Below are 72,089 nucleotides of genomic sequence, written 5' to 3' on the forward strand. Positions count from 1 at the left end.
GGGGTGACCTTATAGAGGCTTACAAAATTATGAGGGGCATGGATACGATAAATAAACAAAGTCTTTTCCCTGGGGTTGGGGAGTCCAGAAATAGAGGACATAGGTTTAGGGTGAGAGGGCAAAGATATAAAGAGACCTCAGGGGCAACTTTTTCACGCAGAGGATGGTACATGTATGGAATGAGCTGCCAAACGATGTGGTGGAGGCTGGTACAATTGCAACATTTAAGAGGCATTTGGATTGGTATATGAATAGGAAAGGTTTGGAGGAATATGGGCTGGGTGCTAGCAGGTGGGACTATGTTGGGTTGGGATATCTGGTCGGCATGAATAGGTTGGACCGAAGGTTTGTTTCCATGCTGTACATCTCCATGACTCTATGACTCTATGACATGGATAGAATATAAAGTATGAGGCTTTTTCCCATGGTAGATGGGGTCAATTACTAGGGGACACAGGTTCAAAGTGCAGGGGTAAGGGGATGTTTAAAAGAGATGTGCAAGGCAAGCTTTTCACACAAAAGGTGGTGAGTGCCTGGAGCACACTGCAGGACGAGGCAGTGGAAGCAGCCACAATAGCAGCATTCAAGAAGCATCTGGACAAATACATGAATAGGAAGGGAATAGAGGGATACGTATCCTGTAAGTGAAGATTGTTTTCATATGGAAGGGCAAAATGTGTCAGTGTTGACTTGGAGAGCTAAAGAGCGTGTCCCTGTGCTGTATTTCTCTTTGTTTGTTGTTCTCTATAAAGATGCCCCAGCTCCCGTGTCTGTGCCAGAACTCATGTCTCTCTTTGGACTGGTGTTTTTGCATCAACTATCACAAAAGGTTCAACTTTGGAAATGGTTGCATAGTCAAGCCATAGCTTTCAGGGAAGCAAAAGAAATTGCGATCATCCTCTAAGGTTTTAGCACATTATAATCCCCAGCAAGATCTGGTGTTGACATGCAATGCCTCCCTGTAAGGCATCGGGGTGGTATTAGCTCACAGGTGGCCAAATAGAGCAGAAGCCCAATAGTGTATGCATTCCAATGGCTAATGCAGAGGTGTTCCGCAAGGATCTGTTTTGGGACCATTGCTGTTTGTCATTTTTATAAATGACCTGGAGGAGGGGCTTGAAGGCTGGGTGAGCAAGTTTGCGGATGATACAAAAGTCGGTGGAGTGGTGGACAGCGAAGAAGGATGTGGCAGGTTACAGCGGGATATAGATAAGTTGCAGAGCTGGGCAGAAAGGTGGCAAATGGAGTTCAATGTAGCTAAGTGTGAAGTCATTCACTTTGGTAGGAGTAACAAGAAGATGGATTACTGGGCTAATGGTAGGCTACTTGGTAGAGTGGATGAGCAGAGGGATCTTGGTGTCCATGTACACAGATCTTTGAAAGTTGCCACTCAGGTAAATAGTGCTGTGAAGAAGGCATATGGCGTACTGGGCTTTATTGGTAGAGGAATTGAGTTCCGGAGTCCTGAGGTCATGTTGCAGTTGTATAAGACTCTGGTGCGGCCTTATCTGGAGTATTGTGTACAGTTTTGGTCGCCATATTATAGGAAGGATGTGGAGGCACTGGAATGGGTGCAGAGGAGGTTTACCAGGACGTTGCCTGGCATGGTAGGAAGATCGTATGAGGAAAGGCTGAGGCACTTGGGGCTTTTCTCATTGGAGAAAAGAAGGTTTAGGGGAGATTTGATAGAGGTGTACACGATGATTAGGGGTTTAGATAGGGTTGACAGTGAGAACCTTTTTCCGCGTATGGAGTCAGCTGTTACTAGGGGACACAGCTTTAAATTAAGGGGAGGTTGGTATAGGACAGATGTTAGGGGTAGATTCTTTACTCAGTGGGTTGTGAGTTCATGGAATGCCCTGCCAATATCAGTGGTGGACTCTCCCTCTTTATGGTCGTTCAAGCGGGCATTGGATAAGCATATGGAGGGTATTGTGCTGGTGTAGGTTAAGTAGGCTTCGGTCGGTGCAACATCGAAGGCCGAAGGGCCTGTACTGCGCTGTATTTTTCTATGTTCTATGTTCTATATTAAACATTCCCAGATGGAGAAGAAAGGTTTTCTGGTCATATTTGGAGTCAAGAAGTTCCACTAATACCTTTACAGATGTAAATTTTTAATAATGATGGACCACAAACCCCTACTAGGTCTACTTAAAATAAGTACAAGGTAAAGTCACCCATTGCTTCAGGCTGAATTCAGCAATGGGCTCTAATACTAAGTGCATATAATGACAAGTTGGAACTTACAAGAAACCAAGTAGCAAATGCGGATTCACTCAGCCACCTTCCACTGGAGATACATCAGTATGGCCATTGGAAGAGTCGGGAATGCTTTTAACATTTTGGGCACACTTCTAGTAACAGCTGACAATATCAGACTTTGGATACAGAAAGGTCTGGCCCTGGCCAAAGTGAATCAGCTGGTGGTGTTGAAGGAATCCAAAGGCTGTCACAACCAGAATTGCAGCCTTTTTGGACCCAGAGAGAGCAGATCGCATTAGAGATATCTTATTATGGGGAGCAAGAGCAAAGATCACCATCAGTTACTGGTTGAACTCCACCAGGGTCATTCAGGGATTTCAAAAATGAAGATCTTGACAAGAAATTTTGTGTGGTAGCCAAGAATGGACAGTGCCTAGAGTGGCAACAAGGATAAAGGTTGCCCCCAGCAACTTTCCCACATTCATGGGGATGCTCAGGGAAACCCTGGACTCAGCTGTGCAGATCCGTTCATGGGCTCAGTAATCCTAGTCATTGTGGGTGCCTATTCAAAGTGGCTGGATGTACATAGAGCTCATTCATCAAAAATTGGACGATGATAGAAAACTGCGTGCATCTTTTGCAATACACAGGCTCCCAGAAGTTGGTCACAAGTAATTGTTTGACAGCAGGGAACTTGACATTTAAGGACTTCTCCATACCATCCACCATCCAATGGTCTAGCAGGAAGAGCAGTCCAAACTTTGAAGATAGGCTGAAAGAAACAGCCTACGGCTTCACTCAATAGCAAACTGCCCTGGTTCCTATTTGATTAACAGACCACCACTCAGGCAAATACATGGGTAGCAGAGTTGCTAATGGGGAGAAAATTCCACACAGGACTAAATCTAATCTTCTGGGACTTGGAGGGAGAGGGCAAAATTGCATCAGGAATGGCAATACCGGATACAAGTCTCTGCTAAGTCAGAGGCAGTTTGGTGTCATAATCATGGAATGGACCTGCATTGCTGTCGGATATAAACATGAGTGTCCGAGGTTCTGTTTATTCTGAGTGCTGGTTTTAAGGGCATATCAAAGACTCTCCATGTTTAAATGAAGGGTGTTTTGGTGACAGGATACCAGCCTCTGTGGAGTTATTTCATTTACACTGTTCTGGGATATTCAACACAAGAACTAAGATGCATGTCAGCATTTTTTAAATGCAGAGACATATTGCATTTTGTGCTGCACTATTTGAAAGCGGTGAAAGAAGATTCAGTCGTGACCTTCAAGTGGGAATTGGACATAAGTTTGTAAAGGAACGATTTTCAGAGATAGGTGATAAAGAACAGAGGACAAATTTTGTATTTCTTTCTTAACATATGGCAAAAGCATGAAGGAAAGAATGGTGACTTTTTGTGATTAAGATTTGATGAAACTATGATCCTTTTGTGTAAAAATGGCCACAAAACCTAGAAACAAACAGGTATTTACAGATGTTTCTAAATGATTGAATTGTGCTCTTTTATTTTCAATGCTTTGGTGTTAGATTGTGTGTGTTCTGTTTTCAAGTGCTGAAAAACTGAACTGTTCAATTCTTAGTTTTTGAAGTTGAATATCAAGATACTTACACATGGTATTCTGACTGCAAGCTGATTAGATGCTTAAAAAATAATGCTTAAGTGTTCCTTGGGTTCAACCTGATTCTCACACCAAAATAGTTCTTAAGCAAGTCCATTGAGCAATGCATAGACAATAACCAATATTGAGTTGATGACACACAAGGGACAAACACAGAAGCAAAACACATAAAGGGCATATATCACTAGTACTGCAATTTCCTTTTTCAAATTTGATTCACTTTTAATACATCTTGCAATCCATCCTTCTTTCATTGCTCAGTAAAGAATGTCAAATGTCCAAAACAAAAACAAATGGATTGAATGTCCAATTGTGCTGCCCTTATGACAAAAACGTTAAGGCTACAATTGACCTTCAGAGCAATTGGTCATGCAATTTCTGTCTTTCCCAGTTTTCTTTAAAGAATCAAAATGCCACAGTTACTCTCTCCTTAGTAAACCTTAAATTGTAAATTCCGGTGTAAACATCTGTATGAAGTTATGTCTGTTTGGGTTCTTACCAAAGTCTCAAAGTAAAAACACCATGCTGTAGTCAGAACTAATTGATCTCACAATGGATCACATCAGAACTATGCAGTCCTTTCACATCCAATTGTGAATGGTGGTGAACAATCAAATAAATAATGGGAGGACCAGATGCCATGTATCATTTCCAACCTCAATAATGACAGCACTCAGCATATCCATGAAAACAAATGACAGCATCCTTAGTTAGAAGCGCTAGTGGAAGATATATCTCCAAGATGTACTGCAGCAGCCCACCAAAACCCTAAGGTTCTACCTTGAAGAACAAGGGCAGCAGGTTCACCGAAACACAATCAATTTCATGTTCTTCTAAAAGCTAGACATTATGATAATTTGGATGTACATAGAACATAGAACACAGAAAAATACAGCGCAGTACAGGCCCTTCGGCCCTCGATGTTGCGCCGACCAAAGCCTACTTAACCTACACCAGCACAATACCCTCCATATGCTTATCCAATGCCCGCTTGAATGACCATAAAGAGGGAGAGTCCACCACTGATATTGGCAGGGCATTCCATGAACTCACAACCCGCTGAGTAAAGAATCTACCCCTAACATCTGTCCTATACCAACCTCCCCTTAATTTAAAGCTGTGTCCCCTAGTAACAGCTGACTCCATACGCGGAAAAAGGTTCTCACTGTCAACCCTATCTAAACCCCTAATCATCTTGTACACCTCTATCAAATCTCCCCTAAACCTTCTTTTCTCCAATGAGAAAAGCCCCAAGTGCCTCAGCCTTTCCTCATACGATCTTCCTACCATGCCAGGCAGCATCCTGGTAAACCTCCTCTGCACTTGTTCCAATGCCTCCACATCCTTCCTATAATATGGCGACCAAAACTGCACACAATACTCCAGATGGGGCCGCACCAGAGTCTTATACAACTGCAACATGACCTCAGGACTCCGGAACTCAATTCCTCTACCAATAAAGCCCAGTACGCCATATGCCTTCTTCACAGCACTATTTACCTGAGTGGCAACTTTCAAAGATCTGTGTACATGGACACCAAAATCCCTCTGCTCATCCACACGACCAAGTAGTCTACCATTAGCCCAGTAATCCATCTTCTTGTTACTCCTACCAAAGTGAATGACTTCACACTTAGCTACATTGAATTCCATTTGCCACCTTACTGCCCAGCTCTGCAACTTATTATGTACATTAATACCCTTTCACTGGCACTAGTCCACAATCTTGCAACTTCATTCCTAATAGCACTCAGAGAGTCCCTTTAACAAATGGGTTGCAACAGCTTATCATAACCTCCTCAAGAACTGTTCAGAGGGGCAACAAATTCAAGTCTTGGCAGCAATGCTCCCATCTCGGTAAATTAATTACATGTAAAAATCTCCAAGATTAAGTTCATACACAGAATGGCAGAGTTTCCTCTTCAAACCAGAACATGATCTTGGTGGGGAAATAACTTAACACAAAATTGTGTTACAAAGTGATCACATTTTCTTTCATTTCACTTAGTCTAATGAACCAAGGGAAGTAGAATTCAATGTAGCCAGATAACGTATCCAAACTTAATACTAAAAGTTGTGTGGTTCAATAAATATTTCATACCCAGCAAGACATTCTTAAAATGCAAATGTTCATAATCTGTCCTTAACAATGTAGCATGGGTCACTACAGATAAGACAAGACTGTTACATGTGCAAAATTTCAAATTCTATCACTTTATAATGATATAATGAGCTTACAATGCAAAAAAAGCTAAGGCACATTTGTGCTTGCCACTTTTTTTTTCCCTAGCCACATCCAATCATCCACCATTCTAAATGTTTCTCTCCCTGATGTTCTGAGTGCATCATCAAATTGGAAACTGGACACCAATTTGGAAATCCTTTGTCATTTTTTTCTCTGCAACCCTGTGAGACATAATCAGGAGATCTCAAACACATTATTTATTGTTTGAAATGTTAACTTGCTTCTAAAATCAGTATGTGCCTTTTCAAAGATATGCCTATTGCTTCTTAAGGACTGCAAAGAGTCAGCCTCATGATCACTTTCAATATCCTGCTCCACAGATTGATCACCATCTGAGAAAAAGTAAAACTTCCAATATCTAATCTCACTCCCTGCATTCACAATTGAAATGTAGTGAGTTCTGCCACTTCAACTAATCTATCTTCTTCTGTGTTATTGAAGTCCTTAATAACTTCAGATACTCACATTACTAACGGCATTGATCCCAAATTATATTTAAATGCATAATCCTTTTTGCTTCCAGTTACTCACTTTTTAGATGACTTTCATACAATGACCACTGCAAATTTCTTGTCAATATATTTTTTGCTAATTCAAAAAAAATTACATTAATGATTCAAAAATGTAGCTTTTGTTTCAACAAAACAATTGAACATATTTTGGACACATTAAGAAACACCTTCAGGCAGAGGTAATTCTTGTTAATATTTTATAACCGTGAATTGTTTATTGTTGTGCTAGCTGCAGTTGTGTAATGAATGATTAAACAAGCTGAAGTACCAATATTGGAAATTGGTCCTCAGAGAGTCCTGAAAGAAGTTGCACTCACCAGTGCTGTAAGAATGTGCCCATTTGTCTCTGTGCATCTCTGTAATTATGTCTGATAATGGATGAATTACCTCACCTGAGTTGATGAAAATAGTTTCCTGTTCGACTAAATGAGACAAAATGTACAAAGGGTAAATTTGCAGTGCTGTAACTTCAAAAAATGACTGAAGTTTCTTTTGTTAAAACTTTTCATTTCACTTTACTGTGATATACAGTTCATTGCAAACTAATCAGTTTTTAAGACCAAAATCTGTTCTATAGAAAGCTTAAGACAGACATATTTTTCATAAACTGTACTGGAAAGCAGGTGTGTGTGTGGACTCCGTCATTATATTGGGTATTCAAATCTGAACCATTCATCAACTTAGGCAGAACCAAAAATCTATTTATCATTCAGTCAGTGCATCTCTAAATGAATTACTAGTATGCAGATTTGGTATGAATGTTTTTGTTCACACACAATTTTGGATGTAAAAGTGATTAATACCACTACAAAAGGTCTAAAAATGATGAATACGTTAACAGTGGACTTAAAGCTCGACCTCTAGTTTTAGAATAGAATGAAAGCATTATACTGTAAAAGAATGATTGGATAGTTTAAAACACAAAGATGTCGGTGGATAGAATTTGCAAGCAGCCCAATACACATACGGACTCACTACTTACTATAAATCAACAGTACTCTGTAGTGCGATAGCTTTATCAAGAGAATGACCTTCAGCTCTACACAATAAATTCAACTCATCCTTTCAGTGCGAACTGCAATTGCAGTTTAAAACAAGCAAAAAAGTGGCAGTGACCAGTCTCTTATCAACTCACTCAAGGGAAACTATTAGGCTTGAAACTATACTGAAGTGATGCATGATTAGTCAACAAGGAAATACATGGAAGGTGAACTAGGCCATGAACAAATTTGGAATCGTCACTCCATCTCATCATTAAGGGACAGTGTTGAAGCCCATTGAAAGAAGTTGTAATTGAGAAACCTTTGGTAAAATTCAGCCCAGAGAGTCTGGCATTCCTGCTGTAAGCTGACAGGAATACAGAAAAATTGGAATCATTTTTAACAAGCAACTAAATGATGTGGCAGCATTCATACCTCAGTTCAAAGACACATGGGAGAGAAGAAGAAGTGTATCAAGAAAAAATAGATGATGCCCAAACAGTTTTAAAAACCTGTTGATTGTAATGTTGGATACTATTAAAGACTAGGTTACTTAGTGTAAAGGTTAAATTAGTTTGAAAGCAGGTCACAATTGTTAAGTTAATGTATCTTGTAAATCCTCTTTCAAATGGGCTATCATATGAGACAAAGGATTCAGTGATATCTAAAAGATTAATAACAAAACTTAATGAACTGGGTGATAAAGTAACTTGGTACTGCGGATTTGATTTCCCTTCTGAGATGGAAAGGTTAACAGATGCATTTAAAGTCCATTCCTTTTTATTATATATTATCTTGTCATGCAAGCAGTAAAGTAGCCTTGATTTCTGACATGTGCTCATACTTGATTCCATCCTGTATATCATTATATTGCTATGCATCTAACATCTACATATATCATATGTGGGGGAAAAGCAAGAGCATGCTATTCAGTTGGATAGTAAGCCATGTTCAGAATGAATAGCAGAGCATGCTTGAAGAACTGAATGGTGTATCCTGCTCCCATTTTCTATGTTTCTATCTGTTGCAATGTAAAGAGCACATTTGAAAATGTTGGGGTGTTAACAATTTAAAGTACAAGTATGCTTTCTCAAAAACAGCTGTCTAAAACCTGGAGTTGTCAGAAAATTGGGCATGCCACTCATAATCTTTTTTTTTATTTTATTGAACTAAAATTGACTTCGTCAATTTGATGAGATGCTGCATAGCACCAGACTCATTGCCTGTTTCTATGCTTGCATGCTAGTCTGATCCTGACTTGATTTCTTCGGTCAAACAACATTGCCAGTATTACATGGTTTGAGTGCTGCCTTTTGTGTTAGTTCAAGCAACAAATACTTTAACATACCACAATCTAGTTCCTAATTTGTTATCTCGACTTGATGACAACTTAAGTGGAGGCATCGGTGTAATCATAATGTCTCTGGACTAGTAATCCAAAAACCTAGGCTTATGCTGTGAGGAAATGGGGTTGAATCCTACTGCGACGGATGGTGAAATTTAAATTATATTAAAATAAATTGGAATAAAAAGCTAGTCTACTGGTACCAAGGACATGCTAGCATTCTGCAGACCATTGTCAGACATGACTTTTTGAGGAACACTGAACATCTATGAAGCAGTGACAAAGAAGATTGATGAGGGCAGAGCAGTAGACATTGTATATATGGACTTCTGTAAAGCATTCAACAAGGTTCCACATGGTAGACTGGTTAGCAACATTAGATCACATGGAATTCTGGGAAAGCTAGCCACTTGGATACTTGAAGGTAGGAGACAGAGGGTTGTGGTGGAGGCCTGTTTTTCAGACTGGAGGCCTGTGACCAGCAGTGTGCTGCAAGGATCAATGCTACGTCCAATTTATATAAATAGGAGGCATGGTTAGTAAGTTTGCAGATTTAACCAAAATTGGTTGTGCAGTGGACAGCGAAGAAGGTTATCTCTGAGCACAATGGAATCTTGACTAGATGGGCCAATGGGCAAAGGAGTGGCAGATGGATTTTAATTTAGGTAAATGTGAGGTATTGCATTTTGGTAAGGTAAATCAGGGCATGACTTATACACTTAATGGTAGGGTCCTGGGAAGTGTTGCTGAACAAAGAAACCTTGAGGTGCATGTTCATAGTTCGTTTTAAGTGAAGTTGCAGGGAGGCAGGATAGTGAAGAAGGCATTTGGTATGCTTGTATTTATTGATCAGTGCATTGAGTTTGACAGTAGTGATGTCATTTTCCAACTGTGCATTGGTTAGGTCACTTTTAGAATACTGCGTTCAATTCTGGTCTCCCAGCTATAGGAAGGATGTTGCTAAACTTGAAAAGGTGCAGAAAAGACTTACAAGGATGTTACAGAGATTGGATTGTTTGAACTATCAGGAGAAGCTTAATAAGTTGGTGCTATTTTCCCTGGAGCATTGGAGGCTGAGGGGTGACCTTGTAGAGGTTTATAAAATCATGAGGGACATGGATAATGTGAATAGTCAGGTCCTTTCCTCAGTGAGGGGGAATCTAAAATTCGAGGGCATAAGTTAATGTTGAGAAGGGAAAGATTTAAAAAGACCTTAAAGACATTTTTTTTTCACACAGGAGTTGGTCTATGTATTTGGACTGAGCTTCCAGAGAGAAGTGGTGGAGGTTGGTACAATTACACCACTTAAAAGTCTGGATGGGTACATGAAAAGGAAGGGTTAAGAGGGATATGGGCGAAATGTTGGCAAATGGGACTAGATTAATCTAGGATATCTGGTTTGTATGGATGAGTTGAAGGGTCTGTTTCCATGCTGTACAACTCTAAAACTCTGTCCTTTATATGCCAGACAATATATCAACAATTATTGTGTTTGTGGTATCTTTGATATTTTGCACAAAATGAAATTTGGTGAAGTTGTTAATTACAAGAATATAATCATCCAAAAAAGGAAAATATCTATGACAATTTTGCACTACATGTAAGAATGAATCTCAAGTGGAAAAAACAGATCTCTCAGTTGTTGAGGTTGATGGAGTTGACATGTTTCACAAAGCTATCTTGTGGTTTTTCCTGCATCATGTGACCTATATGTATATGGGCTAAAATGTTTTGAAGTTGACATATGGAATTACAAGGATTACTAAATTTGAAACTTACATTTCAAGAGAATTCTTGTTCATCTCTGAATGAGCAGTAAGAATGCATCCATGTGTTTAATGCCTTCAGGTACCTGGTGTTGATGTTTTTCTGAGCTGTTGCAGCTGGTCATCATCTGTAGTTTGCTGAGTTTGCTCTGTTTGGCTGTGACCAAGGCTAATAAGATTAATGTTGCAGTCTGGAATCTTTCTGTTGCAATTGGGTGTAATCCTTGACAGTGATGTGACCAAATACAGACTGGGTGGTTGCCCTGTGGAACATCTGTCCATGAGAATGACCCTGATCTTTCAGTTGCTTACCCTTTCAATAAACCACCTTGCTCCCATGCAGACTTGTCTGTCGTCAGTCTGCTGAAGTGCTCCAGTAATGTCCAACAAAATCATCAAGCACTTCATCTTCCTCTTAGGTACTTTACAGCCTTCATGAGTCAACATTGAGTTTGACAACTTCAAATCATGAGCTTAGTCTTCCATTTTAATTATACCACCTTCCTGCCCACAGTTTCTTGTTTCATGGACCTGCTCTCAGTAGAGGTGACCTACTTTTATGATTAACACAAGCTATTGTGGGCGGCACGGTGACACAGTGGTTAGCACTATTGCCTTATAGCACTAGAGACCCAGGTTCAATTCCTGCCTCAGGTGACTGTCTGTGTGGAGTTTGTACATTCTCCCTGTGCCAGTGCAGGGTTCCTCCCACAGTCCAAAAATGTGCAGGTTAGGTGAATTAGCCAGGCTAAATTGCCTGTAGTGTTAGTGGCAGGGGGAAATGGGTCTGGGTGGGTTGTGCTTCAGTGTGGACTTGTTGGGCTGAAGGACCTACTTCCACACTAAGTAATCTAATCTATTGCTATGTATTCTGTACTGATATCACTTCCCTGTCAGTGTTAATACTCCTTGTGTCTTTTTATTCTGGGCACATCCCTATTTGTTCCACTTTCCACTCCTTCCTTTGTTAATAGCATAAACAAAAATGTTCAACCTACCTTCAGTTCTGAAGAGTTAAATTGAACTTGAAATAAAAATGTTATTTCTCTCCCCACACATGCTACCAGACCCATTAAGCTTTTTCAGCACTTTCTCCTTTCATTTTAGATCTCCAGCATCCACAGTCCATTGCTTTTATTAGGTCTAATGGCTTCCTGTGTTGTACATTTTCAATGATTCAGTGACAACCTGGTGGGATAGAGAAAAACCCTCTCACCAGTAACATACAGAATAAGAGTGAAGTGGTCATCTAAATATGGTATCTTTAAAAAGCAAATTAAAAATGGATTTGTGCCGGTCGCACTTACGTAGTAACCAGTGTGAAGCAAATCCAATTACATGCATAGTATAGGGATTAGGCTGGTACTGGCAATGTCATGTTGGGTTCTGGTGCTGGGATGCTGAAAATCTCAGTATGACAGCAGCATTCAAATTGCACAATAACAACAACATGCAACAATCAAGCATTGCAGTCTTTTCATTCTGTTTCATTGAGCCTGTGTTGCTGTGAGTCCAGGAGTGTTTTTGGAACGTATTCATTTTCAAAGCCTTATTATTCCCTGTAGCGGTATAACATTACTTTAAATAACACTTCTGCTTTATGAGGTTTCTGGTACACTTTGTTAGTTAGCACACAAGTCTTGAATTATATCAAACTATAAAATGTGGCCATTCAGCCTATCATTCTGGGTGTCTCAGATTAAAACTGATTTGCCTCCCCTACTCTCTCTCTATATTACAGTCTATATTTCTCCATTTGAAATAGATATCAACTTTTTTCCCGAATAATTCTATCATCCATGACTGCTGCGAATTTTGTTCCTGAGTCAAATAGTCAGTGTATGCAAACCTCCCTGATCAGACATACTTTCACTGAAAGGGGTTGGTAGTGGGGTGGAGGAGATGGAGATAGGGGGCTGTGGGTGGGGCTTACTGATGTTGAGCTCACCATCCCTGGAATACATGGAAGAGGATTCAGCATGGGTTGCACCAGTCATAGAGTCATAGAGATGTACAGCACGGAAACCAACCGTATCCATGCCCCCTCATAATTTTGTAAACCTCTACAAGGTCAGCCTCTGACGCTTCAGGGAAAACAGCCCCAGCCTGTTGCTAAGGAATACCTCCTGTGAAGCAGATAGCAGGTTAAGTGTTGCCATTGTTCATATTAATTACTAATCAACACTGATCTGAGCATTATCTGTATTATTTGCCAATCTGCCGATAGTGCAAGAGCTGACCCATAATGACCTTGCCATCGGAAAATATAGCAATTGCTGATACCTATTCACATTGCAATGAATAAGCACACTCTACCAAGTTAAAAATCACACAACAAAAGGTTACAGTCCAGCAGGTTTATCTGGTAGCACGAGCTTTCGAAGTGCTGTTTCTTCATCAGGCCGTTTAGAAGCGGTGTTTCGAAAGCTATTGCTTCCAAATACACTTGTCAGACTATAACCTGGTGTTATGTGATGTTCAACTTTATCCACCCCAGTCCAACACCGGCTCCTCCATATCACACTCTACCAAGTTAGGGCTGGAAAAACTCAAAGCAGCCAGAGACATGGCAACATCTTGGCACCACCTTCTGTTCATGATACTTTGCATTAACTCAGGTTACTAAATGCCTAATGAATAACTGATACATACATATGCCACAATCCATTGGCCTTCCACCTCGCTTCTTTACACCCATCTCTCAAAGTACACTATGTAAAAAAGCCTTACGTAGTGCACTCAATGCTGCACACTGAACAAGTGTCAGAGCAAGTAGGGTTATTTGGAGTCAGAAACACAACATGTCATCTGAGAGTTACAGGAACATAGGTTAAACCACTCTACCTGCCCCTGCCCCTCCCCCAACCATGGCTCATGTAAACAAGCAGACCTATATGTATGAGAATATTTGAAGCTGCAAAACATATATGTCTCCTTTTTAATTTCTCATGCCTGAATATCATACAGAAGTAGAGAAGGAATGCAAAAGGCAGTAGTCCAGCTCGGTAACTAGCACACCTCCAGATCCTAGTCAAGGAGGCCCAGAGACATCTCAATATATGATACCCAAAAACATTGTGCATGTAAAGCCCTGCTTCTGACGGAAACTCTTAAAATCATAGAATCCCTATAGTGTGAAATCAAGTCCCACCAAGTCTACACTGACCCTCCAAAGAGCATCCCAATTATTGCAACCCTGCATTTAACATGACTAATCCATTAGCCTCCACATTGCTGGACACTACAATCTATTTAGTATGGCCAACCCACCTAACCTGCATATCATTGGACTGTGGGAGGAAACTGGAACACTTCGAGGAAACTCACGCAGACAATTACCCAAGGCTAGAGTTAAACCCGGGTCCCTAACACTGTGAGACAGCTGTGCTAATCACTGAGCCACCCATTTCTATTTAAAAAGTATCCAAATCATTATTAACATAGCTACCTCACTTTGTTTTCCTTCCAGCATCTGTGGAGAGATTGCAGAGTTAATGCTTCAGGTCCAGTGACCTCCTTCACAACTGTTCATTGCTAGGAAAAGGTGGTATACAATGAAGATAGGGGTGGCAGAGTTGGCAAGGAGTGGGGCAAAGCAGTAAGTGAATAGGTGATGTTGGAGCCCAGAGAGAGAGAAGACAGTTAGGAGGACAAAGGGATGGATGCTAGCAAGCCAGGGAAGGAGAAAAATTGGTCATGGGGAACATATCTAGCTGAAAATGGTTAGCTAAATGGTCTTTGTTATCAGTTTTACGCCTTCTTTATTTACTGTCATCCATCACTTTGTCTGCCTGACTACCTTTCTCTCTCTGAGCTGTGTCTTCAGTTATCTGCTTACTGTTTTCCCTCCACCAAGATGGTGCCAGATTTACTGGGTTTCTCCAACAATTTCTGCATTTGTCTCAGATCTTCAGCATCTGCTGTTCTTTGTTTTATCTTAGCATTAACTATCTTGAGTTGAAAAATGTGGTGCTGGAAAACACAACAGGTCAGGCAGCATCCGAGGAGCAGGAGAATCAACGTTTCGGGCATAAGCCCTTCTTCAGGAATGAGGCTGGTGTGCCAAGTGGGCTGAGATAAAAGGTAGGGGGAGGGAATTTGGGGGAGGGGCACTAGGGATCCTTGTAGAAGGAGGAGGAGAGCTTCTTCAAGGTAGGCATCCTTGAAAGAGGATTTGCAGTAGGTTAAGATCAACTAGGAGAAAGTGAGAACTGCAGATGCTGGGAGACCAGAGTTGAAAAATGTGGTGCTGGAAAACACAGCAGGCCAGGCAGCATCTGAGGAGCAGGAGGATCGATGTTTCGGGCATAAGCCCTTCTTCAGGAACTATCTCACTGGCTATTTCTTTTAAGCTTCCTGAATAAAGTCCATCAGGACCTGGGGATTTGTCTGCCCAGAGGTCTAATAGTTTTCTTAGTACCATTTCCTGATGGCTATTTCTCTTGAGTTCCTCCCCCACTTCCATTTCTGATTTAAAGCTATTTCTAGGATGTTTATTATCTTCTGTAATGAAGATCAAGGGGGAAAAAAATCTTTTCCACTTATCTAATACCTCCTTACTTTCGATTAACAATTCCATAGATTCACTTTCTATCAGACCAACATTCACTACATTCACTTTTTCTTTTTAATGTCAACGTAAACTCTTATTGTCTTCATATTTCTAACCAAGCTTTTTTCTTGGATTCCAAGTTTTCATTCCCTATTCAGTTAATCTTTGATTTTAAAAAAATGTCTAACCTGTCATTTATCCTTGCGCAATTGTATGTTTTTTTTCTTTATTTTTGACGCTATCTTTAACTTTTTCAGTTCACTACAGACAGTAGGTCCTCCCATTGAAATGTTTCCATTTCATTGGAATATATCTGTTTTGTGTACCCCCCACCCCACCCTTGAATGTTTCTCTCCTCATCATAATTGATACATCCCTTAACCTAATTTGGCAGTTCACTTCAGGTAGCTTTGTTTTCATTCCCTCACAATTGTACTTCTTTAAGTGCGAATATCAGTCTTGGTTTTTTAAAAAAAAAATTTCTTAATCTTTTTTTGAAGTGATCTATAGAACAGAATATAATACATCATCTGCAACTCCATCAAAGTTCTGATAAACTCAATCTTCAGTTATACTAATTTTGTAGTCCCACTAAATATGTTTCCAAAAATAGTAAATATGCAGTTAGCTCTCACAGTTATCAAAATTAGCTTCAACATTAGCCTTAAAGTTCAGTCAGCCATTTTTCTGTGCCTTTCCGTATTCCTCATGAACCTTTTGTTCGATTATTTCTGGAAACTCAACAGCAGCTCATCACTTTTTTATTATTCTCCTTAATCTGATGATCAGAAGCAGATATAATCTATGTATTTAAATTGCTTTGAGTCATGGATGTTATAAATCTAAGCAGGTTATTTGACTTCAAATGCGAGAATAGAACTAAACAGCACAGTTTTAAAATTAACAAGATTCAAATGAAACAAAAGGTGAAATAAGCCATTTCTTCCAAATAATTATATAAGAAATAAACACACCAGAGAAAAAGTAACTGAAGCTTACATAATTAACTATTTTTAACAAAGTATATGGATAAATTTCAATTGAGAAATTAGTTACATGGAGTGATATAAACTGAGCTTAATGAATACCCAACAAAGAACAACAGTTCAAATGCATCTTAAACTGATGTCTGAAGAATGGTAGAGTTATGGAACCTGTAGACACCAATAACTTTTCAAAATAGATACAAATTTCCCAATGACTGAGGAAAAAAGGTCACATAATTTTTTTTCACATTTTATGGCATTAACTGTGACAAGCAAACTAAAAGCAACATAATTTAAGCATCATTTTGCGTAATATGCTAAACTACCAAAAACAAACTTCTCACATCAACTACTTAACAGAACCGAAAACCACATGCCACATCTATGCATCATGCCACACTCTCAGCAGATACATGACTTTGTAGATGAGGTCCAAAGCTCCTTCTAGATAAGAGGATCTGAGAACCTAGAAAAGTGGACCAGGGTGTCCTGGAGAGAACTACAAACCAACCAACTCCCACAGCTATCTTGACTATACATCCTCACGCCCTACTTCCTGTAAAATCCCGATTCCATTCTCCTAGTTCCTCCATGTCCATCACATCAGTTCTGATAATGCCAACTTTGACAAGGGGATCTCTGAAATGTCCACCTTCTTCCTCAACCATGAACTCTCCAGCACCATAGTTGACAGGGCCCTCAGCCAGGTCCAACCCATCTCTTGCACTTCAGCTCTCACTACCCCTTCCCTCCGACAACAGCGATAGTATCACCCTTGCCCTCATCTACCATCCCACCAGCATCTAGAGGATCATCAGCCACCATTTCTGCCACTCCCAGTGGGATGCTCCCACCACACACACATTCCTCTCCCTCCCTTGTCAGCCTTCTGCAAGGAATGTTCCCTCTGGGACACACTGGTCTATGCCTCCTTCATACTCAATACCATCCCCACAGCCCCTTGGCACATTTCCTTGCGACTGCATAAGGTATAGCACATGCTTGTTTACTTCCTCTCTCTTCAGCATCCAAGGCCCCAAACACATCTTCAATGTGAAGCAACACTTTACCTGCACTTCACTCAAACTAGTCTACTGCATTTGCTGCTCACAATGTGGTCTCCTCTTGATTGAGGAAACAAAAAGTAGACTGGGTGACTTCTGCACAGAGCACTTATATTCTGTCTGCAAAAAAGACCCTGAGCTTTCAGATGCCTGTCATTTCAAACACAATCCTGTTCCTGGTCAAGAACTCTATCTCAGGTTTGCTGCAGTGCTCCAGTGAAGCTCAGTGCAAGCTGGAAACACAGCGGCTCATCTTCCGCTTGGGAACCCGGCAGCCTTCTGGACTCAATATTGAGTTCAACAATTTCAGGGCTTGATGCATCTTTGCCCACACCCTTACCCCAACCCCAGCACACCAGGCCTTGTTATCACATGATCTGCTGTTGCAAAAATCCATAGGTAGCCACTAATTGTCCCCATTAATAACTATCCACCCTCCAGGCTAATCGTAATCCAATCCTTTGTGTGTCCAACCGTTTTTCTCTCTCGTTGGGCTCTATCTCTACCTATCATTTACTCCTTACCCCCTTCCACCACTTCCCAACTCACCCCCACCCTATTTTCTGCATAAAAAATAATTTTCTGATTTCTCTGCACAAATGCTGCCAGACCTGCTGAGCTTTTCCAGCAATTTCTGTCTTTGTCTGCATAAATAGGTCTTTGTCTAGCAAATGTGACATGTTGAGTCCCGTGGGAGTCTCTAATGACTAACAGGAGTGGATGGCTAACGTTGCACTTGTATGAGCAGCTGACACAAAGATAGGTAGAAAAGTGAAGAAATCATGGTAGGCTGATGATTAGGATAAAAACAATGACTGCAGATGCTGAAAACCAAATACTGGATTAGTGGTGCTGGAAGAGCACAGCAGTTCAGGCAGCATCCAACGAGCAGCGAAATCGACGTTTCGGGCAAAAGCCCTTCATCATAGGTTGAATGCATGAACAAAGAATCTGACAGATGAAGCCTAATGTGGAAATGGGATGTTGTTCACTTTGACAGGAAGAATGAAAAAGCAGAGTGATGGAGAACAATCCTAGGTGCAGAGGGATTAGCTGTTCTTGTGCGTGAGTCACAAAACACTGGTGTGCAGATATAAGCATATAATCAAGAAAACCAATGGTTGTTATCTTTTATTTCAAGAGGAATTGATCTGAAAAGTAAGGATGTTGGACTTCAATTATTGAGGGCATTGATAAAACCATGTTTTGAAAACTGTCCACAGTTTTGGTCTCCTGATTTAAGTAAGCGTGTAAATGTGTTGGAGGTTTTTCTAAAAAGTTTTACAAGACTGACAACTGAAAGAAGCAGGGATAGGTTGGACAGGCAGGACTTGTTTTCCCTGGAGAAGAGTGAGAAGTGATTTCATTAGATTGTATGAGCCCTGAATAGTCTTGAGAAGGTGGATGTGGAAAGAGCGTTTCCTTATGTGTGTCAGTCTAGAACTAGGGGGCACTATTTTAAAATTAGATATCATCTTTCTAAGACAGAGATGTTTTTCTGTTAATGCATTATGTGATTTTGGAACTTGCTACTTCAGAAAGCATTGCAAGTCAGGATCATTCAATATCTTTAATACAGAGCAAGATTTATCCTTGTTAGGTAGCGAATCGAGTGTTGTTTGGCCCAGCTGGGAATGGGGAATTTGAAACATAAACAGATCAGCCTGATCTTATTGAATGGCAAAGCAATCTTGAGAAGCAGATGGTCTCCTATTACTTCTATTTCATATGCATGGATTTTCATAGAGTCATACAGCATGGAAACAGAACTGAAGATCTCTGGAAATATGAGCAGGGAAGTGCATCTTGATGTAACATTATTTCTATTACTAACATAGTTATGGTGGTCAGTGGAATCACACATTTTTAGTGAGCTAAATTACATCAAAAGCACTCTACCCACTCCAAACCTGCTGCTGAAGATTGTTCTACCAGAGGATGCCAGGTTTCCAACACTTCAGCTGTACGCCCAACATGACATGCATTTTTCCTCATTAACCTAACAAACATTGTTTTATTCCATTCTTCATGAAGGTATTTAGCTTCCCTTATAATGTATCTGTATTATTCATCTATACTGCTCCACGTGGTAGCATATTTCACTATCTAATCATTCTCTAGTTATCCCAGTTACCCCAAATTTCCATGTTGGAGCTATTATTGACAATTTTGTATTTACAACTCCTAGATTTAGGCTTTCCTACTCGTGAAAATATATTTTATATGTTTACCCTCTTAACCCCTTCTTCATTTTCTGAAACCTTTATTAGAGAAATAGGAATAATGTTAGGAACTTGCTTGAAAATAAAAATTAAATGCAAAACATTTTAGCAACTTTGACAAGATTAATGGCAAAAGGATATCAGATCCTTGCTACCAATTTCTTGGCTTATGTTCAAAGACCAACATTCATGTTATTATATTTCTTTGGACAGGCTGAAAAGAATCAACTCCAGTTAATACAAAATATGTGAAATATGTGCTGCCATTTTAATGGTCGTATTTGCTAGGAAAATTGTATAAATATTGATAACAACAAATGAATTTAATTTCCTATTTATAGAATGCTTTATTTATAACTAGTTAACAAGTAATATAATCTTAATGGATTGACAAAGTTAGGGGGAACCACAAAGATTGTGTGCGCGTGTATATATGGCAGTGTACATCTGTGTGTGTGTGCGTGTTTGCATGTGCTTAGATGCTAATGTATGTGTGTGTGTGCATTTATATGGCTCTGTGTGTGTTTATGTGCTAATGTACGTGTGTGCGTTTATATGGCTGTGTGATGTGTTTATATAGCAGTGTATATCCATGTGTATGTATTTAGATGGCAGTGTATTTCTATGTGAATGTTTGTGTGTGTGTGTGTGTGTGTGTGAAGATGTTGGAAGGTTTAAATACACAACCATTTCCACTTACTCTTGGAAACTATTAGCAACAGGTGCATTTTCAGGTGAAGGCAGTTTTCTCATGGTGCTCCGCCAGATGCCACTTCTCGTTTGCTTCAATGGCTGCCCCATCAGGCATATATGTACACCTGGTCTTAAAATAACTACAGTGTGCAATCTTTGATGACAATTCTGAACATCTGGAACCTCCTGAGACAGCCTATTACTCTGTTACAAGGCTTTTATCTCTCAGTACATGCAAAGGAACCATTTTGTTGATGAATGCACAAATAGCAGAAATGTCCCCAGGTAAGCCACAGGTGTTGACAAGGAAAAATATGCATCCATTGGTGTTACTGCATGCATATATACACACATACCTTTTAGTAAGACTATCTTCATAATACTGATGATTGCTAAGTACCTATGGCCACAGAATATGTTTTAGATAAATAGTTCAGATGCTTTCAAAAAGACAGCAGTGGATGGATATTTGACAGCAAAGGAAAAGGTTGAAAGACTGAATTGAGCTATACAGAATGGGAGGAGATCTTTGTGAAGTACAAACATGGATCTTGCTCAGCTCAGCAGTCTACATAACTTTATTCTGAGTCGAGTTTCATCTCTGACGAGCATCAATTGGATATTGGGGAGGTGTTTGTTCTATCTGCCAATGATGGAGGTGGGAGTTGTTATCAGTTTTTATGACTGGGAATGCACTGAATCAAGGATAGTTGCTCGTGCCAACTATGTTGTGTATGGATTGTTCGACTTTTGGAAGGATGAGACCTTTGTCAAAACTTGTGGAAGCATTTTATTAGCGAGGCAGAAACTATCAGAGTTATGGGGTTAACATAAGGTTATTGTTATTATTGGAAATATAAAGAGCTTAACAATAGCATTACGTTAAATGAAGATTTATAAGTCCCCCCAAACAATCAACAGATGTCATTGCAGGCAATCTTACATCTTTATGCAAGTGTAGTTTAAGATCAGCGCAAATGACTGTTTCCCCATTCACCTTTAAGGAGTGGTCTAGGTACTGATTTAAATCCAAAGGCCACTTTGATCCTTACGATTTTAGAGATGCCTAGATTCCCACTGGTTTCAACCAACATCAAATCTGGTTCAAATCCAACATGGCTTGTTCGTGACAGTAATTTAGCAGCTCCTCCATATGAGTTTCTACATGAATAAATTGAATAAAATTGGTTGGTATGGTAGTGAAATAAGGCTATTTAAAACCATAAGACATAGGAGCAGAGTTGACCATTCAGCCCATTGACTCTGATCCACCATTCAAAAGGATAGTGGCTGATTCGATCATCCTCAACTTCCTCTTTCCATTTTTTGGAAATCGTTGTTGCCCTTACCGACATATTAATTGGCTACTTAGAGCCTCAACAGGATAAATTTCAACATATTGCCAGTGAGTTTTTCATTGCACCTTCAAACCCATCAGCTGGGGATTGTAAATTTCCATCCAAAGAGTTATTACTGGAGATGGCGAAATCTGGTCATCTTTAGAACTTTGGACATGGGCAACCAATAGTAGAGTGATTAAAATGATGGAGACACAGTGGGTTGGAATTATAAAATCATATAGTTCTTATGTTGATGTAGGATTGGGGATGATAACATGTTTAGAAAGACAAAGTGATGAAGGGAACATTTTAAAATTGCGACTCACTGGACAGGAAGACCATGTCTGTCAGAGGTGATGAATAAGTAGATATTGATGTGAATTTGCAGAAGAAATTTGAAAGGGCTTAAATTTATCTAAGGGTAAAGGGTTCAGAGGTCAGCCTGGAGAATGCTGCATTAGCCAAGTCTGATGGTAACAAAGGCATGGGATGAGGATTTCACCAATTACATCCTTAGATGTCATGTGGACCTGATCTTAGTTGTGACCTCCATTATAGTCAAAAATCCTGAGAGTATTCGTTATTTGAGCTGAAGAATGAAAAACAGAGCAAGTCTTTGAGAGAGGCATTTTCAGTGGAAACATACTCCAGTATCAATCTATGCCTTTCTAAGAAAATTTGAGACACATGTATTCCTGTTCAAACATGGATATTTAAGACAGAAAGGTACTGTGCTCCAAATAACATACAAGAGGATTTTCCGCGTTTGTAATCTGCATATTAACATTGCCGAGGCACAAGTGAAAATGGGAAAATCAGGAAAAATACAAGACCCTGCAAATGGATATTGCTTGAGTTTCCTTCAATAAATTTCACAGGCATATGAGATGTAGAGGCAGTGAGGTATGAAAACATGTCAATAAAAAGGCACATGGAACCATTGAGTGCAATATAGTATGTAAGAAAGATTATGCTGAAACTTTATAAATCATTAGTTAAGCCATAACCTGAGTACCGTGTACAGTTCTGGCCACTTCATTACAGAGAACATAGAACATTACAGTGCATTTTGGCCCTTCGGTCCTCGGTGTTGTGCTGAAGTGTGCATCTGAAATGTGAAGCCCATCTAACTACACTATTCCATTTTCGTCCATATGTCTATCCGATGACCATTTAAATGCCCTTAAAGTTGTTGAGTCTAATACTGTTGCAGACAATGCATTTCATGCCACTACCACACTCTGAGCAAAGAAACGATCTCCACATCTCTCCTATATCTATTACCCCTCAATTTAAAGCTATGTCCCCTCATGCTAGCCATCACCATCTGAGGAAAAAGGCTCACACTGTCCACCCTATTGAACCCTCTGATTATTTTATGTGTCTCAATTAAGTCGCCTCACGACCTTCTTCTCTCCAATGGTAACAACCTCAAGTCCCTCAGCCTTTCCTCATAAGACCTTCCCTCCATATCAGGCAGCATCCTAGTAAATCTGCTGTGAACCCTTTCCAAAGCTTCCACATCCTTCCTCTAGTGCGGTGACCAGAACTGTACAAAGTACTCCAAGTGCAGCTGCACCAGAGTTTTGTACAGCTGCAGCATAACCTCATGGCTCCGAAACTCAGTCCCTTGACTAATAAATGCCTTCTTAACAACTCTATCAACCTGGATGGCAAATTTGAGGGATCTATGTACATGGATACCAAGATCTCTCTGCTCATCTACACTACAAGAATCTTACCATTAGCCCTGTACTCTGTACTCCTGCTACTTCTTTCAAAGTGAATCACCTCACACTTTTATACATTAAATTCCATTTTCCACCTCTCAGCTCAGCTCTGCAACTTATCTATAGCCCTCTGTAACCTACAACATCCTTTGGTACTAAACACAACTCTACCGACCTTCATGTCATCCTCAAATTTACTAATCCATCTTTCTACGCCCTCATCCAGGTCATTTATAAAAATGACAAACAACAGTGAACCCAAAACAGATCCTTGCAGTACATCGCCAGTAAAAGAACTCCAGGATGAACATTTCCTATCAACCTTCACTCACTGTCTTCTTTCAGCTGGCCAATTTCTGATCCAAAATGCTAAGTCATCTTCAATCCTATGTCTCCTTATTTTGTGTAATAGCCTACTGTGGGGAAACGTATCAAGCGCCTTACTGAAATCCATGTAAGACCATAAGACCATAAGACATAGGAGTGGAAGGCAGGCCATTCGGCCCATCAAGTCCACTCCGCCATTTCATCATGGCTGATGGGCATTTCAACTCCACTTACCAGCTTTCTCCCCATAGCCCTTAATTCCTTGTGACATCAAGAATTTATCAATCTCTGCCTTGAAGCCATTTAGCGTCCCGGCCTCCACTGCACTCCGCGGCAATGAATTCCACAGCCCACCACTCTCTAGCTGAAGAAATGTCTCCGCATTTCTGTTCTGAATTTACCCCCTCTAATTCTAAGGCTGTGCCCATGGGTCCTAGTCTCTTTGCCTAACGGAAATAATTTCTTAGCATCCACCCTTTCCAAGCCATTTATTATCTTGTAAGTTTCTATTAGATCTCCCCTTAACCTTCTAAACTCGAATGAATTCAATCCCAGGATCCTCAGCCGTTCCTCATATGTTAGACCTGCCATTCCAGGGATCATCCGTGTGAATCACCACTGGACACGCTCCAGTGCCAGTATGTCCCTCCTGAGGTGTGGGGCCCAAAACTGGACACAGTACTCCAAAAGGGGCCTAACCAGAGCTTTATAAAGTCTCAGTAGCACATCGCTGCTTTTATATTCCAACCCTCTTGAGATAAATGACAACATTGCATTCGCTTTCTTAATCACGGATTCAACCTGCATGTTTACCTTTAGAGAATCCTCGACTAGCACTCCCAGATCACTTTGTACTTTGGTTTTATGACTTTTTTCACCGTTTAGAAAGTAGTCCATGCTTGTATTCTTTTTTCCAAAGTACAAGACCTCACATTTGCTCACGTTGAATTTCATCAGCCATTTCCTGGACCACTCTCCCAAACTGTCTAGATCCTTCTGCAGCCTCCCAACTTCCTCAGTACTATCTGCCTGTCCACCTAACTTCGTATCATCGGCAAACTTCGTTAGAATGCCCCCAGTCCCTTCATCCAGATCATTAATATATAACGTGAACATCTGTGGCCCCAACACTGAACCCTGTGGGACACCGCTTGTCACCAGCTGCCATTCCAAAAAAGGACCTTTTATCCCAACTTTCTGCCTTCTGTCAGACAGCCAATCCTCAATCCATGCCAGTAATTCACCTCGAACACCATGGGCCCTCACCTTACTCAGCAGCCTCCCGTGTGGCACCTTATCAAAGGTCTTTTGGAAGTCTAGATAGACCACATCCACTGGGTTTCCCTGGTCTAACCTACTTGTCACCTCTTCAAAGAATTCTAACAGATTCTAATTATGCTACAACTTATCTATAGCCCCCTGTAACCTACAACATCCTTTGGTACTAAACACAACTCTACCGACCTTCATGTCATCCGCAAATTTACTAATCCATCTTTCTACGCCCTCATCCAGGTCATTTATAAAAATGACAAACAACAGTGAACCCAAAACAGATCCATGCAGTACATCGCCAGTAACAGAACTCCAGGCACGAACCCCCCTTACTAAATCCATGTTGACTTGTTCTAATCCGACCCTGCTCTTCCAAGAATTTAGAAACCTCATCCTTAACAATGGATTCTAGAATTTTACCAACAACTGAGATTAGATTATCGGCCCATAATTTTCAATCTTTTGTCTTGATCCTTTTTTGAACAAGGGGGTTACAACAGTGATCTTCCAGTCTTCTGGGACTTTCCCTGACTCCAGTGACTTTTGAAAGATCTCAACCAATGCATCCGCTATTTCCTCAGCCACCTCCCTCAGAACTCTAGGATGTAGCCCATCCGGGCCAGGAGATTTGTCAGTTTTAAGACCTTTTAGCTTTTCTAGCACTATCTTTTTTGTAATGGCAACCATACTCAACTCAGCTCCCTGATTCCTTGTAATTGTTGGGATATTATCCATGTCTTCCACTGTGAAGACTGACGCAAGTACTTATTAAGTTCTCCAGCCATTTCCTTATCTCTTATCACTAGCCTTCCAGCATCAGTTTGAAGTGGCCCAATGTCTACTTTTGCCTGTCATGTGTTTCTTATGTATTGAAAGAAACTTTTACTATCATTTCTAATATTACTGGCTAGCCTACTTCATATTTGATCCTCTCCTTCCTTATTTCTCTCTTTGTTATCCTCTGTTTGTTTTTGTAGCCTTCCCAATCTTCTGATTTCCCAGTGCTCTTGGCCACTTAATAGGATCTCTCTTTTTCTTTGATACATTTCCTGACTTCCTTTGTCAGCCATGGCTGTCTAATCCCTCCCCGGATAATCTTTCTTTTCTTGGGGATGAACCTCTGTACAGTGTCCTCAATTATACCTCCAGACTCCTGCCATTTTTGCTCTACTGTCTTTCCCGCTAGGCTCTGCTTCCAGTAGATTTTCATCAGTTCCTCTCTCATGCCCTTGTAATTACCTTTATTTAACTGTAACATCCGATTTTGACTTCACTCTTTCAAACTGCAGACTGAACTCTACTATATTATGATTGCTGCTTCCTAAGTGTTCCCTTACTTTATGATCTTTTATAAAGTCTGGTTCATTACATAGCACTAGGTCCAGAATAGCCTGCTCCCTTGTGGGCTCCATGACAACCTGTTCCAAAAAGCCATCCTGTAAGCATTCCATGAATTCCTTTTGTTTGGATCCACTGGCTACGTTATTTACCCAGTCCACCTGCATATTGAAGTCTCCCATGATCACCATGATCTTGCCTTTCTGACATGCCTTTTCTATTTCCCAGTACATGTTGCATCCCTGATCCTGACCACAGTTAGGAGGTCTGTACATAACTCCCATTATGTTTTTTTTGCCTATGTGGTTCCTCAATTCCACCCACACAGACTCCACATCATCCGAATCTATAGCGTTCAGTGCCATAGATTTAATTTTATTCTTAACTAACAAGGCCACCCCGCTCCCTCTGCCCACCTCCCTGTCTTTTCGATAAGTTGTAAATCCTTGGATGTTTAACTGCCAGTCCTGAACCCCCTGAAGCCAGTCTCTGTGATGCCTACCACATCATAATCATTCACAATGATCTGTGCAGTTAGTTCATTTACTTTGTTACGAATGCTATGAGCATTCAGGTAAAGTGCCTTAATGCTAACTTTATTATCATTAGAGATATTAGAAGTCATAAGATGTCCTAAGTTATCCTTCCGCTTTTTGTTGCATTCCTAGTCTGCCTCAAGCTTAAATCCACCTGCATACATGTTATCCTCCTGCTTATCTTTCCATTTAACTCCATACTCCCTGTCGCTTTCACTTTCCCTTCCCCCCAACTCACGTCAACTATTTTACCCTCATTCACATGGTTGGTCACCATCTCAAAGAAATCAATAGCATTTGTGAGGCATGACCTACACTTCAAAAAACCATGTTGACTATCCCTAATCAACTTATTCCTTTCCTATCTCTTATAACCTTTTCCAACTCTTTACGCACAAACAAAGTAAGACTCACTGGTCTATAATTACCAAGATTGTCTCTACTCCTCACTGAACATAGGACTAATATTTGCTATTCTCCAGTCTTCAGGCACTATTCCTGTATACAATGATGACATAAAGATCAAAACCAAAGGCTTGGCAATCTCCTCCCTAGCTTCCCAGAGAATCCTAGGATAAATTCCATCTGGCCCAGGGAACTTATCTATTTTCACACTTTCCAGAATTGCTAACACCTCCTACTTGTGAACCTCAATCCCATCTAGTCTAGTAGTCTGTTTCTCAGTATTCTTCTCAACAACATTGTCTTTTTCTTGTGTGAATGCTGATGAAAAATATTCATTTAGCGCTTCCCCTATCTCCTCTGACTCCATGCACAACTTCCCACGACTAATTTTGATTGGCCCTAATCTTACTCTAGTCATTCTTTTATTCATGATATACCTATAGAAAGCCTTGGGCTTTCCTTGATCCTATTCATCAGTGACTTCTCATGTCCCCTCCTGGCTCTTCTCCGCTCTCTCTTCAGGTCTTTCCTGGCGAATTTGTAATTCTCAAGTGCCTTAACTGAGTGCTCATGTCTCATCCTAATATAAGCCTTCTTCTTCCTCTTGACAAGAAGTTCAACTGCCTTAGTAAAACACAGCTCCCATGCTAGATAACTTCCTCCCTGCCTGACAAGTACATACTTATCATGGACACGCAGTAGCTAGTCCTTGAATAAGCTCCACATTTCAATTGTGCCCATCCCCTGCAGTTTCCTTCCCTATCCTATGTATCCTAAATCTTGCCTAATTCCATCATAATTGCCTTTCCCCCAGCTATAACTCTTGCCCTGCGGTGAATATTCCTTTCCGTCGCTACAGTAAACATAATCAAATTATGGTCACTATCACCAAAATGCTCACCTACTCCAAATCAAAAACCTGGCCGAGTTCATTTCCCCAGTACCAAATCTAATGTGACCTCACCCCTTGTTGGTCTGTCTGCATACTGTGTCAGGATACCTTCCTGCACACATTGACAAAAACTGAACCATCTGAAGTACTTGATCTATAGTGTTCCCAATTAATATTTGGAAAGTTAAAGACCCCATAACAACTACCCTGCCCCTCTCACTCCAATTGAGAATCATCTTTGCTATCCTTTCCTCTACATCTCTGGAACAATTCGGAGGCCTGTTGAAAACACCCAACAGGGTGACCTCTTCTTTCCTGTTTCTAATCTCAGCCCATACTACATCAGTAGACTAGTCCTCAAATATCCTTTCTGCAACTGTACTAATGTTCTTGACTAAAAATGCCATGCCCCACCCCCCCCTTTTACCATCTCTCTGGTTTTACTGAAACATCTAAATCTTGGAACCTGCAACAACCATTCCTGTCCCTGCTCTACCCATGTCTCCGAAATGGCCACAACATCTCCATCCCAGGTGCCAACCCATACTGCAAGTCCACCCACATTATTCTGGATGCTCCTGCCGTTGAAGTAAACCGACTTCAAACCAACTTCTTTGTTGCCAGTGCCCTCTTGCCACCTTGAAACCTTATCTCTGACTTCCCTACTCACAACCTCCTATATACTCGAACTACAATTTAGGCTCCCACTCCCCTGCTGAATTAGTTTACACCCATCTGAAGAGTATTAGAAAACTCCCCCCCCCACCCCCCCTCTCAGGATATTGGTATCCCTCTGGTTCAGGTGAAAACAATCCTGTATGCAGAGGTCCCACCCACCCCAGAAAGAGCTGCAATTATCCAGGTATCCAAAATCCTCCCTCCTGCACAATCCCTGTAGCCACGTGTTCAACTCTTCTCTCTCTCTATTCCTTGCCTCGCTAGCACGTGACATGGACAACAAGCCAGAGACAACATCTCTGTTTGTTCTAGCACTAAGTTTCCACATTAGCTCCTTGAATTTCAGCCTTTAATTGCCATCTCTTTTCCTACCTATGTTGTTAGTGCCTTTGTGGACCACGACTTGGGGCTGCTCCCCCACCTCTTCAAAGATCCCCTGAAAACACGATCAGAGACATGCAATTCCATTAGAGAAGATGTAATTGCATGAGAAAAGGTACTGAGGAGATATACCAGGATATTACCCCAATTGAAAAAAATACATAGAAAAGATTGGATAGGCTGGGTTTGTTCTCTAAAAAACAGAGGAGGCTGAATGAGATGATCAAAATTTTCAGTGGCCTGGATCAAGTGAAATGGGAGCATCAGAGACGTCAGTAACTGGGGCAAAAAGAATTAAAACGACTGGTAGAAAGATTGAAAGGGGGTTATGGAAAGTTATTTTTTCACCCAGTAGGTATTCGTTGCTCCCGATGCGGTCTCCTCTGCATTGGGGAGACTGGGCACCTCCTAGCAGAGCGCTTTAGGGAACATCTCCGGGACACCCACACCAATCAACCACACCGCCCCGTGGCCCAACATTTCAACTCCCCCTCCCACTCTGCCGAGGACATGGAGGTCCTGGGCTTCCTTCACCGCCGCTTCCTCACCACCAGACGCCTGGAGGAAGAACGCCTCATCTTCCACCTCAGAACACTTCAACCCCAGGGCATCAATGTGGACTTCAACAGTTTCCTCATTTCCCCTTCCTCCACCTCACCCTAGTTCCAAACTTCCAGCTCAGCACTGTCCCCATGACTTGTCCGGACTTGTCCTACCTGCCTATCTACTTTTCCACCTATCCACTCCACCCTCTCCTCCCTGACCTATCACCTTCATCCCCTCCCCCACTCACCCATTGTACTCTATGCTACTTTCTCCCCACCCCCACTCTTCTCTAGCTTATCTCTCCACGCTTCAGGCTCACTGCCTTTATTCCTGATGAAGGGCTTTTGCCGAAACGTCGATTTCGAAGCTACTTGGATGCTACCTGAACTGCTGTGCTCTTCCAGCACTACTAATCCAGAATTAGGGATTTGGAATTCATTTTTCTGAAAAGATGGTAGAGGCAGGAACCCTCAAATTATTTAAAAGGTGTCTTAATTTACACCTCAAGTTCTGTGACCTGCATGGCTATGGAACTAATGCTGGAAATTGGCAGCTCAATTTCCAACTGTGCAAAGATGAGAGGTGAATCGCCTCTCATATGCTTCTCTGAACCTTAACAGATGCATTTCTTTTATGTGCTTTACGAAAGTGATGGGTTGTGCCATGAGGATTAAAAACAATTATCTGTTGCCTTTTATTCTTTCCGTTTCAAGATTAGAGGAGGGAGGTGTACAAGAAGATGAAAATTGTGCTCCTTGCTCAATAACAATGATTATAGTTCGTGTGTAATAGGGTAACCTCCACTCAGCTTCTTGTTACTGGATTGAATCTGTGCAACAACAAAAGCATAATCCCGATTTAGATCGTCAGCGCTTGAACTGAATTCATTTCTCAATCCAAGAAAATAGTTCTCAGTTTATGCTTCAATAAGTTCTTTTAGTCAAAAATCCTGTTGAATTTATTCATGAAAGGTAAATTTATGACTCCAGAGCACCTATGTAAGATGAAGGGATCCAAAAGCGTGACTCCTGCTTACAGACATTTTTTAAACTGGTCTTTGTTTTCCACTTAAAATAAATGGATGTAAGATTCTTGAAAACTTCAATATGCCATGGGCATGTTTCGGTCAGCTAGTAACTGCTATATACTGCACTCTCAGGGAAACTCGGATATTGCAGACACAGGAAACCAAAAGGACTGAGGGAAAATTGGATTGCCCCTGAATAGATTTCCATTCGAGTTAGATATACCTGTTCATCTTCTCTAGAGACCTGATTGGTGCACATCAGACTTGATTTCTGGTCTTTGATGCTAAATAGCTTTCGTCCTTGTCAAGAAAATGGATTTAATGTGAAAATTCTAACCGATATGACAGGTTTTATCACTGAAGTAATTAACAATGTATTTATACTTTGTAATTAAGTAGAAATACTTTTTTTGTCAACATATTAAACAAAAAAACCACCATCCTTTTGGGATTGAGGACTCTTTTTGCCCAGTACTCATTGCACATAACAGTTGCACCATAGTTGGTTAGATGCACCCAATTCACAGATTTCTGTTGAGGAATTCAGTGGCGATTGACAGAATCACAGACAGAGTGCTAAAGTACTTGGATGGTATCAGCAATTCAAAGACTCAGCAAGAAGCTCCTCGGATGCTGCCTGAACTGCTGTGCTCTTCCAGCACCACTAATCCGGAATCTGGTTTCCAGCATCTGCAGTCATTGTTTTTACCTCATAGATTAAATCAAGACTAATTCTCTTTAACTAATTCATTTGAATAGTTTTGAGAAAGTCACCAGTTGGAGAGTGGAAATCTGAAGTCTTTTTTCCCTAAAAGTTTGTGGTCACCAGGTCAATTGACATTTTCAAGACTGAAAACAATAGATTACTAAAGGGTAAAGATATCAAGACAAAGGTGTCTTAATGACGTTGAAACACAGATTAGCTATTACCTAATCAAATGGAAGAAGAAGATCAATGGGTCGTATAGTCACAGAGTCATGCAATATACAAAAGGTCCTTCAGCCCATCCTGTCTACGCTGACCAACTAACATCAGGCTACACTCATCCCATTTATCTGCATTTGGTCCATAGCCTGCCATTCCTTGGCATTTTACGTACTCATCCAGATGTTCCTTAAATTTTGCCAGAGTATCTGCCTTAACCAAACTCTCTGGCAGTACTTTCCATATTTCTACCACCAACCTTACCTGAAACACATGCCCTCTGGTCTTAGACACCTTGGTCTGCCAAAGGGAAATTATTGTCATGATCTACTCTGTACATGCTTCGTATAATTTTATATACTTCAGTCAGATCCCCCCCTCAGCTTCCTCTGTTCCAAGGAAAACAAACCCATTCCATCCAATCTCTGCTCAAAACTCTGATTTTTCATTCCAGGTAATCTCCTGGAGAATCTGCTCTGCAGCCTCTCCAGTGGAAACACATCCTTCTAATAGTCAGATGGCCAACTTGCTTGCTTCTTTCCTATGAAGCTCTTCAAAATTCTCTCATAAGGAAAATGAATGGCATTAGGAAAGCAGGATTTTTATTGATTATCAGCTCAGTGCAGAGAGAACATGAGGGTTGTGATGAGGAGCTGTTCTATATTGGCGTAGATTTTGAAGCATATAAGAGGATGGAAGGTGGAATACAATTTCACTGGGCAAGAACAAATTCCAAACTACCTCTTTGAAATTCATCACTTCCTCTTAGTTTAGATTAACTACTATAGTCGGTGAGCCATAATACTGCACATAGTTGGAGAATATGATTTTTTTAAGAAGAATCCCTACAGGTCCCTCAGCTCACACCAACCCTCTGAAGAGTATCCCACCCAAACCCATTCTCCTACCCTATTAGTCTCGATTTACCCCTGACTAGTGCACCTAACCTACACGTCCCCTGAACACTATGGGCAATTTAGCATAGTCAATTCACCTAACCGGCGCATCTTTGGATTCTGGGAGGAAACCAGAGCAACCAGAGGAAACCCACGCAGACACAGGGAGAAGGTACAAACTCCACACAGGCAGTTGCCCGAGGCTGGAATTGAACCCGGGTTTCTGGTGCTGTGAGGCAGCAGTGCTAACCACTGAGCCACCGTGATTTCTCATCTACCATTTTACTGATGTCTCTCAATTATCGCTTCTCATTACTGTTCCTGTTTTGTTGCTCCCCACTATCTTTCATTGAACCATTCTGCTTCTTCTTCTCTCCTTCCAGTGCTTTTAGGTCAGTGACCTGTTGGTGTCCTTGTCCCTTGTGAATAACCTGAGTAGCCCCGTTTGGCTGCCTGTTGTGCATTTCACCCTTAACCTTTATTTCACTTCCACTTGTTCTCCCCAGGTGTTAGTGATGGCAGTCCAGAGATCCATCTCCAACTGGCAATTGAATCCTTTGTAATTTGGGTGGATATCACATTTTCCTCACTTAATGTCAGGTTGGGTGGGAGGCTGTCTTCAGGGACGACAATCAGAAGAATAAGATCAAAGGTCTTGAACTTGCAACTGCTCAGACTGTAACAGGTGAGCAGGGGAGGGAGGGCATGAGGGAGTGGGAGAAGACTGAAAGCAAGAAATTCATCGAGGATCTGCAAGTGTCCGTGATCATTTCCTCCGTTCAATATTCTGGGCTGAACTCCAATCGATGTGATTCTCAGGTCTGCATCAAGTTGTTACTACCTCAGGAGGAGGTGAATAAACTGAGCTCATCAATCAAGTGTAGGCTCTGAGTCGACCAGGTGGAGCGAATCTCAGGAGAACTCGGCTTGGTTTTCAAATAGGAGCATCAGCTCTTTCTGTTGGGTTTCAGTATTTCATTTGTTAATATTTCCATAAAACAGTAAGAAAAACATTCACTTCCATAATAATATTATTAGTTTATAATAGTCACATTTAGTACAAAACAGAATTATTTTTGAACATCTTAGTCCTTGTCTTATAATCATTGCAGCATATTTGACCATAATTTTGGTATGTGTTGCCGTAAGCTGCATTTCAAAACATTGCACTATTTGTCTATTCTGGCGTGTCATGGAAGTATGGGCGACCAAGTTATATATCTATTACAGGCTAAGTTTTCATCAACTAACTTGATGATGGGGGAGGGAGATTTATATTGAGCAATATAAATTGCAAATAATTGACTTACTTTTCAAAAATAATGTTCACTAAATTTTTTTGCGCAATTATCCTTTGAGATTATGGATACCTTAAACTTTCTACGCTTCCACAAAATGAAATAGAAATAACTGTTCATCAGTCAGAATCATTTTTGATTGATGTGACGGTCCTGTTTAAATTTGTATGGGATAATTTGATATCAGTGGAAAATGAACTCCCAAGATATTTAGCTCTATCCTTAGCACAGTATGAGAGAAAGCAGTTAATCATGGATTTAGCATAGACCGGTCATAATGATATTCTGATGTTTCCCAATTTATGGTATACTCTTCAATGGCATGGAACATTTTGACAGATTAAAGGGATAAGGTCTGATAAATGTGGGCTCTTACAGACAATAAAATATCATCTACCCTCAACTTGATCTCAAATGAAAAGTCCTTCAACGTCCTTAAAAGCTTTGATACTTGCTCAAATGAAGTCCTGGAAAAGAAATCTAGGTGACAGCAGATATCTCAGCCTGGTTACTGTTCACATGATGAGAAAATAATAACAGAGTTGTTATAACAATCTATGTGAATTAGAAAGTAACTTTCTATATGACAATGTGATAAGTAAACATAGGACATTGAACATATAATTATTTTCTTTTCACTCTATTGGAGATGTCCTTAAGCATGAAAAAAGAACTAGCTGTAGAGAACTGAATATCAGGTTTTTTTGTTATAAATACTTTATATAAATAAACACATTTTATAAATAAATCATTTATTTTAAATTTCATTAACTGTTAGACCAATATTTATTACACATCACAAATTGTCAAGAGAGCAGTTAAGAGTCAACCACATTGCTGTTTGTCTGGAGTCATATGTAGACCAAACCAGGTAAAGGAGATCAGTGAATTAGGTGAGTTGTATCCACCATCAATTAGCAATAGTTTCATAGCAACCATCAGATTCATAATACCAGACTTCTATTGACCTCAAATTCCGCTGTCTTCCATGGCAGGTTTTGAACACTGGAGGTAGTGAAGATTGCAGGTGCTGTAAACCCAGAGTCAATAAAGTGTGGAACTAGAAAATACACAACAGGTCAAGCAGCATCAGAGGAGCAGGGGAGTTGACATTTCAGGTTGGAACCTTTCATCAGGACCTGACAAAAGGTTCCGACCTGAAACATCAATTCCCTTGTTCCTCTGATGCTTTTTCCAGTGTTTGAACCCCAGTCATCAGAACATTACCTGGGCTAAAATCTAATAGCAATACTACTGGGCCACAGTCTCCTTTCAGGACTAAAGGGTGCACAGAGTGAAGTTACTCAGACAAAAGCAAAGAAATTGCAGATGTTGGAGATTGAAATAAAATCAATAAAGTGCTGGATAAACTCAGCAGGTCTGGCAGCATCTGTGGATAGAGAAACAAAATGAATGTTTCAAGCCCGATGACATTTTTTGGTTGGTAATACTATGAAATAGTGATCGAATTAAGTGTATATAAGGCTCAGCAAATTACAGTAGCAAAACAACTACCAGTGCAGAGGACAGAGTGCCAGAAGCCAAATTTCAGTCTAGATCTCACTGAGCAGAAAAAGAAAGGCAGGAGACAACTTGAAGAGGCTTTGGAGACATACTTTTAATCCAATGCTAATGTTACTTACAAATGGCATGTGCTCAATACTAGAGCTCAAGCAGGAAGGAGACTATTGATCTGTATATAACTGCACTGATACATCTCACTGGATTCTGAAACTGGACAATTGAAAAATGATCTAATCAGAGAGAGAGAATTGCCTGAGGCTTAATCCTGCTAAGAGACCACTGGAGAGAGTAGAGGTGAAACTTACTCTCAAGGAATCTATTGACATATGAAGAAGTTCTGAAATTGTCAATCATCAGGTAAATCATATTGATGGGTGAAAAGTCAAGGCTTTCAATTAAGCCACAAGATGGTCCAGAGCAAATGTGAACAACAAATTGGAAAAAGAAATGAAGAAAAAATTGCAGAAGAGACGGCAAAAGAAAAGTCAAGGTTAGAAGGCTTTGATGATGATTCTGATGAACAATACAACAGGTTAGTATCATTAGGTCTGAAGCTTGTTTGTAACGTTTTGAATAATAACTGTGAAAGGAAAGCATCAAGTGAACATAAAATGTCAGATACTTAGTGAATGCTTAGTACAACATGATGAGCTTTGCAGACTTGTGTGAGGTGTACCAAGTTGGTGACCCCAAAAATGAAGCCCCCGCTAGTTCAGTTGAGGCTATATGATGGAAAGGCCAAATTAAAACTGAGAGCCCAATGCAATGGGAAAAGTAAAGATTTGGAGTTCCAGAAAGTACATGTTAAAAAAAATCCACCCATCTCAGCTGAAGCAAGTCTAAAGATAGAGCTAGTTACCTTGGACTTGGCTTGGAGAGGATGGACGCTAGGAAATTGTTTCTGTTAGGCGAGGAGATTAGGATCCATGGACACAGCCTTAGAATTAGAGGGGGTAAGTTCAGAACAGAAATGCGGAGACATTTCTTCAGCCAGAGAGTGGTGGGCAGAGTGCAGTGGAGGCTGGGACGCTAAATGTCTTCAAGGCAGAAATTGATAAATTCTTGATGTCACAAGGAATTAAGGGCTACGGGGAGAATGCGGGTCAGTGGAGTTGAAATGCCCATCAGCCATGATTGAATGGCGGAGTGGACTCGATGGGCCAAACGGCCTTACTTCCGCTCCTATGTCATATGGTCTTATGGACATACCTGAACAGAACATAAGCGATTGCATGGATACCAATATAGATCTTATGTATCTTCCTGGTAGTGAATGTAATCTCTATGTGGATGAAAGTGTTGGAGCAATTTAACATTTGCTAAGGAAGTTCTAACTGTCCTCATGTTGGGCTGAAGGAATTTCTGCATAAAAGAAGCCAATCAAAAAGGTGATTTTTGACCAGATGAGCAGAATGGTAGCTTTGAAAAAAGCCTGGAAAATTGAGAGTATGGCATCATCTTAAAGGATCTTAATAAAACTTTGAAGAGATGTCAGAGCCTCGTATCAAATACTGAATAAACTTTCCACAACTTGCCACAGCATATGTCTTTACTACCCTTGACATGAAAGATGATTTCTGACAGGAGAAGCTGGATGAAATAGTAAGTAATATTCTGGATGCTATTCAGGAAGCAAAAAAGATGGTGCATTTTCACTGCTCCAGAATAGTTTCAAGACAAACAACTTGATGTTCTTCACAGAGTGGAAATTATTGTGGATGATCAGCTAGTCCACAAATGTGAATGAACAATGAATAAAGCCATTGCAGATCACAATCATAATCTGCTGAAATTGATAGAGAAAGCTCACAAGATTAAACTGAAGCTGAACAAGGAAAAGATGTAATTAAAATACTTGAAGTCAAATACAAAGCTGACATATTGACAGTGAAAGGACTTCACCCAAATCCTGACAAATTGAGAACAATAGAAGTCATGCAGAGACCAACAGATGTGCAAATATTGCAATGATTTGTTGTATTCTTGAACTATTTAGAAAGGTTCTTATCTAATTTGTCGTCAGTATGAACCTGTATGTAAGCTCACTGCTCAGGGCATGCAAAATTATTAAGCATTGAACATGAAGCAGCTTTCACTGGAATCAAACAATTAGTGATGACTTTGCCAGTGATGACGACAATCATAAAGTCACACTGCAGTGTGATGTCAGTGAGAAGGGATTTGTAACAATGTTTGATCCAGCTATGATAACCAGTTGTATTTGCATCCAGAACATTAATGAATACTGAATGACATTGTGCTCAGCATAAAAAACAGTGCTGGGCTACTGAGTATGTTTGTTGGTATTTTGAATGCTATTTGGTAGAGACAAAGTGACAGCGGAGTCAGACCACAAGACAATTCAATGCATCTTCTTCAAACTGATTCTATCTGTTCCAAAGCACCTACAAATAATCAGGTTGTATATTTATGCACTGAGTTGGTAGATTTGTTCTCAGACCTTTCACCACCATGCTAGGTAAGATCATCAGTGACCCTCCAATGAAGTACTGGTGTTCTGTTCCACTTCTGATATCACTCCCAATTCTTTTTCTGAGAAGTTGGTAAATGGGTCCAAATTGATATGTTTGATGATGGAGTTTTGGTTTGAATGCCAGGCCTCTTGGAAATTCCCATGCTTGTATCTTTGTTTAGCCGGTCCCAGGATGGATTTACTGTCCCAGTCAGACTGGTGTCTGTCTTCGTTTGTGTGTATGGATACCAGTAATAGTTGGTCATGTCTTTTGGTGGCTAGTTGTACTCATGTATCCCTGGTGGCTAGTTTCCTGTCCACTTGTTCAATATAATGTTTGTTGCAGTACTTGCAAGATATTTTTTGTACAGAACAAAAAACAAAGAACAAAGAAAATTTACAGCCCAGGAATGGGCCCATCGGCCCTCCAAGCCGGAGCCAATCCAAATCCACTGTCTAAACCTATCGCCCAACTCCTAAGCATCTGTATCCCTCTGCTCCCCACCTACTCATGCATCTGTCCAGACACATCTTAAATGAATCTACTGTACCTGCCTCTACTACCTCTGCTGGCAACATGTTCCAGGCACCTACCACCCTCTGTGTAAAGTACTTGCTGCCTGTATCCCCCTTAAACTTTTCACCTCTCACTTTGAAAGCATGGCCTCTCGTTATTGAATCCTTCACCCTGGGAAAAAGCTTATCTATCCTGTCTACACCTTTCATGATTTATAGGAAAGCCACACACATTGACCAGATATTCAACTACAGGAGCAATCATCCCAACACCCACAAATGGAGCTACATCAGGACATTATTTAAATGAGCCACAACACATTACAGCACCCAGGAACTATGACAAGCCAAGGAAAAACACTTATACAATGTATTCAGGAACAATGGGTATCTAATAAGTGCAGTCCGTCGATTCCTACGCAACAAGAAGACACAACACGCCCAGAGACTCTAGTCACACTGCCATACATCAAAGACATCTCAGAGATGATGACTAGAGTACTCCAACCCCTAGGCATCATGGTAGCCCACAAATCTACCACACACTGAAACAGCTCATGATGAATTTAAAGGACCCTGTACCAATAACCAGCAGAACAAACATCATATACAAAATGGTAAAAACAATAACTGCAGATGCTGAAAACCAAATACTGGATTAGTGGTGCTGGAAGAGCACAGCAGTTCAGGCAGCATCCAAGGAGCAGCGAAATCGACGTTTTGGGCAAAAGCCCTTCATCAGGATGAAGGGCTTTTGCCCGAAACGTCGATTTCGCTGCTCCTTGGATGCTGCCTGAACTGCTGTACCCTTCCAGCACCACTAATCCAGTATCATATACAAAATACCCTGCAAGGACTGCAACAAACATTACATTGGGCAGATGGGCAGGAAACTAGCCACCAGGATACATGAGCACCAACTACCCACCAAAAGACATGACCAGTTATCGCTAGTATCCATACACATAGACGAAGAGGGACACCAGTTCGACAGTGATAATGCATTCATCCTGGGACAGGCCAAACAAAGACACACATGGGAATTCCTAGAGGCCTGTCATTCAAAACAGAACTCCATTAACAAACATATCGATTTGGACCCCATTTACCAACCTCTCAGAAAAAGAATGGGGAGTGATATCACTCACCGCAACAGACCAAGACACATAAATAGCAATTGGGACAGAACACCAACGTTTATTCAGAGACTCACTGATAATGTTACCTAGCCTGGTGACAAAGCATCTCAGAACAAATCTATCAACTGAGCAAGCAAACGTGCAACCTGATCCACAACCTGAGCTACAAATCTTCTCTAAAGTAGCATTGACAAATAATGTTAATTTACAGAGATATCATCTGGATTTGACATCCAAGTGATGAAACAAATTTATGTAACTAATAGCATGTTGAGTGCAGCACTCCCTGTCAATGAAGTAGAGGATACTAGGAGAGAATGGCGATGCTGAGACCTCCATATCCTGGGAACCAAGTAAGATTCATTTTCAATCATTGCACTGCTCCCCCATTTGAAACATAGATATAGAAACATAAAATGTAGGAGCTTTCAATATTGTAAAGACTTTCACCAGTTTGTAACCTTAACTTTTATTAAACAAGAAAAGTATAAAAAGATCGGAAACCAAAACAGAAAATGCTGGAAAATCTTAGCAGGTCTGGCAGCATCTGTGAAGGCTAATCAGAGTTAACATTTCGGGTCCGGTGACCCTTCCTCAGAACAGCAGTCACTGAGAAATGTGATGTGGCTCTGGAAACATGTTTTAGCAAATACCTGGTCAAACACCAGGAGTGACAGTGAAATTAATGCCAGTGGACAAGAAACAATATTAGAATGGAAATCCTGAGGAAGGAAAGAGCAGAACATCTTCAAGGAGGGCACACCTGGGGGAGAGGTGGCAGTGAGTTAAATGCTAAACAAAAACCGAAAGAACTTGTGATGTGCCGAAGAGGTCAGTGCTAGGCCCGTTGCTGTTTGTTATCTATATCGACGATTTGGATGAGAATGTACAAGGCATGATTAGTAAGTTTGCAGAGCACACTAAAATGGGTGGTATCATGGACAGTGAGGAAAGTTATCAGAAATTGCAGCAGGACTTTGATTAGCTGGTGAAGTGGGTCAAGAAATGGAAAATGGAGTTTAATATATATAATTGTGAGGCGCTGCATTTTGGAAAGTCAAATCAAGGTAGGAGTTTCATGATGACTGGCAGAGCCTGAAGGAGTGTAGTGAAAAAGAGAGACTTTGGAGTTCAGGTGAATGGTTCTCTGAAGGTGGAGTCACAGGTAGACAGGGCAGTGAATAAGACTTTTGGCACATTGACCTTCATCAGTCAGGGCATTGAATATAGAAGTTGGGAAGTTATATTGCAGTTGTACAGAACATTGGGAAGGACACACTTGGATTATTATGTTCACTTTTGGTCACCTTACCATAGGAAGGATGTTATTAAACAAGAAAGAGTGCAGAAGAAATTTACAAGGATATTGTCAGGATTCAACGGTCTGAGTTACAGGAAGACAACTTATAGAATCATAGAGATGTACAGCATGGAAACAGACCCTTCAGTCCAACTCATCCTTGCCGACCAGATATCCTAATCTAATCTAGTTCCATTTTGCAGCACTTGGCCCTTATCGCTCTAACACATCATATTCATGTACACATCCAGATGCCTTTTGAATTTTATTATTATACCATCCTTCAGCACTTCCTCTGGTAGCTCATTCCATACACGTACCACCCCTGTGTGAAAACGTTGCCCCTTAGGTCCCTTTTAAATTTTTCCTTTCTCACCCAAAAACTATGACCTCTGGATTCCCTCACCCCAGGAAAAAGACCTTGTCTATTTACCCTATCTATGCCCCTCATGATTTTATAAAACTCTATAAGTCACACCTCAGCCTCCAAGGAAGACAGCCCCAACCTATTCAGTCTCTCTCTTTAGCTCAAATCCTCCAGCACTGACAACGTCCTTATAAATCTTTTCTGTACTCTTTCAAGTTTTGCAACATCCTTTCGCTAAAAGGGAGATCAGAATTGAAGTTAGGAATTTTTCTCTTTAGCACAGGAGACTAACGGGGTATATTATAGAGTCATAGAGATGTACACATGGAAACAGACCCAACCTGACCATGCCGACCGGATATCCCAACCCAATCTAGTCCCACCTGCCAGCACCCGGCCCATATCCCTCCAAACCCTTCCTATTCATATACCCATCCAAATGCCTCTTAAATGTTGCAATTGTACCAGCATCCACCACATCCTCTGGTAGCTCATTCCATACACGTACCACCCTCTGTGTGAAAATGTTGCCCCTTAGGTCTCTTTTATATCTTTCCCCTCTCACCCTAAACCTACGCCTTCTAGTTCTAGATTCCCACACCTCAGGGAAAAGACTTTGTCTATTTATCTTATCCATGCCCCTCATGATTTTGTAAACCTCTATGAGGTCACCCCTCAGCCTCCGAAGCTCCAAGGACAACAGCCCCAGCCTGTTCAGCCCCTCCCTATAGCCCGAATCCTCCAGCCCTGGCAACATCCTTGTAAATCTGTTCTGAACCCTTTCAAGTTTCACAACACCTTTCTGATAGGAAGGAGACCAGAATTGCACGCAATATTCCAACAGTGGCCTAACCAATGTCCTGTACAGCAGCAACATGACCTCCCAACTCCTGTACTCAATACTCTGACCAATAAAGGAAAGCATACCAAACACCTTCTTCACTATCCTATCAACCTGCGACTCCACTTTCAAGGAGCTATGAACCTGTACTCCAAGGTCTCTTTGTTCAGCATCACTCCCTTGGACCTTACCATTAAATGTATAAGTCCTGCTAAGATTTGCTTTCCCAAAATGCATCACCTCGCATTTCTCTGAATTAATCTCCACCTGCCACTTCTCAGCCCATTGGCCCATCTGGTCCAGATCCTGTTGTAATCTGAGGTAACACTGTCCACTACACCTCCAATTTTGGTGTAATCTGCAAACTTACTAACTGTACCTCTTATGCTTGCATCCAAATCATTTATGAAAATGAAAAAAAGTAGAGGACTCAGCACCGATCCTTATGGCACTCCACTGGTCACAAGCCTCCAGTCTGAAAAACAACTCTCCACCACCACCACCCTCTGTCTTCCACATTTGAGCCAGTTCTGTATCCAAATGGCTAGTTCTGCCTGGATTCCATGAGATCTAACCTTGCTAATCAGTCTCCCATGGGGAACCTTGTTGAACGCCTTACTGAAGTCCATATAGATCACATCTACCACTCTGCCCTCATCAATCCTCTTTGTTACTTCCTCAAAATACTCAATCAAGTTTGTGAGATATGATTTCCCACACACAAGGCCATGTTGACTATCCCTAATCAGTCCTTGCCTTTCCAAATACATGTACATCCTGTTCCTCAGGATTCCCTCCAACAACTTGCCCACCACCAACATCAGGCTCACTGGTCTATAGTTCCCTGGCTTGTCCTTACCACCTTTCTTAAACAGTGGCACCATGTTAACCAACCTCCAGGTCTTCTGGCACCTCACCTGTGACTATCGATAATACAAATAGCTCAGCAAGAGGCCCAGCAATCACTTCTCCAGCTTCCCACGGAGTTCTAGAGTACACCTGATCAGGTCCTGGGGATTTATCCATCTTTATGCATTTCAAGATATTCAGCACTTCCTCCTCTGTCATATGGACATTTTGCAAGATGTCACCATCTATTTCTCTACAGTCTATATCTTCTATCTTCATTTCCACAGTAAATACTGATGTAAAATATTCATTTAGTATCTCCCCCAGAGTATAAGATCATATGGGCCAACAACAGACAGGTGGAACTCGTTTAGTTTGGGAACATGGTCAGCATGACTCTATGACTCTATGATTGTACGATTGAGCAGCATCTTCTGTCTATAGTGTACTGCAATGAACTCCCAGTACGTGACCCATTGGGAAGCCAAATGGAGGAATCATCTTGTGGCTCTTATTGGACTCAATTGTGAAGTTATAACATGCCAGATACACTGAACGTCATGGCATGGCATTTCGACTGCCACTTCTAGACTGGATATAGCAGCCTCTCTCTCATCTGTACAGTGTTCAAAGAAGACAAGTGACTGTGGGTGTTCTACATCATCAATGCGTTATGAGAGCATCTTTAGTTAGAAACTCCACATTAGGAGGCTGCCTCATTTGTGTAGGTCATTGATACTGTTCCTGGGCTTTTAGACCATGTAATCTTCATCCTTCCCTCCTAGAGTAGCAGCCGCAGAATGAACTGCAGCTTTTGTGCTTGGATCCATTGAGGACAATTCCAATAGAACTATATGGCCAATGTCAGAAACAAAGTTGATCCTCAGTAATGTGATTCTTCAATAGCAACATCACACATTCCTGATTCTAAAACAGCACCTTCAAAGCACTGAGATATAGAGGCTTCTGATACCAAGGAGATGCCCCTCTGCGAATTCAGATATATGCTGCTCAAGCCTTTTGGTGCAATTATAGAGGAGATTGTAGTAATAATTAGACTTTCTCACCCTAACTCCAATCTTTTGTTATTCACTTGTGGGACGTGGACATCACTGGCTGATCAACATTTTATTACCTATCCCTAGTTGCCATTGATGAGTTGGTGTTCAGCAGCTTCCTTGATCCGTTGGAATCCTTGTGCTGTAGATTCGCCCACAATGCTCTTAGGAGGAAATTCTAGGATTTTGACACAGTGACAGTGAAGGAGTGGCAATGTATTTCCAAGTCAGGATGATGTGTGCCTTGTTTAGATTAGATTAGATTACTTACAGTGTGGAAACAGGCCCTTCGGCCCAACAAGTCCACACCGCCCCGCCGAAGCGTAACCCACCCATACCCCTACATCTACATCTATCCCTTACCTAACACTACGGGCAATTTAGCATGGCCAATTCACCTGACCTGCACATTTTTGGACTGTGGGAGGAAACCGGAGCACCCAGAGGAAACCCACGCAGACACAGGGAGAACGTGCAAACTCCACACAGTCAGTCGCCTGAGGCGGGAATTGAACCCGGGACTCCGGCGCTGTGAGGCAGCAGTGCTAACCACTGTGCCACCGTGCCGCCCTAAAACTTGCAGGTGGTGGTGTTTCCATATATCTGCTGCCCATGTCCTTCCAGATCAAAGTGGTCGTGAGCTTGGAAATGGCTATTTAATGATCTTTGGTGAATTTCTGCCATGTATCTTATAGATAGTACACACTGCTGTACTTAGCAGTCAATCATGTGGGCTGCTTAGTCCTTAATGGTGACAAGTTTCTTGAGTGTTGTTGGAATTGCACCCATCCAGGAAAGTGGGGAGTGCTCCAACACACTCCTGACTTGCACATTGTAGTTTGTGGAAAGGCTTTGTGGAGTCAGGAAGTAAGTTACTTACCGTGGTATTCCTAACCTCTGACCTGCTCTTGTAACAATTATATTGTGAATCCAGTTGAGTTTCTGGTCAATGGTAACTGCAAGGATGTTGATAGTGGGGGATTCAGTGATGGTAACACTATTGTCAAGGGGTAGAGATTAAATGGTCTGTTATTGGAGATGGTCATTGCCTGGCATTTGCCTGGCAAATATTAATTGCCACTTGTCAGCTCAAGCCTGAATATTGTCTAGATCTTGTTGAACATGGACTGCTTCAGTATCTGGGGAGTCATGATTGGTGCTGAATATTGTGCAATTATCGGTGAATGTCCCCACTGCTGACCTTACAGTCGAGGGAAGGTCATTGATGAAGCAATTGAAGGTAATTGGGCCTAGGACACTGCTCTGAAGAAGTCCTGCAGAGATGTTTTGGAGCTAAGATGATTAACCTTCAATTACTACAAACATTTTTCTATGTGCAAGTATGACTCTAACCAGTGGAGAGTTTTCCCTTAGTACCCATTGATTCCAGTTTTGTTAGGGCTCCTTAATGTTATACTTAGTCAAATACAGCCTTGATGCCAAGGGCTGTCACTCTCACCTCACCTCTGGAATATAGCTCTTTTGTGCATGTTTATAACATGGCTGTAATGAGATCAGGAGCTGAGTGGTGCTAGCAGAACCCAAATTGGGCATCACTGAGCAGATTATTGCTGAGCAGCTGCTCCTTAATAAGACTGATGATTGCAGCTTCCATCACATTACCGATGATTGAGATTAGATGGATAGAGCAGTAATTGACTGGGTTGAATTTATCCTGCTGTTTCTGTACAGGACATACCTGTGCAATTTTCCACATTGTCAGGTACATGCCAGCGTTGTAACGACATTGGAACAGCTTGGCTCGGGGACTAACAAGTTTAAGAGCACAAGTCTTCAGTAATATTGCCAGAAAGTTGTCAGGGCCCATAGCCTTGGCAATATCCAGTGCCTCCAACCATTTCTATATATCATGTGGAGTGAATTGAATTAGCAGAACCCTGGTTTCTGTAATGGTGGAAATCATTGGAAGTGACGAAGATGGATCACCCATTTGGCACTTCTAGCTGAAGATTGCTGCAAATATGTTAACCTTGTTTTTTGCACTGATGTGCTGGGTTCTTCCATCATTGAGGATCGGGATATTTGTGGAGCCTCTTCCTCCAAGAGTTGTTTAAATTGTCCACCACCATTCACAACCAGCTCTGACAGGGCTGCAGTTCTTAGATCTGATTTGTTGGCTGTGGAATTGCTTAGTTCTGTCTATCATTTGCTGCTTATACTGTTTGGCACGCAAGTAGTTCTTTTGTTAGCTTCACCAGGTTGACACCTCATTTCAGGTACCCCTGGTACTGCTCTTGGCATGCTCTCCTGCACTTTCCATTGAATCAGAGTTGATTCCCTGGCTTGATCATCATATTTGAGTGGAGGATATGCTGATCCATGAGGTTGCAGATTGTAGTGGAATACAATTCTACTGCTGTTGATGGTTCACAGCGCTGCATGGATGCCCAATCTTGAGTCACGCGATATAGTTGAAAACTGTCCCATTTAGCACGGTGATAGTGCCAGATATTTTGGAGGGTATTCTCAATATGAAGTCAGGATTTTGTACCCACTAGGATTGTGCAGTGGTCACTCTTACTGATATGGTCACGGACAGATGTATCTGCAGCCAGCAGATTGGTAAAGATGAGATCAGATAAGTTTTTCACACTTGTTGATTCCCTCACCACCTCCTTCAACTATGTCCTTTAGGACCTGATCAGATCAATCAATAGTTTCTAACCACCACATTAGGAAAAGAAAAAGGCAGGATTGCATTTGGATAATGCTGTGGACATTTTATAGATTCTGGAAAGCATCCGTTCCCTTGAATGATCATTGCTGGGAAACATGACTGCCTGCCTGACCTTAATTCTGCACTAAAAGGTAAGGCAGAAGTACTCTGTAAGTCCTGAATGAGACAGTAATTCACAAAAACGCAAAACAAGGCAGAAGCTGATGCAAAGTGAAGGATTGCTAAGAGATCAAAAGGCCTTATATGCAACTTGGTCTAACACATGAAACCAAAAAAGAGAAAATGCTGGAAAATCTCAGCAAGTCTGGCAGCATCTGTAAGGAGAGAAAAGGGCTGACGTTTCGAGTTTAACTGACTGTTTGTCAAAGCTTTGACAAAGAGTCAGTTAGATTCAAAGCATCAGCTCTTTTCTCTCCTTACAGATGCTGCCAAATTTGCTGAGATTTTCCAGTATTTTCTCATTTTTGGTTTCAGATTCCAGCATCCGCAGTAATTTGCTTTTATCCTTGGTCTAACACATTAATGGATCCCTGTGCCCAAGGGGACCTGGCAATAGGATTTGAATGCATGATGCCGTGCACTTCAAGTTGCCATATCAAAGTGGTTAACTGGATTATAGATCAGTCAGGTATGTGCATGGTCACTTCAGACTAGCGCTTGTCCAGTGCCAACTTCTGTGGGTGAAAGATGCTGGTGTTCTCTGCTCAAGGAATGCCAGCAATGATGGAGACCCAGAGGGGCATGTAGTGACCTGCAGTTACCAGATACCTGCTCAGACTTTCATGTTGGGAATTATTGCCATCTAGATTCTTTCTGTCATGTAGGAGAATAGCAAATTCCATACAAATGAGGTGAAAATAGATACTAATGACACGCAAATGCATGTAAATAGGCCTCTTGTTGCTCATTTGCAAGATTTTTGTCTTGATTTTAAAACCTTGGGTGAAAAATCTGACTTTTTTTCTGAACAATCAGAATCTAAGGTTGGGGATCTTGCCATATTTTAGCACCAATTTGACATTGCTCATGTCTTCAAGGACCAGGAGGATTACTCCCAATAAGTCAGTTCTTTGTTCCACAATGTTAAAGGGGGAGCCAACACATCAAGGACAGTTCTGTTAAATGCTTGGAAACACTTTTGTTTTATAACAATTAAGAAATGCTGAGAAGGAAGGAAGTATTTGGCATTGCATGATAAAGTTCTTTTTGGGAAATAGTGTGGAAACTAAGGTCAGAGGGAATGACTTAGAATTTCAATTAGTGTATTTTTTATGTTGAAATGTAATTTTATTAATCCATGCTGCTGGCACACAATGCTTCCGACTAAAATCACCCTCAGACATTTATTTATAGATTTCCATAATTAAATTACATATGCATCACAAATCTACTCATTCCCCTTGTGACATCAGTCAGGAAATTGAGGATTTATTTCAGAGCTCTATTCCGCAGAGATTAAACCCATTGGTGGGGATTTCCAACTGGGTTACCCTACTGTCTCATTTTTTTTCTCTTATCAGTAGAGGATACTTTGCTATGAAAGCTCCCAATTAAAATTGGAGGCTATTATTAATGCAGAGTCCAGGTGGCTGCCTAACCCTCTTTTTTTTTTCCCCCTCAAACAGGATGCTCAGTAAAATGAGGACATTTTTTCTCTAAGGATGTTTCAAATAATCATTTACAAAAGACCTGATACTATATTTATCAAATGCCTTCATAATCTTTACAAAGGTACTAAATGAAAGTTGATATTTTTCAAATGTGTACACTAATCTCATTGTTCCAAAGTAAATTTAAAAAAATTTATTTTCAACTAGATTAAAATATTATTTGCAAAATAGTTTTGTCAAACTTATAACGAACTCTTGCAATGCAATTTGTAGTTAACAAAGATCATTTTGGGAGATAAAAAGTAATTCAGTTTGGAATATTTAAGTATAATCCTTGATACCTTACCAGGTTAAAATCACTGATGTCTTTAAAATCTAGCTTGGGAAATTAAAATGGCAGTAAATTGCATGATATCAGTACTCAACCAATGGTCTAAGAAATTGTACAGATTTCATTAGTTATAATTGCAGCAGATCTAAAATCACAGTATTCACCCAGAAACTTGTCTTTCCAAATCAGATGTTACTGGATTGCCTCAGAGAAGTATATTTCAGATAATATGTTTAATATGTTGTAAAGTGAAAGGTGGGTAAATGAACTCTGACTAACAATGATGAGTTTGCAATAACCATTTTTAATTCAGGCACCTTATATAGTGAGATCGACAAAGGGAACATACTTATGACAAACACCATTTCAGACAAAAGATAGACCTTTTCACTCTCACAGAAACTAATCATTTTATCATTATTAATTCTTTTGTGCCTAATGAGAAGACCAGCTGATGTCAACAGCTAACGTTAAGATTATAGATTTTCTAAAAGAACTTTTGAGCCGTTACGGTATTCCAGACATTGTGATGAGTGACAATGGCCCTCAGCTCATTAGTGAAGAATTAAAGTACTTGATAAATAATTAGGGTATTAAACACTGTACATCATTTCAACACTATTCACAGTCAAAAGGAAAGACTAAGATGACAATTACCAAGGTTGTCAAAAAGAAATTGGGCATATGTGTTGGAGCCTTGTATAAAGCAATCTTTAGTGGGGAAATACATCTTCTGAAGGCATGGAAAACAATCCATCCAAAAATCTATGCCTTCCATATTCAAACTACTCTTCAAAAAGGCAAAAACACTACCGAAGCCTTAGTAACTGGTATGGGTAACAAAATTCAGGCAAAACATCAGAAAGCCACATCTTACTTTGGTAAATCTGTTAAGTAGCTGAGATATGGAAGGAGATCTCAGCTATCTGTCAGAATAATAGGGTAGTTATGGTAGGGGATTTTAACTTTTCAAACATAAACTGGGACTGCCATAGTGTTAAAGGTTTAGATAGAGAGGAGTTTCTTAAGTGCATACAAGACAATGTTCTGATCCAGTGTGTGGATATACTGACTAGAGAAGGTGCAAAACTTGACCTACTCTTGGGAAATAAGGCAGGGCAGGTGACTGAGGTGCCAGTGGGGGAGCACTTTGGGGCCAATGACCATAATTCTATTTGTTTTAAAATCGTGATGGAAAAGGATAGACCAGATCTAAAAGTTGAAATTCTAAATTAGAGAAAGGCCAATTTTGACGGTATTAGGCAAGAACTTTCGAAAGCTGATTGGAGACAGATGTTCGCAGGTAAAGGGACAGCTGGAAAATGGGAAGCCTTCAGAAGTGAGATATCAAGAGTCCAGACAAAGTATATTCCTGTTAAGGTGAAAGGGAAGGCTGGTAGGTATAGGGAATGCTGGATGACTAAAGAAATTGAGGGTTTGGTTAAGAAAAAGGGAGCATATGTAAGGTATAAACAGGATAGATCGAGTGAATCCTTAGAAGAGTATAAAGGAAGTAGGAGTATACTTAAGAGGGGAATCAGGAGGGCAAAAAGGGGACATGAGATAGCATTGGCAAATAGAATTAAGGAGAATCCAAAGGATTTTTACAAATATACTAAGGACAAAAGGATAACTAGGGAAAGAATAGGACCCCTCAAAGATCAGCAAGGCGGCCTTTGAGTGGAGCCACAGAAAATGGGGGAGATACTAAATGAATATTTTGCATCAGTATTTACTGTGGAAAAGGATATGGAAGACATTGACTGTAGGGAAAAAGATGGTGACATCTTGCAAAATGTCCAGATTACAGAGGAGGAAGTGCTGGATGTCTTGAAACGGTTAAAGGTGGATAAATCCCCAGGACCTGATCAGTTGTACCCGAGAACTCTGTGGGAAGCTAGAGAAGTGATTGCTGGGCTTCTTGCTGAGATATTTGTATCATCGATAGTCACAGGTGAGAAGCTGGAAGACTGGAGGTTGGCAAAAGGGGTGCCACTGTTTAAGAAGGGCGGTAAGGACAAGCCAGGGAACAATAGACCAGTGAGCCTGACCTCGGTGGTGTGCAAGTTGTTGGAAGGAATCTTGAGGGACAGGATGTACATGTATTTGGAAAGGCAAGGACTGATTCAGGATAGTCAACATGGTTTTGTGCGTGGGAAATAATGTCTTACAAACTTGATTGGGTTTTTTGAAGATGTAACAAAGAGGATTGATGAGGGCAGAACAGTAGATGTGATCTATATGGACTTCAGTAAGGCGTTTGACAAGGTTCCCCATGAGAGACTAATTTGCAAGGTTAGATCTCATGGAATAAAGGGAGAACTAGCCATTTGGATACAGAACTGGCTCAAAGGTAGAAGATAGAGGGTGGTGGTGGAGGGTTGTTTTTCAGACTGGAGGCCTGTGACCAGTGGAGTGCCACAAGGATCGGCGCTGGGACCTCTACTTTTTGTCATTTACAAAAATGATTTGGATGCGAGCATAAGAGGTACAGTTAGTAAGTTTGCAGATTACACCAAAAGTGGAGGTGTAGTGGACAGCAAATAGTGTTACCTCAGATTACAACAAGATCTGGACCAGATGGGCCAATGGGCTGAGAAGTGGCAGATGGAGTTTAATTCAGATAAATGCGAGGTGCTGCATTTTGGGAAAGCAAATCTTAACAGGACTTATACACTTAATGGTAAAGTCCTAGGGAGTGTTGCTGAACAAAGAGACCTTGGAGTGCAGGTTCATAGCTCCTTGAAAGTGGAGTCGCAGGTAGATAGGATAATGACGAAAGTGTTTGGTATGCTTTCCTTTATTGTTCAGAGTGTTGAGTACAGGAGTTGGGAGGTCATGTTGCGGCTGTACAGGACATTGGTTAGGCCACTGTTGGAATATTGCATGCAATTCTGGTCTCCTTCCTATCAGAAAGATGTTGTGAAACTTGAAAGAGTTCAGAACAGATTTACAAGTATGTTGCCAGGGTTGGAGGGTTTGAGCTATGGGGAGAGGCTGAACAGGCTGGGGCTGTTTGCCCTGGAGCGTTGGAGGCTGAGGGGTGACCTTATAGAGGTTTACAAAATTATGAGGGGCATGGATAGGATAAATAGACAAAGTCTTTTCCCTTGGATAGGGAATTCCAGAACGAGAGGGCATAGGTTTAGGGTGAGAGGGGAAAGATATAGAAGAGACCTAAGGGGCAACTTTTTCACGCAGAGGGTGGTACGTGTATGGAATGAGCTGCCAGAGGATGGTGTGGAGGCTGGTACAATTGCAACATTTAAGAGGTATTCGGATGTGTATATGAATAGGAAGGGTTTGGAGGGATATGCTCCTCAGATGCTGCCTGAACTGCTGTGCTCTTCCAGCACCACTAATCCAGAATCTAGTTTCCAGCATTTGCCGTCATTGTTTTTACTTTGGAGGGATATGGGCCAAGTACTGGCAGGTGGGATTATATTGGGTTCGGATAACTGGTCGGCGTGGACAGGTTGGACCGAAGTGTCTGTTTCCATGCTGTACGTCTCTATAACTCTATAAGCCATTGCTATAGATGGGCCTTGGAAGAGCAGTCAGAGTGGAAACCAGTCAGAATGAACAACTTTCAACAAACCTCAGCCATCAGCACAATGTCACAGTGGTTAGCACTGCTGCCTCACAGTGCCAGAGACCTGGGTTCAATTCCTGCCTCAGGCGACTGACTGTGTGGAGTTTGCACATTGTCTTCGTGGGTTTGCTCCAGTTTTCTCCTTTTGTCCAAAGATGTACAGTACAGGTGAATTGGCCATGCTAAATTGCCCATAGTGTTAGGTGAAGGGGTAAATGTATGGGTGGGTTGTGGGTTGGTGTGGACTTGTTGGGCCAAAGGGCCTGTTTTCACACTGTGAGTAATCTAATCATAGCAAAAGATAAGGTTGAAGCATACAGAACAATCTCTAGCCAGAAGTCCCAAGTGGGTGATCCATATCAGTCTCCTCTGAGGACTCTAGCATCACATGCCAATCTTCAACCATTTTGATTCAATCCTAGTGAGATCAAGAAATGGTTTGAGGTACTGGATACAGCAAAGGCTGTGGATCTTGCTAACATTCTACTACCAAAGCTGTAGAATTGTTCTCCAGAATTTGCTGCACTCTCAGCCAAAATGTCCCTGTACGGCTGCAACACTGAGATCTACACAGTTATGTGGAATATTGCCCATGTATATCCTGTACACAAAAAGCAGGACAATTGCTGGGCCCTTTGCAGAGATATTTGGATCACCGATAGCCATATGTGGGGTTTCAGAAGATGGGAGGTTGGCTAATGTGGCGCCACTATTTCAGAAAGGTGGGAAGGAAAAGCCAGGGAACTATAGACCGGTGAGCCTGACATCAGTGGTGGGCAATTGTTGGAGGGAATTCTGAGGGACAGGCTTTACATGTATTTGAAAAGGCAAGAATTGATAAAGGATAGTCAACATGGCTTTGTGCGTGGGAAATTATGCCTCACTAACTTGTTTGAGTTCTTTGAAGATGGAGCAAAGAGGATTGATGAGGGCTGAGTGGTAGAGATGGTCTATATGGACTTCAGTAAGGTTTTTGACAAGGTTCCTCATGGTAGACTGGTTAGCAAGATTCAATCACATGGAATACAGGGAGAACTAGCCATTTGGATACAGAACTAGCTTAAAGGTAGAAGATAGAGGGCAGCGGTGAATGGCTGCTTTTCAAACTGGAGGTCTCGGACTAGTGTGTGCCTCAAGGATTGATGCTGGGTCCACTGTTTTTTGTCATTTATATAAATGATTTGGATGTGAACATATGAGGTATATTAGTAAGTTTGCAGAATACACCAAAATTAGACGTGTAGTGGACAGTGAAGAAGGTTACCTCAATTTAGAAAGGGATCTTGATCAGATGGGCCAATGGGCCGAGGAGTAGCAGATGTGGGTTAATTTAGATAAATGTGAGGTGCTGCATTTTGGAAAGTCAAATAAGAGCAGGACTTATACACTTAATGGTAAGGTCATAGGGAATGTTGCTGAACAAAGAGACCTTTGAGTACAGGTTCATTGTTCCTTGAAAGTGGAGTTGTAGGTAGGCAGGATTGTGAAGAAGACATTTCATATGCTTTCCTTTATTGGTCAGAGCATCGAGTATAAGAGTTGGGAGGTCATGTTGCGGTTTTACAGGTCATTGGTTAGGTCACTTTTGGAATATTGTATGCAATTCTGGTCTCCTTTCTATCAGAAAGATGTTGTGAAACTTGAAAGGGTTCAGGAAAGATTTACAAGGATGTTGCTAGGGTTGGAGGATATAAGCTGTAGAGAGAGGCTACTGAATAGGCTGGGGCTGTTTTCTTTTGAGTGTCAGAGGCTGAGGGGTGACCTTATAGATGTTTATAAAATCATGAGGGGCATGGATAAGGTAAATAGACAAGGTTTTTTTTCCCTGGAGTGGGGGAGTCCAGGACTAGAGGGCATAGGTTCGGGGTGAGAGAGGAAAGATTTAAAAGGGACCTAAGGGACAACTTTTTCACACAGTGGGTTGTGCGTGTGTGGAATGAGCTACCAGGGGAAGTGGTGGAGGCTTGTACAATTACAACATTTTAAAGGCATCTGGATGGGTATATGAGAGGGATATGGGCCAAGTGCTGGCAAATGGGACTGGATTAATTTAGGATATCTGATTAGCATGGACAAGTTGGACCGAAGGGTCTGTTTCCATGCTGTACATCTCTATGACCTTAATCCAACCCAGCTAATTACTGCCTTCCGAAACTCTAAAGCCCGTTAGAGCAGTGAGTGGCCTTGAGGTTAATGTAGAGGTGGTGGTAAGCCCATGTATTTGTTGCACTTGTCCTTCCAGATAGTGGTCATCATGGGTTTGAAAGATATTTCTTAAAGAACCATGGTGGATTTCTATAGTATGTCTTACAGATGGTACCCACTACTGTGACTGAGCATCGAAGGTAAAGGGAGCAATGTTTATAGATCTAGTACCAATAAAGGGCAACATGACAGCTTACAACTGCTGTCTCATTGCAGCAGAGACTTGGGTTCAATTGCACCCTCAGGCAATTGGCTGTGTGGAGTCTGCATATTCTCCTTGTATCTGTGTGGGCTTGCTCCAGTTTCCTCCCACAGTCCAAAGATATGCATGTTAGGTAGATTGGCCAAGCTAAATTCCCCATAATGCCCAGGCTGAGTGTATTAGCTATCCGAAATGCGGGTATGGGTGGAATGCCCTTCAGAGGATTGGTATGAACTGAATGGCCTGCTTTCATGCTGGGAGAGGATTCTGGGTAATACAAGATAGAGGTCAGGAAAAAAACACAGCTGCTCCTGTTTTGAGGTATTTTAGGTGTTGGAGGTGATTTTCTCGAATTCCAGGGGCAGCAATTACTGTTTTGTTGTTTTACTGTTGCATTGTTTTGGAACATTGGTGAAAAAAATGTCAAACCAACAGCACTTTTAAAAGGGAGAGGAACAGACAAAGGAAGTACATGGTAAGGTCAGTGCAGGAGAGAGAGAGGGAAAGAAACCCACATTAGTAACTGACACAGCAGTGAACCTGTCCAGTTACTGCCTTTGCTGTTTAAAGTCATGTATCGCTGGACATCGGAATGTGTTAGGGAAAATTAACAACAGTGAAATTCACAACTGATCTTGGAGGAACCTGTTTGGGAGAGGTTACTGCACAGAAACAGATAAGTGAATAAGTGAATATTTTAAGCATGACCTTACAGTATGTCTGCAGTAGTGAGTAGAGTGGGTTCTTTCTTGATTATATGTTTTACTGAGATATGTCACTTGATTAAACTTAAAATATAAGTCATAAGTATTCATTTAACCTGGAGCAGTGTTTTGTAGTGGAATAAGACAGTGCTATTTTCTGGGTCTGTAGATTGAAAGAAGTAAAAATGGCCTTTAGTAGAGTGATATGTTCTTCTTGTTGAATATGAGAGTTTAGGGAGAGTTTACGGGTTACTGAGGATTATATCTGTTGGTTGTGAATCCAATTAGATCGAACGGATTGGTTAGAGAGACAGTTAGAGGCAATGAGGAATTTACAAAAGCAAGGGGATGTGATGGATGGCAGTTATAGGAAGGGGGATAAGACACAGATGCAGTCACATAAATGGTTTACCTCCAGGAAAACTAAGAGAGATACGCAATGCATGCAGGAGTCTTCTGTAGCTATCTCCATTTCAAACAAGTATGCTGTTTTGGAAAATATAGGAGGTGATGGATTCTCAGGGGAATGTAGCACGAACAGCCAAGTTTCTGGTATTGAGACTGGCTGTAATGCAATGAGGGGTACGTCGGGTTCCAAGAGATCAATTCTGTTAGGGCACTTTCTAGTCTGAGGTACAGACAGATGTTTCTGTGGCTTGTAGCGAAAAATCAGAATGTGTGTTGCTTCCCTGGTGCCAGGATCAAGGATGTCTCAGAGAGGGTGCAGAAAGTTCTCAACGGGAGAGGGACATTGGAACCAACGACATAGGAAGGGGAAAGGTTGAGATTCTAAAGTGAGATTGCAGAGAGTAAGGCAGGCATTTAAAAAGGAGGTCCTCGAGAGTACTAATATCTGGATTACTCCTAGTGCTAGGATCTAGTGAGGGCAGGAATAAGAGGACAGAGCAGATGAATGCATGGCTGAGGAACTGATGTATGGGAGAGGGATTCACATTTTTGGAAAGAAGTTTTTGGATGCAGATCACTTCTACCTCTTTTGGGGTAGAAGTGATCTGTACAAGAAAAATGGATTATACTTAAATTGTATGGGGACTAATTTACTGGTAGGGAGATTTGCTAGAGCTGCTCGAAAGGATTTAAACTGGTAAGGTTAGGGGAGGGGGTGGGGGTGGGGGGCACCCAGGGAGATAGTGAGGAAAGAGATCAATCTGAGACTGGTACAGTTGAGAACAGAAGTGAGTCAAACAGTCAGGGCAGGCAGGGACAAGGGCAGGGACAAGGTAGGACTGATCAATTAAACTGCATTTATTTCAATGCAAGGGGCCTAATAGGGAAGGCAGATGAGTTCAGGGCATGGTTAGGAACATGGGACTGTCATATCATAGCAATTACAGAAATATGGCTCAGGGATGGACAGGATTGGCAGCTTAGTGTTCCAGGATACAAATGCTACAGGATGGATAGAAAGGGAGGCAAGAGAGGAGGGAGTGGTGTTTTTGATAAGGGATAGCAATACAGCTGTACTGAGGGAGGATATTCCCAGAAATACATCCAGGGAAGTTATTTGGGTAGAACTGAGAAATAAGAAAGGATTGATCACCTTATTGGGATTGTATTGTAGACCCCCTAATAGTCAGAGGGAAATTGAGAAACAGACTTGTAAGGAAATCTCAGCTATCTGTAAGAATAATAGGGTGGTTATGGTAGGGGATTTTAAATTTCCAACCAGAGATTGCGACTGCCATTGTGTTTAGATGGAGAGGAATTTGTTAAGTGTGCACAAGAAAATTTTCTCATTCAGAATGTGGATGTACCTACCAGAGCAGGTGCAAAACATGACCTACTCTTGGGAAATAAGGCAGGGCAGGTGACTGAGGTGTCAGTGGGGGAGCACTTTGGGGCCAACGACCATAATTCTATTAGTTTTAAAATAGTGATGGAAAAGGATAGACCAGATCAAAAAGTTGAAGTTCTAAATTGGAGAAAAGCCAGTTTTGATGGTATTAGGCAAGAACTTTCAAAAGCAGATTGGGGGCAGAAGTTCACAGGTAAAGGGACGGCAGGAAAAGAGGTAGCCTTTAGAAATGAGATAATGAGAGTCCAGAGAAAGTATATTTCTGTCAGGGTGAAAGGTAGTTATAGGGAATGCTGGATGATTAAAGAAATTGAGGGTTTAGTTAAGAAAAAGAAGGAGGCATATATCAGGTATAGACAGGATAGATTGAGAGAATCCTTAGAAGAGTATAAAGACAGTAGGAGTATACTTAAGGGGGAAATCAGGAGGGCAAAAAGCTTTGGCAAATAGAGTTAAGGAGAATCCAAGGGTTTTTTACAAATACAGTAAGGACAAAAGGGTAACTAGAGAGAGAATAGGACCCTTCAAAGATCAGCAAGGCAGCCTTTGTGTGGAGCTACAGGAGATGGGGGAGATACTAAACAAATATTTTGCATCAACGTTTACTGTGGAAAAGGACATGGAAGATATAGAATGAGAAATAGATGGTGACATCTTGCAAAATGTCCAGATTACAGAGGAGGAACTTGGATGTCTTGAAATGCATAAAGGTGGATAAATCCCCAGGACCTGATCAGGTGTACCCGAGAACTCTGTGGGAAGCTAGAGAAGTGATTGCTGGGCCTCTTACTGAGATATTTGTTTCATTGATAGTCACAGGTGAGGTGCCGGAAGACTGGAAGTTGGCTAACGTGATGCCACTGTTTAAGAAAGGTGTTAAGGACAAGCCAGAGAACTATAGACCAGTGAGCCTGACGGTGGTGGGCAAGTTGTTAGAGTGAATCCTGAGGGACAGGATGTACACGTGTGTTCTGGAAAGGCCAGGTCTGATTCGGGATAGTTAACATGGCTTTGTGCATGGGAAATCATGTCTCACAAACTTGATTGAATTTTTTGCAGAAGTAACAAAGAGGATTAATGAGGGCAGAGTGGTAAATGTGATCTATATGAACTTCAGTAAGGAGTTCGATAAGGTTCCCTATAGGAGACAGGTTAGCAAGTTTAGATCTCATGGAATACAGGGAGAACTAGCTTTTGGATATAGAACTGGCTCAAAGTTTGAAGACAGAGGGTGGTGGTGGACGGTTGTTTTTAAGACTGGAGGCCTGTGACCAGTGGAGTGCCACAAGGATTGGCGCTGGGTCCACTACCTTTCATTATTTATACAAATGATTTTGGATGTGAGCATAAGAGGTATAGTTAGTAAGTTTGCAGATGACACCAAAATTGGAGGTGTAGTGGACAGTGAAGAAGGTTACTTCAGATTACAACAGGATCTTGATCAGATAGGCCAATAGGCTGAGAAGTGGCAGATCGAGTTTAATTTAGATAAATGCAAGGTGCTGCATTTTGGGAAATCTTAGCAGCACTTATACACTTAATGGTAAGGTCTGAGGGAATGTTGCTGAACAAAGAATTTGGAGTGCAGGTTCAAAGCTCTTTGAAAGTGGAGTCACAGTAGGCAGGATAGTGAAGAAGGTGTTTGGTATGCTTTCCTTTATTGGTCAGAGTATTGAGTACAGGAGTTGAGAGGTCATATTGCAGCTGTACAGAACATTGGTTAGGCCACTGTTAGAATATTGCATGGAATATCGGAAAGATGTTGTGAAACAAGAAAGGGTTCAGAAAAGATTTACAAGGATGTTGCCAGGGTTGGAGGATTTGAGCTATCGGGAGCAGTTGAAGAGGCTAGGGCTGTTTTCCCTGGAACATCAGAGGCTGAGGGGTGACCTTATAGAGGTTTGTAAAATCATGAGAGGCATGGATAGGATAAATAGGCAAAGTCTTTCCCCTGGGATGTGAGAGTCCAGTACTAGAGGGCATAGATTTATGGTGAGAGGGGAAAGATATAAAAGAGACCTGAGGGGCAACTTTTTCATGCAGAGGGTGGTATGTGGATGGAATGCGCTGCCAGAGGAAGTGGTGGAGGTTAGTACAATTGCAACGTTTAAAAGCCATCTGGATGGGTATATGAATAGGAAAGGTTTGGAGGGATATGGGCTGGGTGCTGGCAGGTGGGACTAGATTGGGTTGGGATATCTAGTCGGCATGGACAAGTTGGACCGAAGGGTCTGTACATCTCTATGACTCCAAGTAGACTGTTTAGCTTGGTTGCTGTTAAGCAGTATCTTATCCAGATAACTGGTGAGTATTCCATCAAACCGCTGACTTGTACATAGTGGACAGGCATTGGGAGTCAGCAAGTGAGTTACTTACTGAAGGATTCCTTTTTTTCTGGCTTGCTATTGTAGCTGCAGCATTTGTCTGGCTAGTCAAGTTTAGTTTCAGCTCAATGGTAACCCTGAGGATGGCATCAGTAGTGGATTCACAGATGGCAATGCCATTAAATGTCAAGGGATAATTGTTAGTTTCTTTGTCATTGGAGTTGCTCCTTGCCTGGCGTTTGTGTGCTGTCAATTATATTTGTTAGTTATCAGCCCAAGCTTGGAAATTGCCTTGGTTTTGCTGCATTTGAATATGGACTGCTTCAATATCTGACAAACTGAATAGTATTGTGCAGTGTGCAAGCATCATCAAACATGCCACACTTGACCTTATGATGGAGAGGACGTCATTGATGAAGCAGCTGAAGATGGTTGGGCTCAGATCACAACCCTGAGGTACTCCACTAGAGATGTCCTGGAGTTGGGATGACTCACCACATCATTATGGTAGCACAAAATTGATATCATTGCATTCTAATTCTTAAAAAATTCCAAACAACAATTTCAGTTATCAATGAAAACAATGCACAATCTCATATAATCATCTTCGTTGAGGGACATCTAATTATGGCTGTACAGGATATTGGTGAGGCCACTTTTAGAATACTGCATTCAATTATGGTCTGCCTGTTACAGGAAAGATGTTGTTAAATTTGAAAGGGTTCAGAAAAAGTTTACAAGGATGTTGCCGGGATTAGAACACTTGAGCTCTTGGGAGAGGTTGAGCTGGAAGTTATTTTTCCCTAAAGCTTTGGAGGTGAGGGATGACCTTATAGACATTTATAAAATCATGAGGGGAATGATAGGGGGAATAATCAAGGTCATTTTCATATGTTGGGGAGTCCAAAACTAGGAAGCATTGATTTAAGGTGAGAGGGGAAAGATCTTAAAAAGGACCTGAAGGGAAACTTATTGACGCAGAAGGTGGTGTGTATATGGACTGAGCTGCCAGAGGAGGAGGTGGATGCTGGTACAATTACAACATTTAAAAGGCATCTGGATGGGTACATGGATAAGAAAGGTTTAGGGTCAAATATGGGTCAAATGCTGGCAAATGGGACTAGACTAGTTTAGGATATCTGGTCAGTGTGGATGAGTTGGAATGAAGGGAGTGTTTCCATACTGTATAACTCTATAACTCTATATGTAACATTTACCAAATATTTTGGAAAAGAAAGTAAGGATACTAAATTTAAAGAAAATATATTCTTTGGAAAATAGAAAAGTTCAATTATATTTTGATGGTTACATGTCAAAGCCTTCAATGTTAATTTGCACATGAATTAATAGATGGTATTATTAAATGTTTGGTTTAGCATAGATATTTATCCACATAAAACAGTAGATTGTTAAAACATGCTTTGAAAATTAAAGCTCCTCAGTTTCGATTTTTAAACAGATCATATAATAATATATCAAAATTTCAAGTCAATTCTTTTTCCTATTCATGGCCATGATGAATGATTCAGCAGATGTTGCACTGGAATAGGAAGTCTTTAGTCACCTAAAGCATTCATCTGTCATCTTATGGTTTAATTGGTTCTGTTCACTATCGCAGCCAGAATCCATTGGATTATTCATTGTAACGTTATTAAATCTGAGACTTTGAGATTATGTGCACACATGAATTTAATAAAACTCATGATTTTGATCCAAAATTTGATCAATGTCTATTTTCCCTCGAGTTGAACAGAATAAGTGGTGATCAAGTAGAAACACATACTATTCTTACGAGGACTGATGTCAGGATAGATGCTGATAAAATGTGCCCACTTGCTGGGGGACCTTTACCGCAGGGAACAGTCTGACAGCAAAGGGTCAGGTTGTCAACTGAGGGGAATTGTTTTCGCTCAAAGGTGTTCTGAACATTTGGACATAAGTTGGTGCTGAGCTGTTGAGAGAATACAAGGCAGATTTCAATATATTTTGAATCACAGAGATTTACAACTCAAAAAAAAATGCCTTTCAATCCATCATGTCCGTTCTGGTTAAAAAAAAATTCCTAAATATTCTAATCATTTTCTAGTGCTAGACCCTTGGCCTTGTATTTCCTGGCACCATAAGTGCACATCTAAATACTCTTTAATGTAATGAGGATTCAGTCTCCAGCATTATTGCAGATACAGAGTTCCAGATAGTGGGTGAAAAAGTTTATCCTTGCATCTCTTTTAAACTTTCTGCCCTTGCCTTAAATCTATGCCACATGGTCACTAATCCCTCCATTATTGGGAAATAAAAATTCTGTCAGCCCTGTCTATGATAAATTTCTACATCTTAGTCATGTCCCCTCTCAATCTTTTCTGCATTGAGGAGAACAACTCCAGTCTGTCCAATCTCTCTTCATAACTGAAACTCTCCAGCCCAAGTAGCATCCTGGTAAATCTCCTCTGCACCCTCTCCAATGCTATCGTATTCCTCAAATAATTTGGATTTAATAAAAACTGCACATTGTTCTCTGGCTGTGGCTGAACCAACATTTTATCTAGTTCCAGCAAAACCTTTCTGCTCTTAAAACTGTATGCTTCAGCTAATAAAGGCAAGTATCCCATATGCCTTCTTAACCACTTTATCTGCCTGCTCTGATGCCTTAAGGAACCAGTATACATACACACCAAGATCCTCTGATCTTTCGTGCTTCCCAGGGTCCTCTGTTCATCATGTATTGCCTTGCTTTGCTTGACCTAGCCAAGTGCATTACCTTACATTTATCCACATTGAATTTCATTTGCCGCTAATCAGTCCATCTGACCAGCCTGTCTATATCCTCCTGTAATCGAAGGATCTCCTGCTCATGATTTACCACCCCACCAATTTTTATATCATCTCCAGGCTTACTGATTTATCTTCCTACAGTAAAGTCTGAAACATTTATATAAACCACAAAATTGTGGATGCTAAAGTAAACAGAAGACATGAGGATAGTGTGGGAAGATGATTCCGTGGTACAAGATCAGCCAAATGGAGAAATTTCGCCTCATCTCAGTCTGAAATGACTGACTGCGTATTCTGAGATCGGAACTCCTTGTTTTGGACCCTCTGGCCAGAGGAAACACCATCCATGCATCTAATTTGTTGAGCCCTGTCAGAAAAGTATATCTCTCAATACCATTCCCTCTCATTCTTCTGAACTCCAGTGAAACTAATCTTGTCAAGCCAATCTGCTCTCATGCAACAAACCTGCCATCCTAGGTATTGATCTGGTGAATATTCGCTGATTTCCCTCAATAGCAATATGGCTTTTCTAAGGTAAACAGACCAAGAATGCAGACAACAGTGCGATCTCAACAAGGCTCTGCACAAGTGCAGCAAGACTTCCTTGATCTGATGCTGAAACCGCCTTGCAATGTATAAAAGCAAAATAGATGCTAGAAAGTTGAAACAAACTCATAAAATGCTGAAGAAACTCAGCAGGTCTGGTAGCATCTGTGGAGAGAGAAACAGAGTTAACTTTTTGAGTCTACTACAACATCTTTTGAAGTGAAAGGAATTAGAATCTTTTTAAATGTTTTCAGCAGAGGCAGAGGAGGAGACAGGAGAACAAATGGTGGAGACCCAGTACAAAACACAAAGGGATGACTAATTGAGATGAAAGAGAAACAGTGGCATAAAATGAGTGTAAATTCAGGTATGGAAGGTTGAAAATAGACCCTTTCAATTGACAGCAAAGTAAACAAATAATATGTTGATTACCACAACTTCAGAGACTGACCCCATGAAATCTGTGCTCCATTTATCTTGCGTTCTTCTTCCTCCCCCGGTTACTTGTGTTGTTTGTGTCTGTAGTTCTTGACCTTCTATTTCCCTTCTTTTTTAAACAGTAGCGGAACATTTGCCATTCTCCAATCTGCCGGGACCTTTTCAGAACTGAATGGCGGACAATAAGTACATCCCTCCCTGACATGCTCAATGCTTTTTACATTTGGTTCAAGCAGAATGCCAGTGAAACGATGTCAATTGCCCCGATAGCCTCGGACACAACTGTTACGTCAGTCACCACTGCAGACATCAGATCGGCCTTTATGAGAAGGAACCCATGGTAAGCAAATGGCCCAGATAGAGTCCCCAACCTTGCACTCAGATCCTATGCGGATCAGCAGGCGAGAGTATTTGTTGACATCTTTAACCTCTCTTTGTCACAATCTGAAGTCCCCACCTGCTTCAAGAGGACCACCATTAACCCATTACCAAATAAAATGCATGCTCAATGATTATTGCCCAGTGGCTCTGACCTTCATAACTATGAGGTACTTTGAAAGTTTAGTCATGGCTCACGTCAACTCTAGCCTCCCAGCCTGCCTTGATCCTTTGCAATTTGCCTTCCGGCGCAAAAGGTCCATGGCAGACGCCATCTCCTAAACTCTTCCCTGGAACATCTGGATAATAAGGAAACCCAAGCAGTGAGGATGTCACTTAGACAGGGGACGAAATGTCTGCAACACAAATTCCCACCTCAGTGAACAGAACCACAACAATAAGGTTTCTACTTATTGACTTCAGCTCTATCTTCAACACTATAATCCCAACCAAACTAACCTCCAAACTCTGAGACCAAAGTCTCTGCTCTCCCTTCTGCAACTGGATCCTTGACTTCAGTGATCATAGGCAATAGCACCTCCTCCATGACAATCGTCAACTATGGCGCCCCATATGGATGAATATTCAGCTCCTTACTGTTCTTTCTGTACTCTCCTGTCTGTGTGGCCAAATTTCATCCAAATTCCATGAACACATTCGCTGACAGCACCACTTTGTAGGCTGGACATCAAACAATGACTAGAAAGAATAATGGGAAGAGATAGAATGCTTGGTGACATGGTGTAAAGATAACAATCTCTCCCTCAATGTCAGCAAAAGTAAAGAGCTGATCTTCAACTTCAGGAAGCATAGAGGAGGACATACCCCTATCTACATCAACAGAGCTGAGGTGGAGAGGGTCGAGGGCATCAAGTTCCTCGTAATAACATCACCAACAATCTGTAATGGGCCATCCACATTGATGCGATGGTCAAGAAAGCACGATGCCTGTCCTTCCTCAGGAGGCTAAAGAAATTTGGCGTGTCCATAAGGACTCTCACCAACTTTTACAGATGCACCATAGAAAGCATTCTATCTGGATGCATCATGGCTTGGTATGGCAACCACTCTGTTTTGCAACGTAAGAAACTATAGGGAGTTGAGAACACAGTCCAGACTATCACACAAATCAATCTCCCATCCACTGACTCCAACTATACTTCTCCTTGCTATGGAAAGACAGTCAACAATATCAAAGACACTTCCCACCACAGTTACAATCTCATCCATTGTCTTCCATCAGGCAGAAGATATAAAAGCTTAAACACACATATTTCTCTGTTCAAGAAAAACTTCTTCCTCCCGTTGAGTCATGAGGAAGGGTCACCTTCCACATTCCAACCCTTTTCAGTTGTGAAGAAGTCATATCAGATCTGAACCTTTAACCTGATTTTTCTTCACAGATGCAGACCTACTAAGCCTTTCCATCAACTTCTGTTTTTTTTCAGTTTTCTTTCCCCCTGTTATTTGACTTCTGAATGGACTTTTCAAATTTGAAATCTAATGTTGATCTTGATTTTGTACAGTTTCTTTGCAGCTGTAACCTTGTAATCCTCACTCTTTTCAATTACCCTATGATCTTTGTGACTTTGTATGTTATGATCTGCAAAGTAAAGCTTTACACTGTACCTGGGTACATGTGACAATAATGAATCAAAGCAAATCCGAATCCAGAAGTCCAGGAAGTGGAATATATGAAAGCCATGTTAATCGTGGAGAGGCAATTGAGAAAAAAGGGAAGATGTATGAGGAGTATGGCTATGTCAGAACAGAATGAAGTACTTATAGGAAGGAAGGTGTGAGGAGATATGGTCAAGATAGCAATGCAAGCCATTGGGCTTAAAGTGAATATTTGAAGTAATAAAAGCAGAAGATGCTGGAGAAATTCAGCAGGTCAGGCAGCAGTTGCGGAGAGAGTAACAGAGTTAACAGTTCAAGTCTGAATTTGTGCCTAAAGTAGATATTGTTTGGTAGCTTATCACTAGAAATGGAGTTAGAAGAGATCAGGAAGAGTGAAAACTAGAAGCAAAGATAACTAAATTTTCCCATTCAGACTAAGAGCAAGAAACAGTATTGATCTAGTCATCAATACAATAGAAAAGAGGTGCATGTGGGACCTGAGTAGGGTTGGAATAAAGAATGTTATACTTAGATTAGAGGGGTACTGAAAAAGCACAGCAGGTCAGGCAACATCCGAGGAGCAGAAAAATCGACGTTTCATGCAAAAGCCCTTAATCAGAAGAGCTGGGGAGAAGGTAACAAAGAGTACAATAGGTGAACGGAGGTGGGGATGAACTTAGCCTTTTTTAGAAAAGTACTTACCGAGTAATTGAGTACAGCAAGTTCAGTTAGCATCTTCATGCATCTATCCAGTGAAATTGTGTCTTCACAGCATCCATTTCTGAAATTCTTTAAGGTTTTGCACATCCACTAGTCTATCTGAAGTCTTTTTTTTCACATATTGCTGAGACTTTGTGTGAAATAACATTTCCTTTCATGAGTTTGAATCTCCAATCTTTTGTTCTTTTCCTGTAACATAAAGTGATAATCTAAGTTTACATTTTCTATGATTTAACTATTTTTTCATGCAAAGATTCCTCTTTTCTCAGCTGGAATAACCCATATTTTGAACTTGAGCAACTTGAGCATCGGTGATTTTAACTAGGTTATATCCATTGGTCATCCTTAATTGGTCCACCAAAAATGTAAAGAGGCCTCTCTTTAAATTGTGTCAGTCCTTGTGGTGATGGTGCACTCACAATAGTATTAAGTAGGGAATTCCAGAATTTTAACCAAAAGATGAGAGAAAAGCAAAACATGCACAAGTCAGAATGGCAAGAAATTTGTAAGTAAAGTCTTTTCCAAGACATTGCCAGTCTTATCCATCTCTGCCATCATTTGACAATCCAAGCTTTTCAGATACAAGCAATAGAAGGCAATGGGCTGTTTCATCATAAGACTGGCTATGAATGGAGTTGGGCATTAAAGGATCATTAAGCTGAACATCAGTGCTGACATTGACATATACAAAAAAAAGAAAATGCTGGAAAATCTCAGCAGGTCTTGCAGCATCTGTAAAGAGAGAAAGGAGCTGACGTTTCGAGTCTAACTGACCCTTTGTCAAAGTAATTTGCTTTTATTTTGACATATGTATGTCCTTTAAGAAGTTAAGAATATAAAAAATAGCAACAGATCATTTTATCCCAAGGCGTCATCTATGCTCATGGCTGGTCTTTTGTCTCAAATTGACTTTCTCCACCCAGTCCCCCTATACCTTGAATCGTTGCATGGTCAGAAGTCTGTCTATTATAGTTTTATATATATATATGATGATGATGAAACATGAACAATACTTAGTAGACAATTCCAAAAATTTATAACCCTTTGAATGAAAGAATTTCTCTTCATTTTGGTCCTAAATAATTGACTCCTTATCCTGAAAATGCAACTTCATGTTTTTGAATCCCCAGTGAAGAAAGATAATCTTTCAGTGCCTCACCAGTCAAGACCATAGTGAAATGTTCCAAGCTGCCTCTCACAAGTAAAATACAAATGTTTATCTAAGTAGGATGCTGGATATTCTTATTTAAAAATCACACAACACCAGGTTATAGTCCAACAGGTTTAATTGGAAGCACATTAGCTTTCGGAGCATCACTCCTTCATCAGGTGGTAGTGGAGGGCTCAATCCTAACACGTAGAATTTATAGCAAAAATTTACAGTGTGATGTAACTGAAATTATATATGGAAAACTTGATTGTCTGTTAAGCCTTTCATCTGTTAGAATACCATGATAGTTTCACTTCTTTCATGTGTAAATCACAAAACCTTTTTTTAAAAAGTTGCATTCTCGGGTTAGCTGTTAACAATGGTGACAGCTAGACAATATGTTGAAAGCATTAGCCCCCTGGGTTCTCTGTCTATGCCATGATGTTTAGATTGATTCTAATCTAAAAAGTGAGATAACGGAGTTTTACATGAATTCATGCAGTTTTTGAGCTCAGAGCTCTACATGAATGCATTCAGTATTCGAGTAAAGTACAATGTAACCCTGTAAGTACAAATTCACCCCACAAACTATATGTGTGTGTGTGTGTCTGGGTTGGGGGCTGTGAGTGTGAGAAAGTATATGTGTGTGTGAAGTGAGTGCAGAGTGTCTTAAGTCTGTGAGGGGTGCATGTGTGAGTGTGGGAGTGTGGGAGTCTGTAAGGGTGTGAGTGGGTGTCTGTGTGTGCATCTGTGTATATGTGTGTATGTGAGTGCCTGTGTGTGTGTGTAGGAGTATCTGTGTGTTTGTATAGTGCAATGGTGGTCACCTGTAATGTGACATGAACCCAAGTTCCCGGTTGAGGTCCTCTCTATGGATATCGAAAATAGCTATCAGCCTCTGCTTGGCCACTTTTCGCTGCTGCCTGTCCTGAAGTCCACCTTGGAGGATGGTCACCCGAAGGTCCGAGGTTGAATGTCTTGGACCACTGAAGATATTTTGATGTGTGTCTTAAGGAGAATCCTAAAGGGGGATAGATAACTTTATTGAGGGAATTCCAGAATTTCCTGCCTCAGTAGTAGAAGGGATGGCTGGCAATGGTGGAAAAATCAAAAATTTAGGGTATATAAGTGACCAGAGTTAAAGGTGTGCAGGAATCCTGGAGGGCTGCAGTGTTGGAAGACATCACAGAAAAAAAGGGAGGCATGAAGCTATTGATGGTCTTGAAAACCAGGAGAAGCTTCTTAAAATCAAGACAAATCATCAGTGAGCCATTCAACACTTGATCCTATCACAGAATAAAGGTTACTGATAAAGCAACTGCAGATAGTCGGATCAAGTATACCTCCTTGACAAAATCCTGCAGTGATGTCCTTCGGCTACAGTGTCTGATCTTGAATAATCACTCTCATTTCCATTTGTGCGGGCTGGAGTTTCAGTGACTGGAGGGCTTTCCTTTGCTCTCATTTATTCATCTTGACTGGGACTCTGTTCCTGGTTAAATTCTGCCTCGATGCTAAGGGCAGCCAATACTACCTCCAGTACAGTAGTACCTGTTTTATTGTTATTTCAAGAACTGAACTAGATGCAGAATTCATTGAAGCATCATAAAGGCTGATTACAACTTCTCTCCTCTAAACATGAAGTGCAATGTTTAATGGGTTTATTGATTATTCTGTATTGGTTAAATGCATTAAGCCCTTCATGACTTCTGAGTGCCTTTCGGTGTCTTACTTGGTTATTCCGACACCAACTAAAAAGTTTACACTTATTCTTTTTTTATGCATACCATTACATCTGTCAGCATTAAACATTATCCAATATTCTTCTGCCCATTTGCATAACTTGCTCAATATGTTCTGTATTTTTCTGAGCTGACACTTCTGGTTCCATTGCCTCTCATATTTAACAATGGCCATTTTATAGCGTGTTTCTGAATTTACAGAATTGAAAACAATATTGATTTCTCGCCAAGCTCTCAAGCAACCCCATCCAGTCCTTTTCTCAAAGAGTCACAGTGTCATAGAGTCGTACAGCATGGAAACAGACCCTTTGGTCCAAACAGCCCATGCTGAACTTAATCCCCAACTAAACTAGGCCCACTTGCCTGTTTCTGGCCCACACTCTCCAAACTTTTCCTTTTAACAATAATTAATTGTTTTATGACCTTAAGCCAGTTTCTTTGAAATTTGCAAGTTTTATTCTGAATTAATACAGTTCAGAATTTGATTAATAACTTTCACTGTGAAACTTTATTGAACACATTTTTTAAAAGTTTGATGTTACTTCCTCTAAGAAGTCAAAGAGGTTATGCAGGCAGGGCATTGTTAACTGCTGTTCATCAGGTTATTGTTATACAGATGATCCTTAAGTTCAGATCTGATTATCAATTCCATTAGTTTACATGAAATGGAAGGAAGATTAATGGGTTAGCAGTTGCATGTGACAGTTTTGTAACCCTATCTGAATATGGATGCCATGTTAACATATTTCTAATCTACTGTTATGTCTCCAATATCCATTAACTCCCTCATAATTATTGTTAAGTCCTCTCATTTGTCTCTCTGAGCACTCTGGGATAAGTAACATCTATCCTTGGAGATTTTTGTATAGTGCTTTCAGCTGAATTGTAGAGAAGGCTTTGATTTTGTTTGGATATCTGTGTTTTTTTTAGGAAAATCCATTGCTCAACTCTTTTGTGAATATTTGGAGGAAATAGTCATTTTAGAATATCTATTATTTTATATTCAGCAGTTTTCAAATGGCTTTATGGTTTTCAGCTTTTCTATTTCACCATTATTTTGCTGTTGTGATTTAATGTTATTTTTAGCTTCAGTGTCTAGCGTCTCTATGCCAATCTGATCATTCTTTCAGCATGTAGCTGCATTTTCTTATGTCATCTCATTCTCCTTTTTCTCTGCATGATTTATGTAGGCTGTATTTAGTTTTCCCAATCAATTTCAGATCACATTTGCTTACTTGTTTTATGAATGTATTCATCTCAACATCATGACATCTTTAAAAGCTTTCCATTCAACTCTTACTAAACTATTAAGCCATCATAGTCTCACCAGACCAAAGGGTTGCTCTCTCATGAGAGAGGCATAACTGGTGAAAGTTTAACCAAAGGATCACCACACATCAGGCAAGGGGAAGGGTTGAGAAAGAGAATCCTTCATGGTAACCTCAGCTGATGCAGGAGTTGAGCTCATGTTATTAGTGTAACTCTGTATCACAAACCAGTTCTCTGACCAACTGAGCTAACCAACAGCCATTGGGCTATCATTGACCAAGCTAATTGCTTTTATTGCCTCACATCTAATTAGATGTAGCCCTTTTAAAGTCATGTAAAACTTACTTGACTTCAGTATTTCTGACTTCCAGAGCACATTAAACATTAAAAATCAATGACTACATATTTTCAATTTTACAATAGGTTCTTCATTAAAATTAGCAGTGAGGGTGCATGCCTTTTTTAAAAATGTGTCTGTTGGATTGTTACACTTTTCAATTACCTTTTATTAAAAGTCATTTATTACAGTTAAAGTATTCATTGATGTCATCCTGATTGGAATTTGAATTCTACATCCAACTTGGATTCTACTTCCAAAACATCAATGAAAATAACCGGGATGTCATAGTTATTTAACAGCAAAAATATGCCAAAATGTTTGAAAAAAAATTATGTTTTTAGTTATTGCTTTAACCTACCAAAATAGTCTGGTTTATTTTCTTTTATGATTTTAATGGCTTTTGCAGTTATTTTGGCTATGGTATTAAGAGATAATGTAGCATTTAAGTGGTCACTTCCACTAATATTTAACATTACATTTGACTACAAACAATAGATAATAAGACAAGTACAAAATCACAGAAGTGTTATAGAGCATTCAAAGAAGGCTATTTGACCCATCAGATTTGCACCATCTCTTCAAATGAGCATCACTATTTGGTGCCAGTTTCCTGGGTTTTCCCCATACCCTTCCATTATTTTCATCCAAGTAATTATCCAATACTCTCTAAATCTGCTTTAGTTGAACCTGCCTCCACCACACTTGTAGACAAAGTATTCTATACCTTAAGGGCATGTTCTTTGAAATTTTTTTTAAATCTCAAATCTTTTTTGCTTCTTTTGAAAATCATTTAATTTCTGTGCCTTGTGATTCTTAGTCCTTTTACAAGCACATAATACCGAAAAGCAAAATATTCTGGATGCTGGAAATCTGAAACAAAACCAAGCACATGTTGGAAAGGTTTACCAGGTCAAGCAATACAGATGTTTCCAGATATTTCTGTCTTTAAATATCAAGCAAATAGCTTCTAATAGCACATAAAGTTGGGCCTACTGAAAAACTGCTGAATTCTTTCTAAAATTTAGAAGACAGGGTCCAGCCTTTAAATTTTGTTAAAACCTCCAACAGCAAGCCACCATTATCACAGCTTTTAGTGCAATTCAGCTGTCATCCTGTCGGTGCAATTTCCTGTGTTCTAAGTGCTTGTCTGAAAAGCAGAACAGATTGGGTTCTGTCTAATGGTATGAAGGAAATAAGCCAAATCAAAACAAATTCTTGATATTCTCTTTAATGAAGGTCATTGCATTAACTTGAAGCAGTTAAACAAAGTATACTATTTACTTCATCAAAGGAGAGAACACAACTGTGCCTGAACTTTTGCCAGGAATTTTTTATGTTTATCTCTCATAATTCAGATTGCAAAACATTACTGTAAAACCCAAGACTGTAGAGCAATAGTCAGAAAAGTTGTCTGTGATGCTTTCACTCCACTGGTACTTTGTGAGAAATGTAGAAATGGTACTGATGCAAACAGGAATTCCATAGGATTTTGCTCAGGTTAACCTTGGTGATCAGGAGCAACTCTGATGATTTTCCCATTTTCATTCAGCAAATGAGGAATCAAAACTGAAATAATTTTCTAAATGTTTCTCAGCAACAATGTTGAATGGGGTTTCCATTTGCTTTATACACCCAGGTCTTTCAGGTTACATCAAGGACACTATTAGCAAAGGACTTTCTCCTTGGCATTCAGGCCAACATTTGTCCCTCAATCAAACTAAAACAAATTATTTGATCATTATCCTTTGTTGTTTGTGTGGTTTTGC

The sequence above is a fragment of the Chiloscyllium punctatum genome, chromosome 1 (assembly GCF_047496795.1).
Source record: "Chiloscyllium punctatum isolate Juve2018m chromosome 1, sChiPun1.3, whole genome shotgun sequence".
NCBI lineage: Eukaryota > Metazoa > Chordata > Chondrichthyes > Orectolobiformes > Hemiscylliidae > Chiloscyllium > Chiloscyllium punctatum.